Source organism: Notechis scutatus, chromosome 4 (genome assembly GCF_049901735.1).
Source record: "Notechis scutatus isolate UNSWTSFEM ecotype Mainland chromosome 4, rNotScu1.2, whole genome shotgun sequence".
Taxonomy (NCBI): Eukaryota; Metazoa; Chordata; class Lepidosauria; order Squamata; family Elapidae; genus Notechis; species Notechis scutatus.
In genome coordinates this window covers 5,222,734-5,294,822 of record NC_142012.1, presented here as the reverse complement: position 1 = coordinate 5,294,822, position 72,089 = coordinate 5,222,734, and positions in this window count along the sequence as shown.

Below are 72,089 nucleotides of genomic sequence, written 5' to 3'. Positions count from 1 at the left end.
CCGAAACATCATCAGAAATTATCAAGCATCAACCATCTCCGCTGATGAAATACTTGACATTTCCCGCATTGACCGAGAGCTCAAAAATAGAGATGGCTCTGTGGCCCACGCTTGTGCAGGGTCATTTGCAAAAATGAATCAAGCAAACGTAAATTCATTTATACTATAAACTCACTCGCCAAAACCAACACCATCCATAAGAACCTCCGTTGCCGCCCTGACCTAACCATACAGCAACGTGCCCGCTCCCGTGCACTCCGCATTGAACTCAAAAACCGTCTAGACAATGGAGAGAAGGACCTGTACATTGACTACCATGCTGACTGTATCAAAAGTAAGCCACGCAACCCAATACTCAGCTTCTACCCTCAACCACAACCCTACCTCAACCGATCCACCATCACCCAAGACTAGGCACGCACGCCCCAACTACCTCAATTCCAACTACTGCCGGCCTTAAATGCAAACTACTCAATGCAAGAAGCCTCGTGAATAAAATACCTGAATTTCTCATCCTCCTAAATATGGCTAACTTCGACATTATATTTGTCTGGGAAACATGGCTCAATGCATCTCTCCCCTACTCCATTACCACAGTAAGAGACTATCATGTTTACCGATCAGATCATGAAAATCGTCGAGGAGGTGGTGTTGCTATATTCTATAAAAAATCCTTACATCTAAAAAATATCCAAGTTACCCAGGAGCTTGCTCTTCCTGAGACCATCATCTGTGAACTATCCTTAAATATCACAATTCGATTCTTACTATGTTACAGAGCACCTGATTATGACATCGAACATGTAAACAAGCTAAATACATTACTAACATGGGCTGCATCCTGCCCATACCCTTTTATCTTTCTTGGTGATTTCAATCTACCTCATATTGACTGGACCCTAAATGATTGTACAACTGAAATCATACACACAACCTTCTACAATGCTATTACAAATCTGGGACTGGAACAACTAGTAACCAACAACACTAGACTAAACAACTGCCTCGATCTCATCTTCTGCAATAGTTTGAATTTAATTTATGGAATACAAACTAAAGAACCCTTTTCCAGTAGTGACCACAATATGATTGACTTTTGTCTCAACATACGTCCACACAAAAATCACCACAATGATGTAATCCCCAATTGTAACTTCAAAAAGGCAACTATGATCTTATAGACAACGATCTCTCATCCCTGGATTGGCAATCTCTATTCACTGGATGCAATACTGTTGAAGACCATTACAACATATTTTTACTTGAAGTCAAAAGAGTCATCAAACTATATGTACCAACAACAACTACCAAAACAAAACAAAAAGCAGATTACCCATATCAATAAGGAAACTTCAATCCAAAAGAGATCACTCTGGAGGAAAAACAAATCTGGTCACGTTGCCAATTTCAAAAACCGATACAAAAATTATGCCACCAGATAAAGACCGAATGCACCAATTATCACATTAAACAAGAGGAAAACCTTCTAAGCACCAATTCGACCCGTGCTTTTTACAATTTTGTAAACAACAAACTAAAGACTCAAGGTCCATCCCTCCCTTGATAGGACCTGATGGTAAAGACTGCAACGACGACACCATTAAAGCCAACATCTTTAACACATTCTTCGGCTCAGTATTTGTAAACAGCAATGGATCATGCCCAGTATTTCCTAGCCGTACCACAGATAACAATATTGATCTAATACATATCGATTTCACAGAAGACAATGTTGAAAAATCACTATGCAATCTAAAACCATCTTTATCTATTGGACCGGATGGAATATGTGCCTACTTCTTAAGAAAGCTATCCACTGCCATAGCCAAACCTCTAAGCATAATCTTTGAAAAATCTTTCAGGACCAGCTCCTTTCCTAACCTATGGTCACAAGCCACAGTCATCCCCATCTTCAAAAGGGAGACCCAAGCCTAGTTGAAAATTACAGGCCAATCTCCTTATGCTGCGTCACCTGTAAAGTCATGGAATCAATTATTAACCAATCCATCATCCTCCACTTAGAGACAAATAACCTACTGTCCAATAAACAATTTGGTTTCAGAAAAAAACTCGCCTGTAATCTACAACTCTTACACTGCAAAAACATATGGACGACACAACTCGACCAGGGCAAAGCAATAGACGCAATCTACATAGACTTCTGTAAAGCCTTTGATTCAGTGGTACACGACAAACTACTCCTAAAAATAAAATCCTATGGTATCTCTGGACAACTGAATAACTGGATAGAAGCATTCCTGTCAAACAGACAACAAATGGTCAAAATCGGGAGCGTCCTATCAAATCCAGTACCTGTCAATAGTGGTGTCCCCCAAGGCAGTGTTCTAGGACCAACTCTCTTCATACTCTACATAAACGACCTCTGTGATCATATTAAGAGCAATTGCGTTCTCTTCGCTGATGATGTAAAGCTGTTCAATACCACAGACAATACTGCTACCCTACAAAAAGATCTTGACTATGTATCAGAATGGTCAAACAAATGGCAACTTCAAATCTCAACAAATAAATGCTCTGTCTTACATATTGGCAAAAAAAATCAGAAAATAAAATACAAGCTGAATAGTCAAGAACTTGTTGATGACCCAAGCTCTGTAAAGGACCTTGGAATACTCACCTCTAATGATCTAAGTGCTAGAGCCCACTGCAACTACATAGCCAAAAGGCATTAAGAGTTGTTAACCTAATCCTACGTAGCTTTTTCTCTGGTAATATCACACTACTAACCAAAGCATACAAAACATTTGCTAGACCAATACTCGAATACAGTTCATCAATCTGGAACCCACATTACGTATCTGATATTAGCACAATTGAGAAAGTCCAGAAATATTTCACAAGAAGAGTTCTCCACTCCTCTACTCGTTGTAGAATACCTTATGCCACCAGACTTGAAATTCTAGAACTAGAAAACCTTGAATTACGCCGTCTTCGGTCTGACTTAAGCATGGTATATAAAATCATACATTGCAATGTCCTACCTGTCAATGAATACTTCAGCTTCAACCATAACAACACAAGAGCACACAATAGATACAAACTCAAAGTAAACCGCACCAAACTTGATTGCAGGAAATACGACTTCAGCAATAGAGTGGTCAATGTCTGGAATACTCTACCCGACTCTGTAGTTTCTTCCCCAAACCCCAAAAACTTTAACCTTAGACTGTCTACTATTGACCTCACCCCTTTCCTAAGAGGTCTGTAAGGGCGTGCATAAGCGCACCAACGTGCCTACCGTCCCTGTCCTATTGTTTCTCTTATTCTTTTATTTTTCTTATATGTACCCATTTCATGTATTCATAACTATGTATACACTTATACTTATTATCTTGTAAACAATTGGCAAATCAAATAAATAAAATAAATAAATAAATAAATAAACATGATAGTCCCTTACTGTGGTAATGGAGTCAGGGAGAGATGCATTGAGCCATGTTTCACAGACAAATATAATGTCGAATTTAGCCATATTTAGAATGTATTGTGTAATTATTTTTTCTAAAAGCTACTCTTCCTTTGGCTTCCTTTTGCCATTTTTTTCAGGAGCCATTTGCAATCCAGTTTGTAAATAGTGCTGTGGGAGCTGAGCTAGTTGCTGATCTGCTCCTGGGTATAATTCTTGGTGCTGTTTCTGACCTCACAAGGTGATTGCTTTGGCTAGATAGTTTGGACACCTCTTATTCCAAATCAAATCTCTCTGCCCAAGGCAGCCTGCAGAGAATGTTGTGAAAGGCTGCAATAGCGTCTTATTCACTAAATAGCAGATGTCCACCTTACATGCAGGCAGGAGTCAAAAATTAGTAGACCAGCAATTGAAAAGGTTGCATCCATCACTTAGTTGCAATGCATCATCTTGTCCTCAATACAAATAGAGAATGGGAATGGCTGTTTCAATTATCCATACATGCAGAATCTTAGTAACACATTGGAAATGATGGCTTTAGGCCGGATGTAAAAATGCAATTCTGTCATTTTCCAGATTCAAAGAAACACCATGATGAGGAGAAAGGAGAAGGTACGTATGCTTTTATAGCCAAGCATTTAATTTGGCGTGCAATTTAATATTATTCCTTTAACTAATTGGGACCTTATGGTTTAATCTGGTGTGCTGTTCTTGTGCTCTTTTGCTCTTCCAACAGAAATCAGATTTGCATTCTCCTTGCAAAATCTACCCAAATTTGAACCCGATATGTTGGAAATGTAAAAAGACATACATACATATGTACATCAATTACATTTACATTTTGGATTATCTTTTATGCCTGTAATCTAACCAAACACAGCATTTCTCCAAGATCATATAGTAATTCTTTTTGAACCCGATATTTTGGAAATGTAAAAAGACACCAGGCACCTTCTTTCATATGTGGTGGTGGTTGTGCTCTAAAGCAAAGAAATTTTGGAACAAAATAAGGATTTGGCTGCAAGAAAAAACTGGGGGAAAAATAGAACTTAAGCCTGAAATGTTCCTATTAGGGATAATTAGATGTGATTACAAGAAAGAAATTGAATATATAATAATACACATATGGACAGCAGTTAGAATAACCTATGCTCAAAACTGGAAATCAGAGAGTAGTCCCACAGAGAATATGTTAATAAAAAAAATATGGATTGTGCGGAAATGAATAAGCTTACAATGGAATTGCAGGAGAAGGAAGAAAAAGAATTTCTATATGATCTGGGAGAAATGGTATGTTTGGTTAGATTACAGGAATAAAAGATAATCCAAAATGTAAATGTAATTGATGTATGTATGTATGTATGTATGTATGTATGTATGTATGTATGTAAATGAATATGGAAAAGCCGATGCCACAACTTACTGCAAAAATTGTAAATATGATTTGTTTTTAAAATTGTAAAACTTTAATAAACTGTATTTAAAAAGAAAAGAAGAAGAAGAAAAAAGAAATGAAAAGGTTGCATCCATCACTTAGTTGCAATGCATCATCTTGTCCTCAATACAAATTGAGAATGAGAATGGCTGTTTCAATTATCCATACATGCAGAATCTTAGTAACACATTGGAAATGATGGCTTTGGGCCAGATGTAAAAATACAATTCTGTCATTTTCCAGGTTCAAAGAAACACCATGGTGAGGAGAAAGGAGAAGGTACGTATGCTTTTATAGCCAAGCGTTTAATTTGGCATGCAATTTAATATTACTCCTTTAACTAATTGGGACCTTATGGTTTAATCTGGTGTGCTCTTCTTGTGCTCTTTTGCTCTTCCAACAGAAATCAGATTTGCATTCTCCTTGCAAAATCTACCCAAATTTGAACCTGATATTTTGGAAATGTAAAAAGACACCAGGCACCTTCTTTCATATGTGGTGGTGGTTGTGCTCTAAAGCAGTGGCCCCCAACCTTTTTTGTGCCACGGCCCGGTACCAGCATCACAAAATGATCTGCGGCCCGGTACCGGCATCAGCACGCATGACAAGGCAAGGCGAGCTGAGCGACTGGCCAGCCAGCCGTCCCCCGCTTCTCCCCGTCACCTTCAACTCCTCCTTTGTCAATGGGCTTCGCTTCGGGACGGCTTCGGGATGGTCGCTCGGCTCGCCTTGCCTTGGGTGCTGAAAGAATCCTCGCGCCTTAGTTTTGTTCAAAGCCCCCCCCCCTTCAATGACACTAAGGCGCGAGGATTCCTTCAGGACCCAAACGCTGCTTTCCAACCGGAAAAGCTCACCCAGAAGCACTTTCTCGTCAAACAAGATGGCGGCGCCCAGCAAACTGGCGGCCCTTTAGGAAATGTTCCATGGACCGGTACCGGTCCGCAGCCTGGTGGTTGGGGACCCCTGCTCTAAAGTAAAGAAATTTTGGAACAAAATAAGGATTTGGCTGCAAGAAAAACTGGGGGAAAAATAGAACTTAAGCCTGAAATGTTCCTATTAGGGATAATTAGATGTGATTACAAGAAATAAATTGAATATATAATAATACACATGATGCCACAACTTACTGCAAAAATTGTAAATATGATTTGTTTTTAAAATGGTAAAACTTTAATAAAATGTATTTAAAAAGAAAAGAAGAAAAAAGAAATGAAAAGGTTGCATCCATCACTTAGTTGCAATGCATCATCTTGTCCTCAATACAAGTAGAGAGTGAGATGGCTGTTTCAATTATCCATATTGTTAAGTCGCGGGAAAGATCGACTCAAGAATAGTGTGACTTCACCTCTTTATTTAGTTCCTTTCAAGACTGAACATGCCGCAGAGCATGTTCTATTTTATAGCGGCTGCTCGCAGCTCGCGGCCAATGACAGCTCCTTGAATTTGCCGCCATCAGACGGACCAATCACAAGTACATAAAATGGACCAATCACAAACAGTATTGACGGGCCAATCAGAAGGCAGTATTGATGGACCAATCAAAAGGCAGTATTTCGAGTATGCAAATATATAATACCCCTCCCCATTTGGTTTAGTCCAACCTATGTTACATAGTCACGTAAGTAGGCGGGGCTTCTATGGTTCCTACTTGACCTGCGCAATTCAGTTGCGGTGTTGTCTTCGGCTGGTTCGGACGGGATCGCTGTTTCTCCCGTCCTTCTCCATGGAACCTCCTGGAAGGGTGAGTCAGCCATGCTGCTCCCGCCTGATCTACCTGGGCTGGTTGAGTTGGCTGCCATGCTGCTCCCGCCTGGTCTACCCGGGCTGGTTGAGTCAGCTCGGCTGCTCCCTCCAGGAGTGGCTTCGTGTTGGCTTTCCGCTGCCTGCTCCCTTCTTCCGAAGTCATCTTCAGGTAAGTAATTGCGATTTTTTACCGGGGCTACTGGTGGTGTTGGTTGGTGCATTGTTAGGGTTTGTTTCATTGTTTCTCGTGTTTGTGGAGGGTCTCCCTCTCCCCTTTCATTTGTGTTTGAGGGGTCTCCCCACTCTCTGGTTTGGTTGTTATTATTTTTTAATGTTTGATGTGGTTCCTGTGTGTGTGCGTGTTCTTCTCCGTCGCTCCTAGGGTTGTTAGTCTTTCTCACTAGTGTTCTTGATCTCAGTTGGTCTATGTGTCTCCTCCAGTTTCTTCTGTTCTCTGTCTCTACTCTGTATGACCGGGGTCCTGTTATTTGGGTTATTTTCGCTGGTATCCAAAGTGGGTCCCCCATGAGATTTTTTGCATAGACCAGGTCCCCCGTTTCAAATGTGTGGTACTTACTGGAGGAGTCTGTTGGCTTTTCAGGGTTGTATGTTGGGTGTAATCTATCTAGGTGTGATCTTAATTTTCTGCCCATCAATAGTTCTGCTGGGCTTTTATTAGTTGTTGTGTTGGGTGTGATATGCTGTATAGTTAGCAGTTTAAAGATTTTTTCTTGGATGTCACCTGTGTCTAGTTTCTCTATTGTCTCTTTAGTAAACCGAACCATGCGTTCCACCCATCCATTCGCAGCCGGCCGCCCTGGCGCTGTTAGGGCATGCCTTATTCCCTGTTCGGCGAGGAACCTTTCAAAAGTCAACACCGTGAATTGTGGCCCATTGTCTGAGACCAATAGATCCGGTACCGCATGTGTTGCAAACAGCTTCCTTAGCTGTCTGATTACGGCTTCTGTTGTTGTAGAATGCATGACGCTTACCTCCAGCCAATTGGAGTAAGCGTCTACTGTTATCAAAAATGTGTGTCCTTTCGTTGGCCCTGCGAAATCTATGTGTATCCTCGACCATGGTCCCCTCGGTGTTTCCCAGTCGAGTACAGGTGCCACAGGGGGTGTAGGTCTAACTTTTTGGCATTGTGTGCACGTTTCCACCCATCTCCCAATATCCTTATCCATCCCTGGCCACCATATGTAACTCCTGGCCAGGGATTTCATTCTTACAATATCTGGGTGCCCTTCATGCAACATATACAGTGTTTGTTCCTGAAGTATGTCCGGTATGATAACCCGATCCCCCCATAGTATACATCCTTTTAAAATCGAGAGTTCTGTTTGTCTGTTACGGAATGGTTTAAAAGTCTTGTCATGATCGGTTTCCGGCCAGCTTTTACCTACCCAATTTAAAATGCACGCCAGCTTCTTGTCTCTTGCGGTTTCTTTCGCGATGTCTGATGCGGTTATGGGCAGGTTTGGTAATGTCTCTATCTGTAGGGTGGATGTGGTTGGTGCCGGGTCTTCTTCCAATGCAGGTAGAGGGGAACGGCTCAGGGCGTCAGCGTGTGATATGTTCTTCCCTGGCCAGTGGATTAAATTGTAGCTGTATGCAGCAAGGAACTCGGACCATCTTGTCATCCATGGTGACAATATGTTGGGGGTGGCCTTGTTCCCTGCAAGTATTCCTAGAAGCGGCTTGTGGTCTGTGATCAGTGAAAATGTCCTGCCGTAAAGGTATTCATGGAATCTTTTGACTCCAGTTATTGCGGCTAGCACTTCCCTGTCCAATTGGCTGTAATTTCTCTCTGCCTTGGATAGTGTTTTAGAGTAGAACATGATCGGTGCTTCTCTTCCATCGGGCAAGGTGTGGCTGATTATGGCCCCGACGCCGAACGGTGATGCATCGCAGGTTACTGTTAGTGGCAAGGTTTCACTGTATTGTATCAGTACAGAGTCTGATGTGAGTAAGTCTGATTTCCTAGAACGCGGTTTCTTCCCGTCACCCCCAGGTCCAGGTAGCTTTCTTATCCAGCAACCTATGTAGCGGTTCCACCGTTGTTGCCTTCTGCGGCAAAAAGACATTGTAAAAGTTAATAAGTCCAAGAAATGCTTCTAAGTCTGTTTTATTTTTGGGTCTGGGAGCTTCTTTGATTGCTCTGATTTTCTTTTCTGTGTGGTGGATCCCTTCTTGTATCTATAAGGTACCCCAGGAATTCAACTTTATCAGTGGCTAGCTGGCATTTCTCTTTTTTCATTTTGAGTCCCGCCTCTTTAAATCTTTGTAGGACTTTTCTGAGGCGGCTTTCCAGCTGTTTTTTGTCCCTGGCTGATACCAGCACATCATCAAAATATGGTACCACCCCTTTTATTCCCTGTAATAGGCGCTCCATCAAGCTTTGGAACACCCCTGGGGCCACACTGACACCAAATTGCAGTCTTTTGCATCTGAATGCCCCCCTGTGAGTCACAATTGTTTGTGCTTCCGCTGTTTCCGGGTCGACTGGCAACTGCTGGTACGCTTGTGCAAGGTCGAGCTTCGCAAAAACTGTTCCTCCCCCCAACGAATGTAAGAGGTGTTGTACCACCGGAACTGGGTATGCGCTTTGTTGTAGCGCGTGGTTGAGGGTGGCCTTATAGTCTCTGCAGATGCGCACGGACCCATCTGGCTTAATCGGAGTCATGATTGGGGTTTCCCACCTTGCGTGGTCTGTTGGTTCTAAAAACCCCTGTCGATGAGTTTATCCAATTGCTCATCGATTTTTGGCTTTAATGCGAAAGGGACTCGCCTTGCCTTCAACCTGATTGGGGCTATGTTAGGGTTCAAATTGAATGAGATAGGGGACCCTCGGTACTTGCCTAGTTTTCCATCGAACACGTCCTGGAATTCCCTCATCAGGCTCTCCTCCCAGTCCGTCTCGGTGACACTGTTGATTCCGGTCATGCCGATTCCCAGGGGTGCGAACCATTTGAGTCCAAGCAGACTAGGGCAATCCCGGTCTACTATCGTCAATGGGAGGATTTCTGTGTGTCTTTTGAATTTGACTTCGAAATGTCCGAGTCCGACTACAGGGATCCTGTTTCCCTGGTAGTCTTTCAGTGTTAGTTTTTGCTTTTCTAATTCTTTTCTTTGCATATCTGGTATCAGGCTCTTTAGGGTGTTCCACGATACCATGGACAGATATGAGCCGGAATCCACCTCCATGTTGCATGGATGTCCCTCTATGGTGATGTTTATGTGCACCTTTCTTGCATCTGCTGCGCTCGAGTGGCCAATGGTTATTGTCTGATGCGTTTCCTCTTTTCTGTTGGCCTCGTTGAAATGCTTGCTTCTGTTTTCTCGGCTCCAACGGCTCCCTGTCTGTCTGTCGTTCTGGGGGGGGGGTGCTCCCTCTTCGTTTCAGGCTGTAGCTATTTCTGTTGCGGCAGACCCAGGCTATGTGTCCCTGTCTTTCACAGTGCCTGCAAACAGCATCGAGGAAACGGCACTCGGATCGTGGGTGGTCTCCTCTGCACCCGGAACAACGGAATTCTGATTTCCGTTCTCTTCGGTCTCGTCTTTTTTTTTCCGCCTGGAGTTTATTGATCTCTTCTTCCTCCTCGTCGGTTTCAGACATGGACTCGATGTCCTCATGGTGTGTAGAAGCAGTGGTCTTTTGCGTCCCCTCTGGCTTCTTGTCTGGAACGGGCCTCATCCATATTGAGAAAGTTGCACGCTCCACCAATGTTTCTTAGAGCCGCAACGAAATCTCCTATGCTCTCACCTTCTTTTTGGTCTCTTTTATAAAACTCATGCCTCCAGATGAGGCTGGAAACAGCTGGCACATAATGGGCTCACAATATTCTGTCCAAGTCCAGCCACGCCATCTGTTTCACGTCTTGGGGTTTTGCCAATGCTTTGGCCATCCTGAAGACTGTGGGCTCACAGTAGGTCAGGAACACGGCTCTCTTCCTGTTGTTGGATATCCCCTGTAGCTCATTGCTCTCGAGGAACATGAGGAATCGGTTGATGTAAGAGTCCCAGTCCTCCGTCGCTGGGTTGAATGGTGCGGGTGGCGAGTTGCTGCTGGCCATTTCGTCTCTGCTTGGTTCTCATTGCCACGTGCTCAACTGGTCTCCTTCGTCTCAGTATCCCACCTTCATCACCAGTGTTAAGTCGTGGGAAAGATCGACTCGAGACCAGTGTGACTTCAGCTCTTTATTTAGTTCCTTTCAAGACTGAACATGCCACGGAGCCGCGGCAGCTTCTTTTATAGCGGCTGCTCGCGGCTCGCGGCCAATGATGGCTCCTTGAATTTGCTGCCGTCAGACGGACCAATCACAAGTACATAAAATGGACCAATCACAAACAGTATTGACGGGCCAATCAGAAGGCAGTATTGATGGACCAATCAAAAGGCAGTATTTCGAGTATGCAAATATATAACACATACATGCAGAATCTTAGTAACGCATTGGAAATGATGGCTTTAGGCCAGATGTAAAAATGCAATTCTGTCATTTTCCAGGTTCAAAGAAACACCATGGTGAGGAGAAAGGAGAAGGTACGTATGCTTTTATAGCCAAGTGTTTAATTTGGCATGCAATTTAATATTACTCCTTTAACTAATTGGGACCTTATGATTTAATATGGTGTGCCCTTCTTGTGCTCTTTTGCTCTTCCAAGAGAAATCAGATTTGCATTCTCCTTGCAAAATCTACCCAAATTTGAACCTGATATTTTGGAAATGTAAAAAGACACCAGGCACCTTCTTTCATATGTGGTGGTGGTTGTGCTCTAAAGCAAAGAAATTTTGGAACAAAATAAGGATTTGGCTGCAAAAAAAAAAACTGGGGGGAAAATAGAACTTAAGCCTGAAATGTTCCTATTAGGGATAATTAGATGTGATTACAAGAAAGAAACTGAATATATAATAATACACATATGTACAGCAGCTAGAATAACCTATGCTCAAAACTGGAAATCAGAGAATAGTCCCACAGAGAATATATTAATAAAAAAAAATATGGATTGTGCGGAAATGAATAAGCTTACAATGGAACTGCAGGAGAAGGAAGAAAAAGAATTTCTATATGATCTGGGAGAAATGGTATGTTTGGTTAGATTACAGGAATAAAAGATAATCCAAAATGTAAATGTAATTGATGCATGTATGTATGTATGTAAATGAATATGGAAAAGCCGATGCCACAACTTACTGCAAAAATTGTAAATATGATTTGTTTTTAAAATTGTAAAACTTTAATAAAATGTATTTAAAAAGAAAAGAAGAAAAAAAAAGAAATGAAAAGGTTGCATCCATCACTTAGTTGCAATGCATCATCTTGTCCTCAATACAAATTGAGAATGAGAATGGCTGTTTCAATTATCCATACATGCAGAATCTTAGTAACACATTGGAAATGATAGCTTTAGGCCGGATGTAAAAATGCAATTCTGTCATTTTCCAGGTTCAAAGAAACACCATGGTGAGGAGAAAGGAGAAGGTACGTATGCTTTTATAGCCAAGCATTTAATTTGGTGTGCAATTTAATATTACTCCTTTAACTAATTGGGACCTTATGGTTTAATCTGGTTTGCTGTTCTTGTGATCTTTTGCTCTTCCAACAGAAATCAGATTTGCATTCTTGTAATTTAAGAACGCTTTTAAAACACTGCTATTCCAAATAGGATTTCAGGCAGCTGTTAAGTATCTGAGGTCATGGAATACATGAAGAACAGATATTTTTTTCATATTTCTTATTCTTTTAGGTTAGATATGATTTTGTAGCTAAACTTTTTGTATTTTTGTACCATAGCATTGTATTTTTGTGTTTGTAAGTTACAATGATTGATTAGTGTTATAGAGGGTGAGAGGGAGGGAGGGAGAGAGGAGGGAAGGAGGGAGGGAGGAAGAAGGAAGGGAGGGGAGGAAGAAGGAAATGGAGAGTGAGGGAGGGAGGGTGTAGGAAGGGAGGAAATGGCAAGGGAAGGAAGAGAGGGAGGAAGGAGGAAATGTAGAGGAAGGGAGGGAGATCAATTGTTCGAACCTTTTCCTAAGTACATCCACCTGACCCAGTAGAGCAGGCAGGGGTGAGAAAGGCATTTATGGGTGCCCCCTGTTAAGGAGGGCCATAGAGTGAGACGAAGAAGAAAGGCCTTCTCCGTGGTGGCTTCTTCCCTGTGTGGACCATCATTCCTGCAAAAATAAGATTGGCTCCCACCTTGACATACTTTTAATTGCTTGGTTGTTTGCTGATTTTTTTGCTTTGTTTCTTCTTCTTCTTCTTCTTCTTCTTCTTCTTCTTCTTCTTCTTCTTCTTCTTCTTCTTCTTCTTCTTCTTCTTCTTCTTCTTCTTCTTCTTCTTCTTCTTCTTCTTCTTCTTCTTCTTCTTCTTCTTCTTCTTCTTCTTCTTCTTCTTTTTTTGATGTAGTTTTTCTGTCTTTCGTTTTCCTAGTGTTCCCCTCCCTTCAGGTCTATCTCAGGTTGCTGAATTCAGATAATCCAAATACTTACAACAACATAACCATTTTTGTTCTTCTATTTCTTCTTCCTATTCTGCATATATAATAATGTTGGCCACCTTGAAAGGGTTTAGCATGTGAGGTACTCATGTAGGAATATTTTGAATCAAGGCTACAAAGCCCCTTGGAAACTCCAAAAACAGGTCAGAGCCATCATTTACATACTTGTTGTCCCCAATTCGGGTCTGAGCCTGGTTCCAAAGCCAATGATGGATGCCAGACATGAGGTGTAGGTTTTCTGATTGTTTTTTATTGGAGTACTCCAAGGAAAAGGGTTCCTGGTCAAAATGCCAAGAGCCAAGAACAAAGGATTAAGTAAGTTTTATACATTTTTCACTAAAGGAGAAGGCGGGACAAAGCGTGATAATAAGAAATGTCTGTCAGCATTCCAGCAAACCTCTATTCCAACCAATAACTCCAAGACAGACATCTCTCAAAGGTTCCTTTTATTTGGATAGTAACTGGTACATCTGTGGAATCCCAAATCTGAATGTTTCCTTGCAAAAGTAAAAACTACAAATCCATCCCCTATTCCCATCACCACATCACATGGCCCAATCACCATCCGTCCCAAAGTAACACTTCCTTTTCACAATGTGCTATACCCCCTGACCTTGAATCAGCAAAATAAGTTTATCTAACTAGATATATTCAAATAAATTCCCCGCTCCCACTTTCCCAGGCTCAAATGTGGCAGCGTTGGGAGCCTTGGATCTCAATATGGTTTCCAAAGCTGACAATATCATCTAATAAACATTTTAGTAATAATTCTACAATTTGTTCTATTGGTCTCTAACTGTCCCTATTCCTAAGTCTTGGTTAATGAAATCCCTAGGAGTTATCTAATACAATTTTGATTTGCTGCAGGTCATCTCTATTTCTAACTGAGATCTGCAAGTTATCTAACTTGTGTTACTTTTATCAGCTTTCTAATTAGCCAGGATTGTTACAAGATTTACACATGCATATTTCCTGTGGATAAGCATTCTTTGTTCTTGCCAGATAGACTCCACAATTACAGTCTTCCTGATTTACTTTGAAGTGTGTGCCATGACTTGGCTTTATTTTAGCAGATGGCCCATCATACTGTAATACTTAAACTGGATATAAACAAGCATTTTGCCTTCTCATAGGCTCAAAGAAAGATGAAAAGAAACATCATGAACGACACAAAGAAGGTATGTAAGTGTTTGCAACTCACTTTCTATCCTATGCAGAATGCTAAACACCATTTTAGTTGTGATGGGGGCACATTGGCACAGTGGTTAAAGACACTGAGCTTGCCAGTGAAAAGCCGACAGCCTGGGTTCAAGACCCAAGTACTGTGCGATGGGGTGAGTTCTTATTCACACCAGCTCCTGCCTTCCAAGCAGTTTGAAAGCAGGACAGTAGATAAATAGGTACCACTATTGGTGAGAAGGTAAGAGAGTACTGGGCACCTGACATATAGTCATGCTGGCCACATGACCAAAGGACAATTCTAAGAAATGGAGATGAGTATCACCCCAGAGAGGGAAAGTCGGGATAGGGAGAAACCTTGATCTTCAGTTATTTGATTTGATTTATTTGATTTGTCAATCACTTACAAGATAATAGGTATAAGTATAAACATAGTTATGAATACATGAAATGGATACATATAACAAAAATAAAAGACACAATAGGACAGGGACGGTAGGCACGTTGGTGCACTTATGCACGCCCCCTACAGACCTCTTAGGAAAGGGGTGAGGTCAATAGTAGATAGTCTAAGGTTAAAGTTTTTGGGGTTTGGGGAAGAAACCAAAGAGTCAGGTAGAGGATTCCAGACATTGACCACTCTGTTGCTGAAGTCGTATTTCCTGCAATCAAGTTTGGTGCAATTAACTTTGAGTTTGTATCTATTGTGTGCTCTTGTATTGTTATGGTTGAAGCTGAAGTATTCATTGACAGGTAGGACATTGCAATGTATGATTTTATATACAATACTTAGATCGGACTAGAGGCGGCATAGTTCTAGGTTTTCTAGGTCTAGAATTTCAAATCTGGTGGCATAAGGTATTTTGCAACAAGTAGAGGAGTGGAGAACTCTTCTTGTGAAATATTTCTGGACTTTCTCAATTGTGCTAATATCAGATACGTAATGTGGGTTCCAGACTGATGAGCTGTATTTGAGTATTGGTCTAGCAAATGTTTTGTATGCTTTAGTTAGTAGTGTGATATTACCAGAGAAAAAGCTACGTAGGATTAAGTTAATAACTCTTAATGCCTTTTTGGCTATGTATTTACAGTGGGCTCTAGCAGTTAGATCATTTGAGATGAGTACTCTAAGGTCCTTGACAGAGTTTGGATCATCAACAAGGTCTTGACTATTCAGCCTGTATTTTATTTTCTGATTTTTTTTCCAACATGTGGGACAGAGCATTTATTTGTTGAGATTTGAAGTTGCCATTTGTTTGACCATTCTGATACATAGTCAAGGTCTTTTTGAAGGGTAGCCATATTGTCGATGGTGTTGAATAGCTTTACATCATCAGCGAAGAGAACGCAGTTGCTCTTAATATGATCACAGAGGTCATTTATGTAGAGTATGAAGAGAGTTGGTTCTAGAACACTGCCTTGGGGGACACCACTGTTTGAGAGGTACAGAATTTGATAGGACGTTCCCAATTTGACCATTTGTTGTCCATTTGACAGGAATGCTTCTATCCAGTTATGCAGGTGTCCAGAGATACCATAAGATTTTAGTTTTAGGAGTAGTTTGTCATGTACCACTGAATCAAAGGCTTTACAGAAGTCTATTGTAGTCTATTGCTTTGCCCTGATCGAGTTGTGTAGTCCATATGTTTTTGCAGTGTAAGAGTTGCAGATTACAGGATAGTTTTTTTCTGAAACCAAATTGTTTATTAGAAAGTAGGTTGTTTGAATCTAAGTGGAGGATGATGGATTGGTTAATAATAATAATAAATGATGGGCTTTCTTTCAACTGAGAGCCCTCTTTTTATAGAATAGAAGTGAACAATTGATGCTTTGGAATTGTGGTGTTGGAGAACCCCTCAGGCTGCAAGGAGATCCAATTGGTTGATTCTAAAGGAAGTCAACCCTGATTGTCCTTTGGAAGCTGAAGTTCAAATACTTTAGCCACAAAATTAGAAGTGAGGACTCCTTGGAAAGGACCCCATGTAAGGTTTCTGGCAGTTGCCCTAATTAAGTTGGTGGAAAGACCAAAGGAAAAGGGGATGGCAGAGGATGAGATGGTTAGATAGGATAATTTATGCAATAAACACAAATTTGGACAAACTCCAGGAGACAGCGGAGGATGGGGTGATGGTGGCTTGCTGTGGTCCATGGGGTTCTGCAAAGTGTTGGGCACAACTTAGTGGCTGAACAGCAAAGACTGCTTTAGTTTGGCAAAATTCCTGCCTATAGGTGCGTAGCAATAAGCATGCCACTCAGTGTGCATTTCTAGGTCCTTGTGCCTGATCATTCCTACAAATAGATTTGTGCAGGTCCTCAGGTTATGATGGGAGTTGGAATCGATAAGAATGCAGCAGTAAATGGCAATGTCATACAATTGCTGCATCACTTAGCATTGGCAATTCCACGGTCCCAGTTGCTGCTGTAACCTTAAGACCACAAGGGTCATTAAGCAGGAAGAGGAGGTTGTCCATGAGAAGTAGGACAGTAATTGAGAGCTGCGGTTGTACATTTTGGGTATGGCGAGAGTGGTGCCATGGGCAGGCACTCCAGACCATAAGGGGGTGTCCTGGCTGCATGGGGGGAGGGGAGCCAAGTAGGGCACAGGCAGTCATTCCAGAGTGGGGTGTGGGGGAAAAAAATCAGTTTTCAGATGAAAACTGATTAATAAATGAATTAAGACATAAGGAATGTGCCTTCCAGCTCACAATGGCCTGTTGTAAGTTTTATCAGAACATTCTTTTTGAAAATTAAGACTATTGGTCTTTGTAGATAACAGAAGGCCAGGAAGAAACCTGAGATCTCTTACATTACAGGTAATCCTTGTCTTACAACAGTTCATCCAGTGACTGTTACAATGTACTGAAAAAAGTGACTTAGGACCATTTTTCATACTTACGACCCTTGCAGCATTCCTATGGTCACATGATCAAAATTCAGATGCTTGGCAACTGAGTCATATTTATGACCCTTGCAGTGTCCAGCAGTCACATGATCCCCTTTTACGACCTTCTGACAAGTAAAGTCAATGGGGAAAGCTGATTCCCTCATCAATTGGGCTGCTAATTTAACAACTGGGGTGATTCACTTAACAGGTGTGACAAGAAAGATCGCAAAATGGGGCAACATTCATGTAACAACCTTCTCACTTGGCAACAGCAATTCTGGACTGAATAAGTAAAGGACTACCTGTACATTTATATTCTCTGTATTCCTCCTAATATTTCTAACTGCGTTCGGCTTATTTTAACTCCATTTCTGCATTTTTAAAATAATTTTGTTTATTCTGAAAGGGATGAATGGCATGAGGGGTCCCCATGTTGGGTGGAATATCCACTGGAAACCACCTCTAAAATCTCAGCAAGATGAAAATAATCCAAGCCTGGATTGAATCCCTCACTTGGTGGTCACGCATCAGTTTCTATGCTATGCAGTTGGAGGACGGGTTTTTACCAATTACCATTTCTTTGGGACCAATGATTTTTTAAAGATATTAGTAATGGAGGCTTTAAAATTGAATGTAAAACAAAATTCTCTCATTTTTGTAGGCTCAAAGAAAGCTCATGAAGCAAAGAAACATCGACCACCAAGTATGTAAGCTTTAGCAGACCAGCCAAATTATATGCAAACCACAAGATGGGTGACAAATACATTTAATAAGTAATAAATAAAATAGATTTATTGGTGTAGCATACAATGTAAGAGTATCAGGAGGGAACTGCTGGGAAGCAGTTCTTGGTGAACAGGATAAATATTATGGATCTTTTAGAGTAAGATGAGAATTCCTACAGAAAAGCAAGATAAAAAAAATTAACAATCATATCAACATTCAGATCTATATCAAATGGAGTTTGTCCCTCTGTTGAGGTAATTCCCCGTTAGGAGAATGAGCGCATACAGGGAGTCGTATTTGAGAGTAGTGTTTGAATAATACACACACAGCACACAGATACACTGTACAGTAAATGTAGGGTTTTACTTTTGATAAAGGTTTAAGCAAAGTTCAGACATAGTCCAAAGTCATTCACAGGTTAGGCAATCAATGTTCAATTCAGGGTTAATCCAATAACAAAGTCTAGTGTCAAAAACAGTTCAGTAACAGACTTACATCAAATCCAAGAATAACAGTCAATTAGGAGGAACGGCAATACTCTCCAACAGAAGGAAACAGAGACTCACTGAGACACACTCTCTTCTGAGACTAAGACAAAACAACCCAGGTTTCTTGCTCCATCTTATAGCTGTTAGAGAAACCACACCCAATTACAGTTTTGCATTTTCTTAAAGATACAGTATTAAAATGTCTATCCTGGTTTATATATTTCCAACCCAAATAGCTGTTAGGTGACTTACATTCCTAACACCCTCACCCCACAACTCTAGAGAAATTCCATCTTTGGTCTTTAAAGAGTTTGAAAGGCATGAGAAACGTTGGTCCTCCTGGATTTCAAGTTTCTGCTCCTTCCATCCCAGAACAGGTGGAAGCTTTGGCCAGCAGAGTCTTTCCACAGCTGTGCCAGATGCATCTGTCCAGGATCAGAAGGCCACTCAGGTTGTTACTGATGCCTTGTTTGCCTTGCAATTGGACTACTCTAGTGTGATTTACATGAGGCTGCCCTGGAATTTACACAATAACAAAGTTGGAAGGAACCTTTGAGGTCATCTATTCCAAATCCCTGCCCAAGCTATACTATTTATTTATTTTATTTATTTATTTTATTTGGTTTGTCAATTGCTTACAAGATAATAGGTATAAGTAAAAACATAGTTATGAATACATATAAGAAAAATTAAAAAATATATAAAAGAAACAATAGGACAAGGATGGTAGGCACGTTGGTGCACTTATGCACGCCCCCTACAGGCCTCTTAGGAAAGGGGTGAGGTCAATAGTAGACAGTCTAAGGTTAAAGTTTTGGGGGTTTGGGGAAGAAACCAGAGAGTCAGGTAGAGTATTCTAGACATTGACCACTCTGTTGCTGAAGTCGTATTTCCTGCAATCAAGTTTGGTGCGATTAACCTTGAGTTTGTACCTATTGTTTGCTCTTGTGTTGTTATGGTTGAAGCTGAAGTATTCATTGACAGGTAGGACATTGCAATGCATAATTTTATATACTATGCCTAGATCGGACCGAAGGTGGTGTAGTTCTAGGTTTTCTAGGTCTAGAAATTTCATAGAATTTAATATTTCAGACAAATGGCTGTCCAATCTCTTCTAAAAAACTTCAATGTTGGAGCACCCACCACTTCCAGAGACAGGCCATTCCACTGATTAATTGTTCTTGCTGTCGGAAAACTTCTCCTTTGTTCTAGGTTGGTTCTCTCCTTGATTACTTTCCATCCTGCCCTCAAGTGCTTAGGAGAATAGATTGGCCTCCTCTTCTTTGTGACAGCCCCTCAGATATTGGATATTGTTATCATGTCACACCTACTCCTTCTTTTTGTTAAACTAGGCATACTCAATTCCTGCAGCCATTCTTCACATGTTTTACCCTCCAGTCCCCTAATCATCTTTATTGCTCTTTAAAAAAATGTAAAAAACAACAACAACCAAAAAAATCCAGTTGACTTTGGGAAAAGCACCTTCAGGATAACCATGACCTGGATGACTGAGAATCTCCAGAGAGATCCATTTTGGATTGTTCTTCTGGTCAATCATCTCTTCTTTTCTCTGACATACATCACTTCTCAGTGTTATTCCTTGTAAGCCACTGAGAGCTGTTCCAGAGTGAGCAGCTTTGAACCCTCAATTAAACTAAATATATTCTCTCCTGCTTTAGTTCCAGTTCCTGGTGAAGAAGAAGAGAAAGGGAAAGAAGAAAGAAAAGAAAAAGAAAAAACACGAAAAGGTATGTAAGCTTTTGTAGCAGTCAGTCATTTTTACAGAGTGCTATTATTTCAAGTGTTCTGGATCATATGGTTTAAACGAGAATATTTATTTGTTTGTTTGTTTATACCCTGCCTTTATTATGTTTACAAATAACTCAAGGCAGTGAACATACCAGATACTCCTTTCTCTTCCTTGTGTTCCTTGTGTTTTTCTCACAACAGCAACCCTGTAAGGTGAGTTGAGCTGAGAAAAAGTGACTGGCTCAAGGCCACCCAGCTGGCTTTCATGCCTAAGGCAGGTGTCAACCCTGAAGCTGTTTTGAGGCTTCAGGGCTGCCACACTGGAGCTGAGGGATAGGGAGGGAGGAATACAGATAGCTGCCAAAACAAAATACTTTTTCTTGGAACTGCAACTGGACTGCATCTTGATTGGACCATGTGACATTGTTTGGGAAAAGGGACAAATTTTACATTTAATTAGATGAAAACCATGGGAATATACAGAGTCGGTTTTCACCAGCCTGTGCCAATATGATACATCTAAATAAAATGATTATTTGAGGAACCTACTTGCCTCCGAGTTTTGTTTGCACTGGAACTCTGACAGCAGGACTAGAATTCACTGTCACCTGGTGATTAACCCAAAGTCACCCAGCCAGTTTTCATGCCTAAGGCAGGACTAGAACTTACAGTCTCCTAGTTTCTGGTTTGATGTCTTCACCACTAGACCAAACTGGCTCTCTTAATAACCCATATTAAGAGTTTACATCTTGGTAATCATGGTGGCAAAACAGCATTATTTCTCTGCCCTTATCACATCTCCCAGTAGCTACCTCCAGTGGATCATCTGCAGGGCTGCTGTGAGAAATATTCCTGATATTTGGCAAATAAAGTTGCTTGGATCACCTCAGAGTGTCTAGACAGGTCCTGGTGAGGTCCCTATGATACGGCCTTGTATATACCTGGAACACATTTGACTCTGTAACTACTAAGGAGATAGATGGGATCCTCCAGTTTGTCAGCTCAAACACCTGTTGATTAGATCAAAGTCCCTCTCAGATGGTTCCAGCTGCCCAGCAAGTGGCCTGGGTCTGGGTAATGTGGTGTATTCTGCAGAAGGGGATGGTACCTTCAGCCTTGAAGGAGTCTGTGGTGTGCCTTTCCTTAAGGGGCAATTGCTGGACCCCATCATTCTTGACCATTTTCATCCAGTCTCAAACCTTCCCTTCACACAGAAAGCATTTGGGATGACCAGGCTTCCACTCTAGAGGACCTGAAGGAAATAGATGATCTAGACCTGTTCAGTTGGGATTCAGGCCAAGATTCAGAATGGAGGCAGTACAGTCCCATATGTCAAAGTCCTGTGGCAGAGCAAAAATGAGAATGGTGCATCCATCTTAGTATTTCTTGACTCCTCGGTAGCATTCATTACCCTTAAACATTATACCAAATCCCCATCTGAGGGAAGCTTCAGGGACTGGGAGTAATGGTTTACTGGCACTGCTCTCCTCCTTCCTCTGTGGCCTGTGTTAAGTGGTGTTGCTGGGGGCAAGAGGTCAATTTTCTCTCCAGTTCTGCTTAACCTCTAGATCAGGAGTCTCCAAACCTGACAACTTTCAGACTTGTGGACTTTCTGGCTGGAGAATTCTGGGAGTTGAAGTTCACAAGTCTTAAAGTTTGTACGTTTGGAGATCCCTGATCTAGATGAACCATGAGTGTGGTGATCCATGAGTTTGGGCTCTGGGATCATCGTCATGCTGGTCATACCCAGTTCTGCATCTGAACACTGGGACAAGTGACATTCTAAAAGTCTTGATCCACGACAGGAGGCTTTGCAAGCCAGGATGGGGAGAAACAGGCTCAAACCCAGTCCTGACAAAACCAAGTGGCTTTGTTGGTTTGGCTTCCCTGGGTCCAAGGACATCCCTTCTTTGGTTTTTAATGAAGTGACACTTCCCCAGCCAGGACAGGTACATGAAGAGAGGTCCTCCTGAACTTCCAGCTCCTGTTCAAAGAGGAAGTGGAAGCCCTAGCGAGGAGATTTATTCCACAGGTTGATCTGGTATCCCAGTTGCACCTGTTCCCAGCCCAGGAGCTCCTTAGAACAATTATGCCTTCTTCACATTGCAATTGGACTCCTGTGATGTGTTTTACATGGGGCTGCCCTGGAAGACCACTCAGATGCTACAACTATCCAGAATGTAGCAGCATGTGCGATGGTGGCCATGTACATGTCCCCATTGCTTCATGAGCAGCATTGATTGACAGTGGTCTTCTGGATGCAGTTCAGGCTGCTGATTATTACCTATAAAGCTCTTCATGGCCTAGACCCCAGCCACATGTCTTCCTATGTTTTGACCTGCCCAGTGTGGTCAGCTACAGTCAGTTTCCTCTGGGTCCTATCAAGCACTGCCATACAGATCCAGGATGTGTGTCTTCCCAGTGATGGCTCCTGCCCCCCAGAATGAGATCACTGCCCACCCAGAAATCCATACTTCTGACATCTTATTTATGTTTCACAAATTGTTGAAAATCTGGCCTTGGGTTAAGATGGCTGGTTGATCCCCTTTGTTTCTGTTTTTGTTGTTTATTTGTTTGTTTCCATTAGGGCCTAGTCTTCCATCAACTGTCTTTGCTTTGCTTTTTATATGTTACTTTTAAGCTACCCAGAGTTGTTCCAGAGGAGGCAGTCATGAAATGGGAGTATTACATTAAACCAAATATACTCTGTCATTTTCTAGCTCATACCTCTCATGGTGCAGAAAAATCAAAATCAGAAAAACCATCAAAAGGTATGTAAGCTTTTGTAATGAGCCAACTCTTTTAGGAAGAGTGCTACTTGTTATGATATGTACAGAATAACCCTTGAGTAACAAGGATATGCACATGGAAACATTTATGAGAGTAGCTATGAATAATTATTCAGCCACACACAGATACACTAAATTGAGTTAAAGTTTACTTTAAGAAATAGCACAGTCCAATAAATGGTCCAGGTCATAATACGTTTTAACAGTCCAAAGAATATCCAATTACAAAGTCTTCTTACCGGTTGCCTTTGTCATTTACAGTAAACAAAAATATCAATGTATAAGCACAGCATAAATGCAACAGAGAACCTTAGATAGCAACAGAATGTCAGAGAGACAGAATGTCAGAGAGACAGAATGTCAGAGAGAGCAAGCTATGATCTCTAGCTCCCTCTTATGGTAATTTGCAATATAATCACCCAATTGGAAATAGTATAAATCAATACAGTGATTTTGTCTTAAAGCTACAAACATACATTGTTGGTTTATATATTGCCAACCCAAATAATTGGTGGACAGATTCCTAACACTACTAATATTAACTTTTTGGGGGTCTTATGTTTTGAAACGTAATTAGCTGCATGGCCTTCTTGAAGATCTCATGCCGCTTCACCCTCCCCATCAGCCTTTCATCACCTGGTTGACTGTGGGGATGCATGCCAAGCAATGGGAAGGAGGCCCGTGCAAGAGAGGAAGGGACATTCTGGGCCCCTTCTAATCAGGAGGAGGAATGGAGACCCCCTGCTTTCTGACAGGAGCCTGGGATGCTGTCAACTGTCTCTTCAGAGAGATAGCAGAGGTGATCCAAGGGCAGATCTGCAGATAGCAAGCAAATTGCCTTGAAGGATTTAGGCAGGAATTATTTTCTAGCCAAGAGAGGCTGAAACAGTTTTTCAACCAAGAGAGGCTGAAACAGTCCAGAAAAGACCAAACGCTATTGGCCTTTCAATGGTGTTTATTTATTTATTTAGTGTACGTCAGGTGTTAGCCAGGGATCACTGAGGTGGCTTCCTGCCTCTGTGAAAGGAATTTTTTTGGGAAGTGCAGTGTTATCTTTACCTGAATGCTGGTAGGCAATCAGGGGATGCACCTTTCTTGTCCCACTGCATTTATTTGCTCATGGGAATTAAGCTGCCGAGCTGCCAACCTCAGTGGTGTGCAGGCCCAGGGTCTTACTACGTGAGGCACTGCTGCAGCCCCCTATGACTCTCAATGGTGTGTCCGGGGTCCAAAGTGTGGCCTCTTCCTTGGTGAAACCTTGGATGAGTCTTCTGCCAGCATCATAGATCCATCAAAGAGTAGAGGGAGTTTAATCTACTCCTAAGACGAACATTTCACGCACTACAAAGATGATTTGAAGGTGGTAGAAACTTCTAATATAATTTACTGGATTGCCTGCATGGATTGCCTCTGTGACTATTTAAGACAGTCACAGATGGGGAGGAACCAGACTCTGAGAACACCAGTGAGTGATTAGACAGGGAGACCCGAACTCATTGGTACCTCACATTGCAATGAACAAGAACATGCATTCAGTTTAGCAGCTACTACGATTGTGGGCTAGCCTGCCCAAGGCCCCTAGAAGGGTTAGGGTTAGAGTGGGCAGTGGTGGAATTCAATTTTTTTTACTACCAGTTCTGTGGGCGTGGCTTGGTGGGCATGGTAGGGGAAGGATACTGTAATATCTCCAGTCAGAGGTGGTATTTGCCGGTTCTCTGAACTACTCAAAATTTCCGCTACTGGTTCTCCAGAACTGGTCAGAACCTGCTGAATACCACCTTTGGGTTAGGGTTAGGGTTGTTGAATACCTTTCCACCAAGAGTAAGATTTGTGTCCTCGGCCCTATCTTAGAGGTTAAGTTAGTGACACGATTGTTAAATGAATCTGGCTTCCCCAGTTTTTGCTTGTTAGAAGGTCACAAAAGGGGATCACATGACCCTGAGACACAGCAATGGTCACAAATATGAGCATCTGAATTTTGATCATGTCACCATTTGGATGCTGCAGTGGTCATAAGTGTGAAAAATGGTCATAACTCACATTTTTCAATGTGTTGTAATTTCAAATGGTCACTAATGCAGCTACTATAAGTCGTGGACTTCTGTGTTTAATTAGGAACAAATGCCTCATATATTTTGATGGTACATTAACAACTATAGCTACTTAAGTTGGATGTAAAAACACACTGTATTATTTTCTAGGTCACAAATCAAAACATCCACCACCACCCCCGCCTCGACCCAGTAAGTGAGTTTTGGAACCAACCCTTTCGTATATGAAATGCTACTAATATTGCTTTAACTGTTAAAAAGCTTGTAACTAGACATACTTGCAATTACTACCAACCTGCCTTCAATCAAGGACCTGTATACTGCACGAGCCAAAAAGAGGGCTCTGAAAATATTTACAGACCCCTCACATCTCGGACATAAACTGTTTCAACTCCTTCCCTCAAAACGACGCTATAGAGCACTGCACATCAGAACAACTAGACACAAGGACAGTTTTTCCCCGAACGCGATCACTCTGCTAAACAAATGATTCTCTCAACACTGTCCAACTATTTACAAAGTCTGCATTACTATTACTATTAATCTTCTCATCCCTCCTTATCACCCATCCCCTCCCACTTGTGACTGTATGACTGTAATTTTGTCGCTTGTATTCTTACAATTCATATTGAGTGTTTCCTCGTATGATTTGATTGCTTATTGTACCCTATGACTAAGTGTTGTACCTTATGATTCTTGACTCTTGATGAATGTATCTTTTCTTTTATGTACACTGAGAGCATTTGCATCAAGACAAATTTCTTGTGTGTCCAATCACGCTTGGCCAATAAAGAATTCTATTCTATTCTATTCTTGCACCTCTGAGCATCTTTCTAGCCCTGGTGCAGATTTACCCTCCACACACCCTTCCATCACTGAGATGGTTTTGGGGATGCGTGCCAAGCACTGGGAAGGAAGCCCCACCGAGAGGAGATGTTTGAGGGAAGGGAGGATCTGGACCCTCTCCAAGCAGAGGAGGAATGGAGACCCCTTGCGAAGCCTGGGATGCTGTCAGAGGAAGCACACAGGGATGCATCATAAACATTGAAGTCCTTGGTGGTAATACTAAATATAAGTTTTTCCTGTGTTTGTTTTCCCCAAAACCAGGTACTAAAACCCTGATAATACGATTCCTCATAGGACATGACTGTGCCCTAATATGTTTTATACTTCTCTTGTTCCTCATTTCCTTCACTGTGTGGATGATCATTCTGGGTAAGTTTTTAATTATAGTCTTATACGTCTCTTCTTCCTCATTGCCTTCACTTTGTGGATGGCCATTCTGGGTAAGTTTCTAATTATTCATTTTCTACTCAGAACAAAAACATTCATTCTTTAGAAAGAATGGCTGCGGTGTCATTGGCATGCAGCTATTTGTGCCTTGAGTGCAACATAAAATACCAGCAAAAGAAAATCTCAGCCAAAATCGGTACCGGTGATGTTCCCACCATCTCTCTGGAATTCCCCAGGTACAAAGAGCTGAAGATGTAGCACAGGTACCTCTGCCCCCTTCTTTAATCACAGGGATTGGGGGCTAGATCTGGCAAGGGCAAAAGCAGACAGGCTGAAACTTGTTTGGTCCGTTAAATGGGTGTCAGCCACTTCTCATGCGCCAAAGGGTGAGGCTCTGAGCCCATTTCCCCACCCAAGTGGGTTTGGGTTGCCGGTGGAAGGATGGCGACCGAGACACATCTCCATTGCGAGCACAGAGAATGATGACAGCAAAGACCGAAGAACCGGAAAGTAGAGTAGGAGAGGATAGATTACTCTTATGGGGGGGGAAACCATTGTTCCCAAGTCCTCCAAGAGCTGATTCAAAATATTAGCTGAAATGGAAAAAAATGTATCCCCTGCTTCATTTTTCCTGGATGGACATGAAGATGGATGGAACCAAGGAGAAATTTCCCAACAGTGAGAAAAATTAACCAGTGGAATGGTTGAGATTTTAATTTTAATTAATTTTAATTAATGATCTGTTCAATTTTAGTGTGAATAGCCTCTTTGGAAGAGGTGTCAAAGATAATAATGTCACAGCAAGGCAAGAGATAAAAAGGGGTCAAAGAGGCCATCTATCTTAAAATTGAACAGCCCTCTCTCAACAGAGGGACACAACAGCACCCATCTCCAGTTCACAACACAGCCCTTTCCGCAGTTCCAAGAAGGTTCCACATATATTTGACTATTCTGATGACCCCGAGGACACAGATAAACCTCCAAGAGGCCTCAATGACTCTCAGAGAGAGTGCAAACAGCCAGATGAGTGCAGGGCCTTCCATTTTCCACCATTCAGTCAGAACTGAAGAAGCTTTCTGGATGAGAAGCAAAACATCTTCAAGGAAAAACAAAGTCCACTTTCCTCTTGAAAAAGCCCCTTTGGAACAACGATGATGGTGACTATACATTGAAAAAAACCTAATGCAACTTTGGTGTAAAACAGTACTTTAACAACAACAGTGTTCAGCATTAAAAGTGTTTCCTTCCTTCAACAATCATTTTCAGGGTAACTGGAAGGAGATTGAAAAACCAAAAGCAATTTATTTGTTCCCAGTTCAAAGATACCCAAATGAATCACTCAGACCAATAGATTACAATTTAAGACGAACTGGTATTTAACTTATTTTTATTATTTGTTTGTTTGTTTGTTTATTTATTTAGTCAAGTGATTATAAGATAACAGGTATAAGTATAAACATAGTTATGAATCCATGAAATGGTTACATATAAGAAACAATAGGACAGGGGTGGTAGGCACGTTGGTGCGCTTATGCACGCCCCCTACAGACCTCTTTGGAAAGGGGTGAGGTAATTGTAGACAGTCTAAGGTTAAAGTTTTTGTGGTTTGGGGAAGAAACCACAGAAACATCTTGGGTGTGCATGTGTCACAGTATTATCTCACAGCTAAAGTCCCTTCTCTTTCAGTGTGGCAAGAAAAGGAGAAACATGAGCCTCTTCGTAAGGCAATGAAGAAGATTAGGAAGTTCATGATTTCACAGAATCCTGACTTTAAGGTACTTAACGGTAAGTAATGTTACAGTCTAAATGCACAAACCTGTCCCTGAGGCCACCTGGCATCTTTCCCTCTCTCTGTCTCCCTCCCACCCTCCCTCTTTTGTCTGCTTAATTTATAGAATAGAATTGAATAGGATTCTTTATTGGTCAAGTGTGATTAGACACAAAAGGAATTTGTCTTATTTGCATAACCCCTCAGTGCACATCAAGAAAAAATAAAATACTGTACATTCATCAGGAATCATAAGATACAACACTGAGTGATAGTCATAAGTTACTATTAAGCAATCAAATCAAATAAAACAATATAAATTGTAAAGATACAAGCAACACGGTTATAGTTATAAGTTGGAAGAGATAGGTAATAGGAAGGATGAGAAGAAGAATAGTAATACAGCCTTGCTAAATAGTTTGACAGTATTATGGGAATTAGTTGTTTAGCAGAGTGATCGCATTTGGGGAAAAACTCTCCTTGCATCTAGTTGCTCTGGTGTGCAGTGCCCTATAGTGTCATTTTGAGGGTGGGAGTTGAAACAGTTCATGTCCAGGATGTGAGGGGTCTGTAGATATTTTCACAGCCCTCTTTTTGACTCGTGCAGTATACAGGTCCTCAATGGAAGGCAGGTTTGTAGCAATTGTTTTCTTCTGCAGTTCTAATTATCTGTTGAAGTCTGTGTCTGTCTTGCTTGATTACAGAGCCAAACCAGACCGTTTTAGAGGTGCAGATGACAATAATTCCTCTTTATCAGAATCTTTCTTTCTTTCTTTCTTTCTTTCTTTCTTTCTTTCTTTCTTTCTTTCTTTCTTTCTTTCTTTCTTTCTTTCTTTCTTTCTTTCTTTCTTTCTTTCTTTCTCATCCTGTGAGAATGGGGGTAATGCAACCATTGTTGCTCTCCTTGACCTTTCAGTGGCCTTCGATACCCTTGACCAGGGTATCCATTTGTGTCAGCTACAGGGGTTGGGCTACCCCAGACAGAGCCAGTCTACAGCTTGGGGATTCTCCTGCACTCACGACTCCTGCTCAAAGAACAGGGGGGGAGTCAGGGCTAGGAGAGCCTTTACACAACTCCCTCTTGTGCACCAGTTGCAGCTTTTCCTGGATTGGGAGTCCCAGTTCTCAGTCACTCAACATCTCAGAAACAACCAACAGGCTACAACAATCACACAACATCACCTAGCACAGAAACCAACTAAAGTCCTCCAAAACCTCCTAAGGAAACCAAAAGACCCAGCAAGCACCAGAAGAAAAAACAGGAGTCATCTACAACACCCAGTGTGTAAAGACTGCAACAGCCAGTATGTAGGACAAACAGGCAGAAGGCTAGCACAACGTGTCCATGAACCCCAACCAGCAGTCAGAAGACCTGATGAAAACATTCACAACACATAGACAGACTTTTATTCTGGTTTCAACTGGGATTCATTCTTCCCATCATCCTTCAATCACCCAGATTGCTGTGCTTTTACCATTGCCCTCTTTCCAGCGTGATCCCTTAACCCCTTCATCAAACTGGCTCTCTTGCCTTGCTATGATATTGACTCCTGCAGATGTTGACATTCTCATAGTGGAAAGAGGAAGTTGACACACTGCTTTCCAGAGTGAGCTTCACAAAGACACCTACCCAGGTCTCCCTTGCCCAGAAAGAAACCACACAGCATTGGTGGCAAAGACTGGGCTTTAGCTTCGTCAGAGAAAGTAAAGAAAACATATTTTGCCTTGGGATCTCTTTGGGAACAGAGAAAAGGGACTTTTGATGGGTCCTTGGTGCTCTCGAGCTTGGTGGGTTTTTTGGAGACGTTTCATGACCCAAACTAAGTAACATAACAGATAATCAGAGTTGGAAGGGACCTTGTAGGTCATCTAGTTCAACCCCCTGCCAAAGCAGGAGAACCTACACCATTTCTGACAAATGGCAGTCCAATCTCTTCTTGAAAATCACAACTAATGGCTCTCCCACAACTTCCGAGGGCAAACTGTTCCATTGGTTTATTGTTCTCACTGTCAGAAAGTTTCTCCTTATTTCCAGGTTGAATCTCTCCCTGTTCAGTTTCCATCTGTTATTCCTTGTCTGGCCTACAGGAGCTTTAGAAAAAAGCTTGACCCCTTCCTCCCTGTGGCAGCCCCTCAAATATTGGAAGACTGCTATCATGTCTCCCCTGGTCCTTCTCTTCACTAGACAAGCCAAGCTCAGTTCCTATAGCCATTCTTCATGTTTTAGTCTCCAGTCCCCTAATCATCCTGGTTGTTCTTCTCTGCACTTTTTCTCGTGTCTCAGCATCTTTTTTGTAATGTGGTGAACAAAACTGGATGCAATACTCTAGGTGTGATCTTACTAAGGCTTTATAGAGTGGTATTAGTACCTCCCTTGATCTCGATTGTATCCCTCTGTTAATACAACTTAGGATTGCATTAGCTTTTTTGGCTGCTGCTGCACACTTCTGGCTCATATTTAGCTGGTTTTCCACTAAGACTCCAAGATCCCTCTCACAGTTCCTGCTATTGAGCCTGGTTTCACCAGTCTATATGTGTCCTTGGGTTTTTCTTGCCTATGTGTAGGACTTTACTTTTCTCTACATTGAATTTCATTTTGTTAGATACGGCCCAGTGTTCTAGTCTGTCAAGATCCATCTGGATCTTGAGCCTGTCTTCTTGGGTGTTAGCTATTCCTGCCAGCTTAGAATCATCTGCAAATTTGGTAAGTTCCCCTTCTATTCCCTCATCTATGTCGTTAATGAAGATATTGAAGAGTACTGGGCCTAAGATGAAACCTTGTGGCACCCCACTGCTTACTTCCCTCCACGTAAACTTAGTAGACCCATTAAGGACTACTCATTGAGTATGGTTTGTCAGCCAATTGTCAGTCCATCTGGTGGTGGTGCTATCTATTCCACTTTTTTCTAGCTTACTAGAAAAGAAGTAGGTTGTGGTCTACTTTATCAAATGCCTTGATGAATTCTAAATATATTATGTCCACAGTATTTTGCTGGTCTACTAATTTAGTCACTATGTGGAAGAAGGAAATAAGATTGGTTTGACATGATCTGTTCTTAACAAACCCGTACTGACTGCTAGTTATTACTTTACTTGTTTCTAGATGTTGGCAGATCTGTTTTTTATTATCTTTTCCAGTATCTTCCCGGGTATTGATGTTAGGCTGATTGGTCTATAGCTTTCTGGGTCTCTTGTTTTTTCCTTTTTTGAAGATGAGAACCAAATCAGCTCTTTTCCAGTCCTCTGGTAGTTCTCCAGTGCTTTACAGAAGTCTATGTAGATTGCATCTATTGCTTTGCCTTGATTGAGTTGTGTAGTCCATATGTTTTTTCAGTGTAAGAGTTGCAGATTACAGGATAGTTTTTTCCTGAAACCAAATTGTTTATTGGAGAGTAGGTTGTTTGTCTCTAAGTGGAGGATAATGGATTGGTTAATAATTGATTCCATGACTTTACAGGTGACACAGCATAAAGAGATTGGTCTGTAATTTTCAACTAGGCTGGGGTCTCCCTTTTTGAAGATGCAGATGACCGTGGCTTGTGATCATAGGTTTGGCAAGGAGCTGGTCCTGAAAGATTTTTCAAAGATTATGCTTAGAGGTTCGGTTATGGCAGTGGATAGTTTTTTTTTAAGAAGTAGGCACATATTCCGTCCAGTCCAATAGATAGAGATGGTTTTAGATGGCATAGTGCTTTTTCAACATTGTCTTCTGTAAAATCGATATGTATTAGATCATTGTAGATGTCTGTGGTTCGACTAGGAAATACTGGGCATGATCCATTGCTGTTTACAAATACTGAACCGAAGAATGTGTTAAAGAGGTTGGCTTTAATGGTGTCATCGTTGCAGTCTTTTCCATTAGGTCCTTTCAGGGATGGGATGGACCTTGAGTCTTTTAGTTTGTTGTTTACAAAATTGTAGAAAGCGCAGGTGGAATTGGTGTGTAGAAGGTTTTCCCCTAGTTTAATGTGATAATTGGTGCATTCAGTATTTATCTGGGGGTAAAAAAATTTGTATCGGCTTTTGAAATTGGCAACGTGACCAGATTTGTTTTTCTGCCAAAGTGATTTCTTTTTGGATTGAAGCTTCCTTATTGTTATGGGTAATTTGTTTTTGTTTTTTCTGGTTTTGGGAGTTGTTATTGGTACATATTATAACATACATATTATTTGATGACTCTTTTGACTTCAAGTAAAAATATGTTGTAATGGTCTTCAACAGTATTGCATCCAGTGAATAGAAGTTGCCAATCAAGAGATGAGAGATCGTTGTCTATAAGATCATAGTTGCCTTTTTTGAAGTTATAATTGGGGATCCTGTCATTATGATGATTTTTATGTGGATGTAGGTTGAGACAAAAGTCAATCATGTAGTGATCACTGTTGGAAAAGGGTTCTTTAATTTGTATTCCGTAAATTGAATAGTTCGAGTTTACCCTGCTTGTTTCCCAGACTTTGTGCATTTGTATATAGGCACTTGAGATCTTTATGTCTGACACTATGTTTACTATCTACATAACCTGTATTGTGCTTGCCTGCTCCTACTTTCTTGCCATCTGTTTCATTAATGCACATGGTATGGCACTCACTATTAAATGCTTGGTTTTGCTTGACAGCAAGGTTGATTATCTTACCTGCACAAACATCTATGTTACATGCACTGGTATCCTTATTAATTTTAGGTTGCTGGGGACAGAAGTGTTCTGTATCCATTAATTCTCTGTTCCCGTTGTTCAGTTTAAATGTTTATCCAGAAAATCTGTGAATTTAATGCGAACTAACTCAATCTCTTTCTTTGATGGATGCAAGCCATCTCTTTTGCACAGTTTTTCATTGGACCAGCTGCAGACATCATGACTAATAAAACTAAAGCCTTCCCTTTTACACCACTCCTTTAGACACACATTAAACTCCGCCACACACTGGCCTTTCCCTTTTTGTTCCTTGTATACTGGTATAACCTCTGAAAAAATAAGCCTACAGTCCATACTACTAAGTTCATACCCCAAGCTCTGGAAGTCTTTCTGCACAGAAAGTACATCCTTCTGGGACAGATCGTTTGTACCAAGATGTATATTAGCATCAACATCACAGTCCTTACTGGAATTCTTGACTATCTTAAGACTACACCTCTTGTCTCTGCTGGCAGTAGCACCTGTCAGACACCTGACCTCTTTCAAAACCTCTGTATCCTTTCCTAAATTTACATTCCTTACAATTGAGTCCCCAACCAGAAGGTGGCTTCTCTTTTTGGATGCCTTGCTCCTCTTGTGTGACTGGTGCGTAATACCTGATTCATACTTTCTCCTTTCCAAAGTAAGTTCTTCTTCTAGGGCCATGATCTAGGGCTTACTTAAGGGCTTACTAGGTTATTCTAGGGCTTACTTAAGTTATCATTATCACAACTACCTTGACCTGTCACTTTAGTGTCCCTATTAAGGTCAGCAAGGGAACTGTATCTGTTATGCTGGGACACAGCAAAAGCTTTGTGTTTAAGGTCCACAACTCTCACCCTGCCAGATCCCATACTGCCCTTTTCCTGTAGGATCTTTGTGGTAGTGTCGGCTGATAGCACGGCAGCTCAATAGACTGGTATGGCTGGATTGGGCACCTAATTTCTGCTTGGAGAGCACAGATTAGAGATTCTAGGTAGGTAATCTGTCCATGTAGACTAGTAATTTGTTTACAAAAAGGAGAGTATCCAAATTTGAAAAGAGTACTACGAAAGACAGCAGCAAAGCAAGTATTACACCGAACTAAGCTGGTCATTTTGAAATAAAATAAAATCACAATCTCAAGTGCACTAACCCTGATTGTATTATTGCTATTTTTTGTTTATAGTTATATGATTCATGCACCTAATGGCGTGTGGGCCGCTACCTTTCTCCTTTGTACTCACTCTCTGCCTCCCTCACAAAGAGCCAGCAGCTCCTCTCAACCACATCATCAGTGGCAGCATGTGCATGCTGAGGAAGTTAAGAGGTTTGGATAATGAAAGATCTGCAAGAAAACCATTAAACTCAGAGAGCACCAAGGACTCCTCACTTCAAACCTGAGCTACAAATATTCTCCTTTAATTGAAGTTTTTTTCCTAGCTGTGTGATCCTACACATGTCGTCCGTTGCTTGTTTTGTGGTGGTGTGGTGCTGCAAGATGGCTTCTTTGGACAGAGGAGAGAAAGTATTACTCAAATCTAAGTACGTTTTCTTTCTGCATTCATTTCAGATATTGATATAATCCTGGAAGCTGACAAGTTTGCGGCACAACTGTTGCCATGGGCTACAAAGCTCGATGAAATTGAAGCTGAGATTAGTACGTTTCTCACAGGTTTTACAGATAAGTATAGTATGTGACGGGAAGAGAGGCCACTCTGAAACTGGGGTGGTGGTGGTGGGGTGGTCTCTGGAGGGCAACATGGTGTGGTGTCTATGAGAGGGTTTCCTGCTTGGGCAGGGTGTTGGTCTACAAGACCTCCAGGGTCCCTTCCAACTCTCTCATTCTGTATATATATATGAGGTGGGGAGCTTTCCAGTTGTGGCAATATGATCAAAATCCTGCCTCTTTGTGGAGACTTCAACACCACCTGCATGTGAAAAGGGGGAGGAGCTTTGAATAGACCTTGCTTAGCAACCCCAACTGGGACCACCAAGCAGAGCGGTCACTCAGCAGAAGAATCACATGACCAGGATGGGCTTACCCCCTCCCTTCCACCGAAGGGAGATTGATGAAGTGGTGCTGTGGTCATTCAGGAAACATCTCCTGACCACAACCTGGGGTCTTACTTCTTGTGGCAAGCCCATTGCAGCTCATGCGACGGAGGGATGCCGAGATGATTATAAGGACAAGGGTTGGTTACAAAGCCAGTTTTTATGCTGTTGTGGCTTCAAAAGTTGCCAAAATGAGACCATCAGTAAGCAAGGACAACTTGCACGTTGATCAGCTCAAAGAAGGTAGTGTGGCTCACGTCTCTGGGATTTCCATGATGGAAAAAAACTCCAAAGTTCATGGTTTAGACAGAGGATGTCTCTGAGGATGTGACTCTAGATCTTCTCTGTCTAACTTTAATGGTCAAACAAACTTTTCCTTCGGAAAATGTATTATGATGCACACTGTGAAGTATATTTAAAAATAAGAGGTAAGGAAGAAAAAATAAGGATGCCCTGAACACATCTTCCATTAAATGTCTATTGATTGATGAACAGGCACAGGAAGAAGGCAACAGAGTAACTTCTCCAAGTCCAACTGATGAGTAGATATCCTCGTAAATAGACATTGCCTTTATTTATTTATTCTGAAATTTATTTGCCACCCATCTTGCATCCAAGGATTCTATATCGAGATTGCCTTCATACTGTTCCTCTTCAGGAAAAGGAACGGTATGCAAAGCAGCAATAAAAATAAATAAATCAAGGAAATTAACTACATAATTTTTAAACAGAAAAAAAAAACACTATATAGCTCAATCTAGACTGTATCCTGATTTTAACCACAGATTAATCTAACTGTGCTTTTTTCCTTTCTCTTTCCATGTCATAATCCTGGTTGGCTCAAAGTTGAAATTGAATACAGATTGAATCATAACTGGGTGGCATATAAAGGACACCTTTATTCACTAAATGACATGATACTTACCCAGAATCAATTCTTAAGCTATTGTGAGGATAAAAAAGCTGAATTTATTTCAGATCTAAGTGAGGAAGAGGAGGTAAGTAAAATATAGTTCCCAGGTTTGATAGTTGCTAAATGAAAATTACATGATTGTAACTGTCCTTACAATCTTACTCCAGCCTTCCTTTACTTCATAGTGTCAAAAGGATACAGGTTACCAGATTTGAAATAATATTTTATCAAAGACTTGTTAAGACATAAAGATCATCGATCAAATATAACCCAAGGGCAATACTTACATTGACATTTGCTAACAGCATTGTTTGAACCAGCAGCATTTTCAGCTTTGAGACACCAGAAATACAAGAACAATTTGTTGTTCTTTTTTGAACCTTTATTGAAAATTTAAAACATTAAAATACAAAATACAATACAAATATTTAAAATGAAAGTATTGTGTATATTACAATTCATTTTGACAGTGCTTACATTTCAATTGTTATTCCACTGCGTATTTATACTCCTATTTGTTCTTATGTATATGTCTCTATCTTTCTAAATTATACATTCCTTATTTATTTAATTGCTTATTTCTATCATTTATCCAATGGTACCAATTTTCCCATACTGTATGATAAACTGAGTCATCCTTCTCTTTTAATTCTAATAAAAATTTGTCCATTTCCATGCAATCAAAAATCTTCTGGATAATTAAACTGTCGGCATAGAATCTTCTTTCCAATATTGTGTAAGTGCTGATCTCGCTGCTGTTATTATATGCAGGATTAAATATTTTATCTCTTTTGTATAATTCCCTTTAATGATTCCCAGAAGAAATATTTCTGCTTTAAATTCTATTTGGACTTTCGTAATTTCTTTTAACCATTTTCGTATTTTGGTCCAATATTTCTTAACTTTTGGACAGAGGCACCATACATGAAAGAAGGTACCCTATAATTGCTTACATTTCCAACAGTTTGGTTTTAAATTAGGATACATTTTAGCCAATCTTGAAGGGGCTAGATACCACTGATAGCACATTTCATATTGATTTTCTTTATATGATGCTGATTTTGTTATTGTATAGGTTTTTCTTCCCCAGATCTTTTCCCAATCCTCCAGTTTTATATTATGTCCCAAATTCCCGGCCCACACTATCATCGGTCCTTTCACTATTTCTTCTGCTAAGTCATATTCTAAGAAATAGTTATATATCTTTAATATCAATTTTTCCTCTGTACCTGTCATTAGCTTATCTAATTGATTTGGTTCTATCTCAATTATGAATTCCTCTTGGTCTTTTTAATATTTTGATTTTAATTGAAGGTACAGCATCCAGTCTATATTTATTCCCTGATCTTTTAGTTCCTGGTTGGTCTTTAATGTTTCTTGGGGGGTCCAAAATTTCATAATATCTGGCCATTCTTCCTAGATCTAATGTATTGGGGTGGATCATTGCCTCCATAGTGGATATGTTGCAGCAGATCCTGCTTCCAATTAAGGACACAAGACCACGAAGGGTTGGAGAACACAGGTTTATCTGCACAAAAGGTTCAGAGCATTAACATGACAGATTCTGAACCCCAGACTATTCCAGAGGTGTTACTTTTATGGAGCTCACAGCCCCAACTTCGCCCAGGGCATTTCTCTTATCAAGCTATACCATAACATATGTACTACAGAAAGGAGAAGTAGTCCTAATTAGTCATTTTTGCACAATTCAGCCTATATGTGTCTATCTTATACCATCTGTTATTTTCCATACCCACCCTTACCATATAGCTTGTTACAGAAAATATCTAGTTCATAGGTCATTATACTTATACATAGATTCAGCAAGTTTTCTGGTTTTCACAACATAAAATTAAGCAACTTCTATAATATCTGCAATATAAGCCAGAGAACTTCTGCTAATTATAAAAATACTTTTCTGGTAATTTTCCATCCTGCTTCAGATACCCATCCTGGGATTTTTATATAATGTTTAATATGAATATGGAATACTTTCCATATTCGCATTAGAGAGTCCCATTGTCATGCCCCTGGTGGAGTCTGACTCTGAGGAAGAGGAGGAACAGCCAACAGGGAGTGGGAGTATGGCTCCAGAGGTGGTGGAGGAGGCTGGGGAAGGGCAGAGGCCGGCTGATCAGTCAGAGGAGGATCCAGGCCCATCCCCTCTCCATTCCTAGGTCACGCAGGGAGGAGAGGATCAGGGAAAAGCAAAGTCTACTCAAGAGGAGATTACCATGATCCTCCTCGTGGCTTGCAGCTGGGAGCTATGTATATAAGTTTGTAACTGTGCAGTCAGAATTGCTGGAGTCAAAGTTTAGTGTTTACTTTGAAAGAGGTTTATCTTTGCTGACATTCTTCCCATGGACTCTCCTCGGTAATTTTCCTGGGGTTTATGATTAGTTATCTCGGCTTGCTTCAGTGTTGTAATGACGAGGCAGTCGAGTTGTTTGATCATGAACAACTGAATCATGATGATCTTTATTGGAGTCTAGTCTTGCATTTATACACATTTTTAGTTATCCTCCATCACTGGTTAACTTTGGTTACTGCTTAACTTTCGTTACTGTTCAGCACAGTAATCCATACAATTAATTATCTCTAGTTAAAGTCTAACATATGTTTACTTCCTCTCTCTAATCCTTCTTTAGATTAGTGACTTTGTTTACCTGAGTTGTATTTGCTTGGAAACATTATTTATCTGAGGTTTGCCATCCGAGATTGGAACATTCCTGCAATTACAACTCTACACTTCAGAACTCTCATCAATTTTGGTTTTCTGTTTGTTTCATTATTTACTTTTGTGACTTTAAACTGTGCCTAATAAAACAGTGAAGTTAAGTTGAAGGCTTTACTGGACTTTAATATATGTTTTGGGTTTGGAGTTATTTTGAGAGACTATGGGTCATCACACCCATGTCTAAAGAAATATGTATGGGCCTTACCCCTGGGACTCCACATAAAGGCATGCCACCCTGCCTGTAGATCATGTCCTTCTAGAAACAGAATTCTTTTATTTCTTAAGTTTACCCATTCTTTAATTCATGTTAGGCCTTCTGCTTTATAGTAGGTGTCAGCCTTCAAGATCTTCCTCCTTTCCTTTGCTTCTTTCTGGCTGCCATGAGTAACGAGGGGTGGAAGGGGGAAATGTATGGGATGTAAGCTGCAAATGTTGCTAACTAATATTGTATAAACTGGGAGGGTTTCTCATTCCTGCTTAGCTTTCTCTTCTCTGCGCAACTGCAACCCTTTATCTGAGTAAGCCAAGGTCAACTAATCATCACCACCTGGAGATGTCCGCATGATGTAGTTCACAACTTTTAATTGGAAGAACCGTTTGAACTGTTGGGGGTGGGAACATTTCACTCCCTTGTTATATGTGATGTGCATGCCTATTTACCCAGATTCAAAATTTTCTTGTTGCTACCACTGACTTCCAGTAAAAGACATCTTTTCTCTAATTACAAGAGTCTAAGTATTTCTTTCCTGGATTTTGAACAGAGCACCAGCTGACAGTAGGTTTCCCAAGCTGGGAGTCCAAAGCTACCTCTGCTTCTATTATCCTGCAGTGCACTTAGTTTTATTCTTGCTCTTTTGTCTGCCCATACAAATTGTAATGACCTGGGGCATGGCACAAAGGCAACACAGTCACATAAGTACAAAAAGTCCCTTTAATATTTCCAACTTTGTCCCCAATGTCCAGGTACCTTCGGCTGAAGAAAAAACTCTCCCAAGAACAATCTTTAAGTAGAAGAAATTCAGTCCAAAATAAAGTACATATAAACTGTAAATAAAAATCCACACAAACCATGCTGCAGCAATCAACTGGACAGGGCAGGATAAGGAATTACAGTCTTCAAAGGCCAACAACACACACACAGCTGGGAAGAGGCCAGGAACCCAGATAAATCAACAATAAAAGATAACTCACGATTTGATTCCCACAAGTTGCTGTGTGCAAACTCCCTTTTTAAACACTGTGTTCCCAGCTGCAGCTAATGAAGGGAATCAGGGTCCTTTCCTCCCCCGTAAGCCATGCAACTCACATTGCTCCCTTCTCCATTCTTCCCTGCATACCCTAGGATGAAGGGGGTGGGCCTGGATCTTCTTCTGAATTCCCTCTGCCTTGCTCTACCTCTCCCCTGCTCTACCCAGCTGGACTTTGCCCTTCCCCAGTTTCTTCCACAGCCAATGGGGCCCCACTCCCACTCTCTATCAGCTGCTCGGCCTCCCCCTCAGAATCAGATTCCGACAGGGGCATGACACAAATTTTGTGGTTATTTTGTTTAGCTCTGAAAAAAAATTCTTGTCTAATTTCACAGGGATCGTTTGAAACAAATATAGTAGTTTGGGTAGAATATTCATCTTAATGGCCATGATTCTTCCTAACAAGGATAACTGTATTTTCGCCCACCCCTCTAAATCTTTTTTTATTTGTTGTACTAAACTCATGTAATTATCATTTTTTATTGATGAGCATCTCGCTGTTAACCAGATACCCAAATATTTAACTTTCTTTGCAGTCTGCAATCCTATTCCTTTCTCTAAATCCTTCTTCTGTTTTATCTGTTAGATTTTTAATTATCATTTTAGTTTTTCCTTGTTAATTGTAAGGCCGGCTACTTCCCCAAATTTTTCTATCTCCTATATTAATTTTGGTCCTGTCTCCAATGGTTCTTCTATGAAGGTATATTAGGTTGTCGGCAAATGCTTGCCTTATGCTCTTCTTGTTTTATTTTAAGCCCTCTTATCTCTCAATTTGATCTTATTCTTATTAGCAGAATCTCCAATGTCAGGATAAAGAACAGAGGTGACAATGGACAACCCTGCCGTACTCCTTTCATTATTTGAAATGGATTTATACATTCCCTGTTTATTATTATACTTGATTTCTGGGAGTAGTAAATTGACTCCATCATATTTTCAAATTTGTCTCCAAATTTCATTCCTTTTATCTGTTGAATTATAAACTTCCAGTTGACCTTGTTGAAGGCCTTTTGAGCATCCAGAAAAACTAGGGCTACCTGTTTTTCTGGATGGGCCTCATAATATTCTAATATATTAATTACTGCCCTAGTATTGTTCTTTATCTGTCTCATCGGTAAAAATCTGTTTTGGTCTGGAAGTATTTTCTTATTTAATATTTTTTTTCATTCTTTCTGCCATAATATTCATAAAAATTTTGTAATCAGTGTTTAATAAGGAAATTGGCCTATAGTTTTTTATCTGCATGGTATCCGTACCTTCTTTCAGTATTAGGGAGATATATGCTTCTCTCCACAAATTTGGTAATCAGAGTTGGAAGGGACCTTGTAGGTCATCTAGTTCAATCCCCTGCCCAAGCGGGAGACCCTACACCATTTCTGACAAATGGCAGTCCAATCTCTTCTTGAAAGTCTCAAGTGATGGCACTCCCACAACTTCTGAGGGCAAGGTGTTCCATTGATTGATTGTTCTCAGACACACTCTCTTCTGAGACTAAGACTAAACAAACCAGGTTTCTGGCTCCATCTTATGGCCGTTTGAAAAACCACACCTAATTACAGTTTTGCATTTTCTTAAAGTTACAGTTTTAAAATGTTTATCCTGGTTTATATATTTCTAACCCAAATAGCTGTTAGGTGACTCATATTCCTAACATTCTCCCCTTTTGGGTAAGATAATATATACAACCTTACATTCTAAGTCCATAATCTTCACAGCTGGCCTTATGCTTTATAGAGCCTTGGGCCTTTGTAAAATGATCTGCTATATTGTTTTCTGACATACAGTATTCTAGCTTAATCATCTTACTTTGCACACATTGTCTCACATTTAAATATCTTAAATCTGTGTGTTTTGTTCTTGTTTTAACAGCAATATTTGAAGCCATCTGTATTGCTGATTGGTTATCTTCGTAAATAACAATAGGATCTGTTACATCAATTCCCATATCAATCAATAATTGCTTATACAAAACTAAATCTGTACATAATAAAGACAAACATGAGAATTCAGCCTCCATTGTTGACAAACTTAGATGTTTCTGTCTAATAGACCTCCATCCAATCAATGCTTTTCCCAATAATACAGCAGTACCCGATGTAGATTTTCGTGTATTTATGTCTGTAGCAAAACTTGCATCAGCATATGCAGTCAAATACAGTTCATCTTTTGGCTCCAAATACAATGCATAGTGCATTGTTTGTTTTAGATATCTTAACAAACGTTTAGCAGCTTGCCAGTGCCTTTCAGTGAGCTCAGCGTTAAATCTCGCTAATTGATTAACATTGTATGCAATATCTGGCCTTGACCAATTACTGAGATAAGATAAACTACCAATCAAGGACTGATAAGCATTACAGTGTAAATACTTGCTACAGGGTTTCAATTTTACTCCCTCTGCCAATTCAACAGTTTGTTTGAGCATTTTGAAATTAATGTGCCGTAGACGTCTATGTAGTAAATGTATACATTCATCATGTGGCTTAACATTGTTATAAACTGAGTTAGCCATCTTCAACTGGTCATCATGTATCACATATAAATCATTTTCTAATGTAGCAGTAACACTTTTACCCTCTTTCTCTATTATACAGTTATCTCCCCTAAAGGTTACTACATAACCAAGATTAACTAAAGCCCTTACGGATGGCAAATTAAATTAAATTAAATTTGATTTTAGGTACATATAACATAGTTAAATGTTCGTTTATACAAGAACAATATGCAGTACCTTCACCTGATGCTTTAATCTTCCATCCATTTGCCAATGATACATGTTGTTTACTTGTGGACATCTTTACAAACCTTTTTCTATCTTTAGTAATGCATTGCGATGCTCCACTATCAACAACCCACAAACCATGGTTTACAGTTGAATTGCTAGACATAGCTACACTATAATTCTTCTTAGCCTTCTGGTGTTTGCCAGTATTCTGATTGTTAGGGATATACACCCTAGCAGAATGTGCACGGCAGGCAGGCAGGCAGGCAAATATGTGAGATAAACATTTTTGTAGCTTACACTCAGTAAAACAGATACAATGTGCTAGTTAAATAGTTTATTCCAGTAATAGATTTTAGCATAGTCAAACAGTCCATATATCATAGTCTAGTTCAGTCCGTCCGGGGATTATTCAGTTGCAAAGTCCAGTGTCGAAAAAGAGGTCAGTAAACTTACAAATATCAGTCCAGTAATATATCTCTTCGCAGTAGAGATATAAAGAAGTCAAACCTCTTTTCTTCCTTCAGCAACAGCAGGGAAAAACGCAGTTATCAAACCATCAATCCATCATCGTCTGCAAGCAATCCAGTAAGCTAGCAATCAATCAGGTTCTCTTGCTCCCTCTTATGGCGATTTTACAACCGCACCCAAAATTACATGCTTTGCAGTTAAAGTGACACACACTTAAAATCACTATCATAGTTTATATATATTATTTTACCCAAACTACGTTAGGTAACCATGTTATTCCTAACACTGATGTTTTCCCTTCTTACAGAATCTAGCTATATGTCCCCTAGCCCCACAATAAAAACATTTCCTAACAGTATAGGCAGCTGAAGACAAATCCTCTTCTTGTGGTTGTTCCTTCCTCAGTTGGTCCCTATCCAGCCATCTTCTTGCTTCTTCGAACAACATTCCAGTTATGTCAGTCAATGTCAGTTTATCTTTGGTCAGGACTTCCAGTGAAGATACATAATCATCATAACTTTCATCCAATGAGGAAAGAATGATGGAAATTTGATGCAGCTCTGAAAATATCAGTTCCTTTTCATGTAGCTCTTGAAAAGTTCTTTTCATGAAGCTTAAGTGAGCTAACATATCTCCACCTTTCAGAAGACGTGCTCTAAACAGTTTATGTGTAAGATGTATGTGTGCACCTACACTGTCACGAACATAAATCCTCTTCAAATTCTCTCAACACTTACCAGCAGACTCTTGAATATGGACTAGCTGCTGGTCACTCAGTGTTAGTCCAATTATACAAAGAGCTCATTCGTTGTTCTGTTTAAAGTCAGCAAGCTTCTTGGCATCATCCTCATTTTCTGGATCCCAAACATTTACATCTGGTGGGTCTTGAACTACATTCCATAAACCTTCTCTACGCAGAAGTAGACTGCATTTCATAGACCAGGAAACATAGTTTGTTCCATCCAACCGGGTTATCAGTTATAGACTTGTTGAAGTGTCTTGTGCCATCTTTATCAGGATAGTAAACCACAATTAAACAGTAAACAGCTGTCTGCATACAGTACTGTGCATTCACACTAACTCTCAGTTATCTAAGCCTGGTAGGGGCTGGGCCCATAACCTGTGTTGAGGTAATTCCCCGTTAGAAGAATGAGTGCATACAGGGAGACGTATTTGAGAGTAGTGTTTGAATAATACACATACAGCACACAGATACACTGTACAGTAAATGTAGGTTTTTACTTCCAGAAACGTTAAGCAAAGTCCAAACAAGCAATCCAAAACCATTCGCAGGTAAATCAATCAGTTTTTCAAGCCAGGGATAATCCAATAACAAATTCCAGCGTCAAAAACAGTTCAGTAACAAACTTACATCAAATCCAGAAATATCAGTCAATTAGGAAAAATGGAGCAACGGCAATACTTTCCAACAGAAGGAAACAGAGAGACTTACTCACACTCTCTTCTGAGACTCAGACTAAACAACCCAGGTTTCTGGCTCCATCTTATGGCCATTTGAGAAACCAGACCCAATTGCAGTTTTTGCAATCTCTTAAAGACATAGTCCTAAAATGTTTATCCTGGCTTATATATTTCTAACCCAAATACCTGTTAGGTGACTTATATTCCTAACAATCACAGAAAAAGAAGTGCAAGATCTATTACACATACAGAAGCCAGGAAAAGCACCAGGGCCAGACAAGATAACTCCTTCTTGCTTAAAAGTCTGTGCTGACCAATTGCCCCTCATCTGCACCCAAATCTTCAATAGATCACTAGAGATGTGCTATGTTCCTTCCTGCTTCAAATGTTCTACCATCATCCCAGTGCCAAAGAAGCCCTCCATCAAGGAACTGAATGACTACAGACCAGTTGCTCTAACATCTGTAGTTATGAAAATCTTTGAAAGGCTTGTGCTGTCCCACCTGAAAACCATCATGGATCCGCTGTTAGATCCCATGCACTTTGCATACTGAGCAAATAGATCGACAGATGATGCTGTTCACATGGCTCTGCATTACATCCTACAAGATCTTGAATCTCCAAATACCTACGCAAGGGTCCTCTTTGTAGACTTCAGTTCAGCATTCAATCCCATCATTCCAGACACTCTTCTAAGTAAATTAAACCAACTAGCGGTACCTGAACACACTTGTAAGTGGATCATAAGCTTCCTAACAGACAGGAAGCAGCAGGTGAAGCTAGGCGGAACCACATCCAATACCTGTATAATCAGTACAGGGCCCCCCCAAGGCTGTGTGCTATCTCCACTTCTCTTCTCCCTATATACCAATGACTGCATCTCAAATGATCCATCTGTTAAAATACTGAAGTTTGCTGATGACACAGCAGTGATTGGTCTCATTCGAGACAACAATGAATCTGCATACAGACAGGAGGTTATACAACTTGCCTCATGGTGTAACCAGAACAATCTGGAACTAAACACACTCAAAACTGTAGAAATGATGGTAGACTTTGGAAGAAATCCTCCCATACTACCACCTCTTACAATACTAGACAACACCGTATCAACAGTAGAGACCTTCAAATTTCTAGGTTCTACTATATCACATGACCTAAAATGGATACCTAACATCAAAAACATCATCAAAAAAGCACAACAAAGAATGTTCTTCCTGTGCCAACTCAGAAAGCTCAAACTGCCCAAGGAGCTGCTGATACAGTTCTACAGAGGAATTATTGAGTCTATCATCTGCACCTCTATAACTGTCTGGTTTGGTTCTGCAACCCAACAGGACAGACACAGACTTCAGAGGATAATTGGGACTGCAGAAAAAAACAATTATTACCCACCTGTCTTCAATTGAGGACCTGTATACTGCATGAGTCAAAAAGACGACTGTGAAAATATTTACAGACCCCTCACATCCCGGACATAAACTGTTTCAACTCCTACCCTCAAAACGACGCTATAGAGCACTGCACACCAGAACAACTAGACACAAGAATAGTTTTTCCCCAAAAGCCATCACTCTGCTAAACAAATAATTCCCTCAACACTGTTCAACTATTACAAAGTGTACACTACTATTACTGTTAATCTTCTCATCACTCCTTATCACCCATCCCCTCCCACTTGTGATTGCAGGACTGTAACTTTGTTGCTTGTATCCTTACGATTTATATAACTGTTTCCTAGTATGATTTGATTGTTGAATGTACCCTATGACTATCATTAAGTGTTGTACATTATGATTCTTGATTCTTAACAAATGTACCTTTTCTTTATGTATACTGAGAGTATTTACACCAAGACAAATTTCTTGTGCATCCAATCACACTTGGCCAGTAAAGTATTCTATTCTACTCTACTCTACTCTACTCTACTCTACTCTACTCTACTCTACTCTACTCTACTCTGTTCTATTCTACATTCAATTTAAGGCATATATTCACATATTTATTTACATAATTATTTACATAGTTATACACAGTATTATTTCATCTTACCATAACTCCTACCTTTCTTTTATCTATCTACTTTATGTCTACCTTCTAACCAGCTATTCCAAATCTCATGATATTCTGTTCCTCTCTCTCTTTCAATTCCATCAATAACCTATCCATCTCTGCGCATTCTAAAACCTTTTTTATTATCATGGTGTCGGAAGGATTATTATCACATTTCCAATTCTGGGCATAGGCAATTCTTGCTGCAGTTATTATATGAAGTATGATATATTGAAATATTTTGCCAAATTTATCTCGTAATATATCCAATAAAAATATATCTGGTTTCAGTTCAATTTTTTGTTATGTAATTTCTTCTAGCCAATTCTTAATTTTGAGCCAATATTTCTTAGCTTTAGGGCAAGTCCACCACATATGGATAAAAGTTCCCTGTTCATGAACACACTTACAACAATTAGCCGATCTGTTAGGGAACATTTTAGCCAACCTTGCCAGAGGTAAGTACCAGTGATAGAAAATTTTATTTTTATTTTTTATTTATTTATTTATTTGATTTGCCAATTGTATACAAGATAATAAGTATAAGTGTATACATAGTTGTGAATACATGAAATGGGTACATATAAGAAAAATAAAAGAATAAGAGAAACAATAGGACATGGACGGTAGGCACGTTGGTGCGCTTATGCACGCCCCTACAGACCTCTTAGGAAAGGGGTGAGGTCAATAGTAGACAGTCTAAGGTTAAAGTTTTTGGGGTTTGGGGAAGAAACTACAGAGTCGGTAGAGTATTCCAGACATTGACCACTCTATTGCTGAAGTCGTATTTCCTGCAATCAAGTTTGGTGCGGTTAACTTTGAGTTTGTATCTATTGTGTGCTCTTGTGTTGTTATGGTTGAAGCTGAAGTATTCATTGACAGGTAGGACATTGCAATGTATGATTTTATATACTATGCTTAAGTCAGACCGACGGCAGCGTAATTCAAGGTTTTCTAGTTCTAGAATTTCAAGTCTGGTGGCATAAGGTATTCTACAACGAGTAGAGGAGTGGAGAACTCTTCTTGTGAAATATTTCTGGACTTTCTCAATTGTGCTAATATCAGATACGTAATGTGGGTTCCAGACTGATGAACTCTATTCGAGTATTGGTCTAGCAAATGTTTTGTATGCTCTGGTTAGTAGTGTGATATTACCAGAGAAAAAGCTACGTAGGGTTAGGTTAACAACTCTTAATGCCTTTTTGGCTATGTAGTTGCAGTGGGCTCTAGCACTTAGATCATTAGAGGTGATTATTCCAAGGTCCTTTACAGAGCTTGGGTCATCAACAAGATCTTGACTATTCAGCTTGTATTTTATTTTATACAAGCTTTCTTTATAGGCTGCTGATAAGGTTAATTTATAATTTATTTCCCATAATTTTTCACCCAAATTATCATGGTCTCCTTTACTATTTCTTCTTCCATTCAAAATCTTAAGAGATAATTATACATTTTAGTAATCATTTTTTCCTCTGTCCCCTGTAATATTTTATCTAATTCCTGTTAATCTTTGTATATCCCATATTGCTCTATATCTTTCTTATACCTTGTTTGGATTTGTAGATATGGCCACCAATCTATCTTTATTCCTTGTACCTTCAATTCTTCATTTGATTTTAATTCTCCTTGCTCATCTAATCATTCTTTATATCTAACTATTTTGTTTAAGTTTTAGGTTATACACATTAGGTTATACCATTGCCTCCATAATTGATAACCACATTGGAATTTTCATATAATGATTTATTTTGATTTTTTCCCAAACAACTAACAAGGCATCCCTAATGTGGTGTCTCTGAAAGTATGAATGCAATTTGTTTTCCCCCCTCCCAAATAAATATGTGCCATTTTAACTATTTTAATTCCTCAAGATGCTCTGGCACCCTGCCTGATTTGTAACTCCAGGCTGCAGGAATTGCTGATGAAAAGGAAGGTATTCTGACAGAATGGTTTAGGTTTCCATGATGGCTGTGGCTATCATTGATCTTCAGTGTGTATTCCCCCATTTTTAACCTAATGATTGGTATTTCGGGAAGCTTTTTGCAAACAAAGAAGCTTTTTGTATTTTTGTACAGGTAATCCTTTACTTACAACAGTTCATTTAGTAACTATTCAAAGTTAGAATGGCACTGAAAAAAGGGACATGACCATTTTTCACACTTACGACTGTTGCAGCATCCCCATGGTCATGTGATAAAAATTCAAATAGTTGACAACTGTCACATTTATGACAGTGGTAGTCTTTTGCAACCTTCTGACAAGCAAAGTCAACTGTTAAAATTCACTTAACAGCTGTGTTACTAACTTAACAACTGCAGTGATTCACTTAACAAATGTGGCAAGAAAAATAGTGAAATGGGGCAAAATTCACTTAATAAATTTCTCACATAGCAACATAAATTTTGATCTCAATTTTGGTCGTAAGTCGAGGAGAGGTGAGGCCAGACTTCACAAGGAGTGGCTGGGAGGGGAGGGGAAGTGAGGGGTTAGGCAAGGCTAGGCGAGGTGAGGTGAGGCACCCCGCAATATGAGTGACATTGAGTTGGCCATGCCCACCCAGTCACATGACCACCCTGCCAGGCCCACCCAGCCAGTCATTAGGACAGAGAACCGGTTGTTAAATTATTTGAATCCCACCACTGACATAAACCAAATGTTGAAAAGCAAGTATATCATTCTGGCAATCAAATGTAGATTAGTGTCAGCATGCCAGGGAACATCCATTCTGGTCAGTAACTCCAAGACAAGCATAATCTCAAAAGTACTTTTATTAGAAATAGCACCTGGCACATCTGTGAAATTCTGAAACTAAAAGTTTCCCGGACTTCCCACAATGTCCCAACCTACAAACCATCCCCTTTTTACTCATCATCACATCACATGAACCAATCCTAAAGTAAGTTCCAATTCTTTCTGCACCACACTGTTTGACCTTGAACTATCCAAAGAATTCTATTCTGTCTACTAAGAGCTACTCAATTAATATCACCCCCCCTCCCACTTTCTCAAGCTATGTGGCAGCGATGAATTAGGATTCCATAGCTGACAGTTAGTCTGCTGTATTATGTTCCCTGTAGCTACCTACCATTGACCTTAAATAAGCAAGACAGGACGAAACCAACTCATTTGAGCTGGAGAAGGCTTGGACAGCAAAGGTGACTAGCAAGCAAGTACTGGAACAAATAGCACCAGACATGTCACTAAAAGCAAAATCACAAAACTGCCTTCATGTCATGCATGGGAATTCACTGAAGAATGCAATTCAGTGGTGGAAGAGTTAGCCCGAAAAGGAACCCAGGCTGCCAAAGACCTCTATGGCTGGACACTGTTGAGGTAATTCCCCGTTAGGAGAATGAGCGCATACAGGGAGACGTATATGAGAGAAGTGTTTGAATAATACAGACACAGCACACAGATACACTGTACAGTAAATGTAGTTTTTTTACTTCCAGAAAGGTTTAAGCAAAGTTCAAAATAGGCAGTCCAAGGTCATTCATAGATTAAATCAGTCAGTTTTCAGTCCAGTGTCAAAAACAGTTCAGTATCAGACTTACATTAAATCCAGGAATAGCAGTCAATTAGGAGAAACGGCAATACAACGGAAGGAAACAGAGACTCACTCACTTCTGAGACTAAGACTAAAACAACCCAGGTTTCTGGCTCCATCTTATGGCCGTTTGAGAAACCACACTCAATTACACTTTTAGGATTCTCTTAAAGATACAGTATTAAAATGTCTATCCTGGTTTATATATTTCCAACCCAAATCTCTGTTAGGTGACTTACATTCCTAACAGACACCATCAATGCTGGCAGTCAGAGCATAGAACAAACTAGGAGGTCAAGATTGAAAGATATGGAGAGACCTGGCCCACAAAATCACCAAGAGTTGGACACAACTGAATGGATAACTTTATCATCACATCACTAGGATCACTAGGAGGCATTGCTGAAGAATTGGGTCAATCTCTATCCTAACTTTTATGGTGGTGAAACCATTGTGGAACTTCAACCAGACCCTCAAAGAGATTCTATTTGACCAAAGCCTGCACTTTCAGCTTCATGCAGTCCACCAATCTGTCTCATGCTACCCAGGTCTACAGCTTCCAAAATGGCCGGGCTTAAAGAGGCTGGTCCAAAAATTTCTTCTCACCTCTTCTCATGCTCTCCTTGACTCTCCTTCATCAGCAATCTATATCAACAGTCAACTAGAAGACATGCAAGCAAGAATTCTGGTCAGAGGGAAATGGTCAGAGGGAAATACCTTGAGTTTGCTGGTGAATCCCAAGTGTTGCATGGCTTTTAATTGTCCTGCCTTTAATCAAGGTGTGCAAAATATAATAAGGCCGCTTAGAACTTCAGTGAGCAGCTGCTCAGAAGGAGGAAAGAAGGTGAGCAGATATATCCTCACAACCAACCTGAGGTGCCAAGAGACTGTTTCTACTCCACTGTGGGAGTGACCTGCGTTTGCATCAGATTGTATTCTTCATGGAAGCACTGAAGATGGTTGCTGATTTTATGGGAACAAACTAAGGCCAGAGCTGAATACAGATTATAAAATATTCACATCAATAATAGCGGAACAACTGAAGAGGTTCTTGAAAGAGTTCATATAGGTTGATCAAAATGGTTTTCTGCCCAAAAGACAGATAAGAAACAATATGAGAACAATATTAGACATATTGGAATATTATGAAACACACAGTGAGAAGCAAGTAGCATTGTTGTTCTTAGATGCCCAAAAGGCATTTGACAATGTGAAATGGAAATTTATGCTTCAACAGTTAAGGTACGTGGAGTTTGGTGATAAATTTATAAATATGTTTACTGCAATATACTCAAAACAGGAGGCTAAAGTAAAGTGAATGGAGAGGCGAGTCAAAATTTTGCAATCCAGAAAGGTACAAGGCAAGGCTGTCCATTATCTCTGTTATTCTTTATTCTAAAATTGAAAGTATTAACTAGGATTATTCGGAAAGATGTGCAAATGAAAGGACTGGAAATTAAAAGAGAAAAGTACAAATTACAAGCTTTCGCAGATGACTTAGTTTTCATCTTAGAGGAACCATTACAATCAGGCTTGAGACATGGAAAAATTGGAGGAATATGTAGAAGTTGCTGGGCTAAAAATAAACAAGGAAAAAACCAAAATGATAGTCAAAAATATGACAAATAAACAGAAGGATGAATTAACAAAGGGAATAAACATTCAAAAAGTGAAAAAAGTGAAGTATCTAGGAATCTATTTAACAGCAGGGTGTATAATAATTAAAGAGGACAATTATACCAAACTAACAAACAAAATTGGACTTGGAGAGATGGAAGAATTTGCAACTTTCCTTAATGGGCAGAATAGCTGCAATAAAAATAAATATTCTGTCGAGGATACTTTTTTATTTCAAAACATACCCATAAAACTAGAGAAAAAAATATTTTGAGAATATGAACAAAATAATGTTGAAGTTTATATTGCAGGGAAAAAGACAGAGAATTAAATTGAAACTATTGCAAGAATCAAAAGAGAAAGGAGGGTTTGGCCTGCCTGATTGGGAACTGTACTATCAAGTTGCGGTACTCATATGTGTAAAAGAGTGGATAATCTTAAGGAATAGGAGATTATTAGTACTAGAGGCTGTGATATCCAACTAGGGTGGCATGTATTTGTTTGATATGGGAGAAGCACGATATATCAATACTTTCAAAGGCACTACATAAGAAATGCTCTATTGGACTTCCCGTTTGAGCTTCTTCGGTGATGGACTGAAATCCACATTCGTGCGCGGTTTCGATCTGTGCTCGCCGCTGGAGTGCCCCGAGCCAGCTGGTTTCAGGGCTAAGCCACCCTGTAGAGGTGGTGAAGAGGGGGGAGACTGCCAGCAGGGTTGAGGAGAGCCACATCTCTCCTCCCCAGCTGGCCATTACTCCCTTTCCCAAAGGCAGTTGCAGCAGTGGTCAGAAATGGCCACCTCAAAGAAGAACTTGACTGGAAAAGAATGTGCAGGAGGAAGATAAGAAGAGAAAGTTTTGGATGACCGGGTTGAATTGAAAAAGCAACAACATAAGGTACTCTGGAATTTGAACTATAAAGAATAACATTGCTCCCAAAGAAGATTTTGAAGCGGCGAATGAGAGAGGGAAAGGAAAGGATTTGGTTTTTTTTTTCTTTCCTTCCCCATATTGACAACTAAGAGATTTAAGTAAGAAACTGACAAAAATCCACTTTGACATTAATAGGCATTTAAACTGAAAATAAAATGTCAAAGGGATAATAAATATTTCTGGATTTTCAAAAAAATTTAAAAGAAGGAAAGGAGAGAAAAGATAAAAAAACAAAAGGGTGGGATCTGGAAAAATGGAGAAGACCACCTGGAAGTGAAAGGAATTAACAGTGAAACTTTAACAAGATTCCTAAAAGATACATTCTAACTGAAACTTTGTAACAAGATTATAGAACCCCAGGAAGAGAAAGTGGAAAAAGGAAGCAAGAAGAAACAGCTTTGGATTATTTGGATTACTTGGTGATTTTTGGATTTTTGGTTATTGGATCTAAAGGACTAAAATCAATTGGTGGTTGTTTAAAAGTTTTTAAAATGGTATCACTCTTGGAAGAACTGAAAATGGAACTTAAAAAACAGAAAGAAGATGCACAAGAAGGAAGAGGGTTTTTTTCTGGCTTTGTATTTCAATTTTTAGAAATGGAGATCCTGAACTATGAGAAACAATAAGAAATTCCTGTAGAACAAGAAGGGTGGGACAAAGAAGAAGCCATCTTCAATGACCAAGTAATTCTATGTGGGGAAAAGAAAGGAAAGGGGGAAAGAGAGTGAAAAATTTAAGATCTGAAAAAACAACAACAAAAAAAGAATAGTTTGAAAAGTAATTACAACATTAGGAAGAAAGAGAAGAGAGGATTACAGAAGACAGAATCAGAATTAGAGAGACAAGGGGTCAAAAAGGGGAGGGAGAAGAGGTGGAGGAAGAGGGAAAGGAAAAGAAATTATAAAGGACAGAAACAGGATATAGAGAAACAGGGAAAATGTACAAGGGTTAAAGGTATAAGCCTATTTAGAAGACACAGAGATAAATGGGTGAAAACAGGGATTCTGCAAGGGTACATAAGATAGTATTGTTATATTAGTAATAGGAATGAACTTCCAAAATATGAAACAAGTGTGATTAAAATGATAGATAAAATACTCATTGTAATGTAATGGAATGTTTGTTAGTAAATAAATGAAATAAAGAGAATGAGAGAATGAAATTAGGAAAGGAGGGGAACATTTTAATTAGTATTAATGAGTTATAAAAATTTAAGTGAAGAGGAATATGAAAGAAATACGAAAAAATTATGGAAATATTATAAGTGTTCCTAAGGAAGTATGATATCCCATTGAAAAGAAATGTTAAAGATGTTAAAGATTATAACTAACATTTATGATAGAGCAGAATTGGAATAGAATAAGTATTTTATTATATATATATATATATATATATATATATATATATATATATATATATATATATATATATATGGATCTTTGGTTATTCGGTTTTCTCCCGCGTAAGATTCAAAGTATCTAGAGCAACGTTTGGCGAGGTCCCACTGCCATCTTCAGGCTGGTGCTTTCGGCTTAGTGCCAGTGCAAGCAGTGTGTGACCGGAGCTGCCATCTCTCTATATACAAGTGGTGGAGGATGGTGTGCTGGGCTGGTTGGCTGTGCTGCAGCCTCTTGATTGGTTGATGGAGTTGATGTTGGTATAATGGGCTGTGTAATGGCCTTTTGTTGTAGAGATATCCTGGATCTTGTGCTGTCATCTCCTGGGTCGTTAGCCTCTTGTGTTTTAACGGCTTGGGTAATGGGTTGTGTGATGGGCTTGTGAGTTCTTTTGTTGTAGTATCCTGGGTCTTGCGTTGTAATCTCCTGGGTCGTTTGTGTTTTGATCTCTTTTCGATTAGCCTCCTGTGTAGTAACAGCTTGGGTAATGGGTTGTGTGATGACCTTGTGAGATTTATTGCTGTGGTATACTACACAGGAGGCTAATCGAAAAGAGATCAAAACACAAACGACCCAGGAGATTACAACGCAAGACCCAGGATACTACAACAAAAGAACTCACAAGCCCATCACACAACCCATTACCCAAGCCGTTAAAACACAAGAGGCTAACGACCCAGGAGATGACAGCACAAGATCCAGGATATCTCTACAACAAAAGGCCATTACACAGCCCATTATACCAACATCAACTCCATCAACCAATCAAGAGGCTGCAGCACAGCCAACCAGCCCAGCACACCATCCTCCACCACTTGTATATATAGAGAGATGGCAGCTCCGGTCACACACTGCTTGCACTGGCACTAAGCCGAAAGCACCAGCCTGAAGATGGCGAGTGGGACCTCGCCAAACGTTGCCTAGATACTTTGAATCTTACGCGGAGAAACCCGAATAACCAAAGATCCACATACAAATACCATGAGAACCTCAGAAAACATATATATATATATATATATATATATATATATATATATATATATATATATATATATATATATATATATATATATATATATATATATATATATATATATATATATATATATATATATATATATATATATATATATATATATATATATATATATATATATGGATCTTTAGTTATTCGGGTTTTCTCCCGCGTTTCTCTCTGCGGGAAAACCCGAATAACCAAAGATCCACATACAAATACCCATGAGAACCTCAGAATATATATATATATATATATATATATATATATATATATATATATATATATATATATATATATATATATATATATATTCTCTTTAAGAACTTAGTGTGCATTTTAAGAATGTAGCAAGCAGAATTTGACTGGAAGTTATGTGTTATATTGAATGTTATAATTGTAAAGGCATAAATTGAAGTTTAAATAAGAGTTGAATGGACAAAAATTAAAAGATACAAAGGTGTCAGACACCAATCAGTAACTACAGGGGAAAATTTTGTTTACTGAGAAAAGAAAATATAAAATTGAAACAGGACAGACAAAAGTAAAAAATATAATGATTAGAAAGATATTGAAACTTAGAAAAAGATATATATATATAACTGAATTTAGAAAGGAATGAGATAATTAAAAGCAAGGTTGAGAAAACTAAGGGAAGGGAAAAATATTGAGAAAATGTTAAAATAGTAATAAGATATGGAATAGAACACAAAGACGAATATGAAATTGAGTTTGTGTCTTTATGGAGAAGTGATAACCCTGGACCATGCTATTCTCAAAAAAAGATATTTTATTTGTATTATGTATTGTGAAAACCCCCCCAAAAAAATTACAAAAAAAAAGAAGAAGAAATGCTCTATTGGTGGTGTGGAATAAAATCAAACAACAACATTATATGAAAATACCAGTCTGGCTCTCCACATTAGAAGCGCTGGTACACCCAAACCTTATAAACATGGAAAAAAATGTCTCATATAAGGATATATTAAATGAAAAAGGTGAACTGAAAACTAGACTAGAATTAAAAGAACAAAGGGTAGAATTGGAGTGGTGGTCATACCTTCAAATACAATCATGCTACATGAAGGATATAAAAGAATGGCGTATCAATAGAGAATTAACAGTATTAAATAAATTATTAGTGGGAACTGACCAGTGGTGGTATTCAATTTTTTTTTACTACCGGTTCTGTGGGTATGGTTTGGTGGACATGGTGTGGCTTGGTGGGTGTGGCTTAGCTTGGTGGGCATGGCTAGGTGGGCGTGGCAGGAGAAGGATACTGTAAAACCCCCATTTCCACCCCACTCCAGGGGAAGGATACTGTAAAATCCTCATTCCCTTCCTACCCCATTAACCTGCTTTCCAGCTCCGTTCTCTTGTGCAGGGCAATAAAAGAAGACCCAGCCAATCAGCTGGGACTCCGATCATCTGGCACTTGAGAGGCAGTGAATAGATGGGGGCAGGGCCAACCAGATGTGGTATTTACTGGTTCTCCGAACTACTCAAAATTTCTGCTACCGGTTCTCCAGAATCTGTCAGAACTGGCTGAATACCACCTCTGGGACTGACAACAAACTGATAAAGATAATATATAAATATTTTCTAGACTATAAAATGGAGGAAGAACAAATTAAGGAGACAATGGTGGTATGGGCTAAAAACTTTGGATACAACATTGAATTGGATAGGTGGCATAAACCTTGGGAAACAAATAGGAAATTGATATTGGCCAAAGCATACAAAGAGAATCTTTATAAAATGTTTTAAAGGTGGCATCTTCCTCTGGCAAGATTGGTCAAAATGTTTAGTAACACATACCTGAAGTATTGGAAATGTAAAAAATCATCAGGTACATACTACCACCTGTGGTGGATGTGTAAATAAGCAAGGAAATTTTGGTGACAAATCCAGATGTAGTTAGAAAAAATGGTTGGACAACATCTAGAATTTAAACCAGAATTATGTTTATTAGGAATTATAACAGATGGTTATAGTAAATGGTCAATATACCTAATATTACACATCCTGATGGCAGCAAGCAATGATATATGCCAGCAATGGAAAAGTGAAAATTCCCTTTCAGAAAATATCCAAATATTCAAGAAAATATTAGTCTGCGCAGAACTGGACAGGCTAACGTTAGAATTAAAAAACAAAGGGGAGACAGAATATCATGACACATGGGATACATATTATCAATGTTTGGAACTAACAGGTGGGAGTTGGAACTTGAAATAACTAGGCTAAATAGACCCAGAATTAGACATTATATATGTATTACAATGAGTATGTTGGTCAAAAATAATTGTACAAGACTATCAATGTATAAATAGTATATATGTTATTTGTCTTTCACTTTGGTATGTATGGCAGAATAAATGCCAGGATGGCCACACTGTGTAAGGCCAGAGCAAGGGATGAGGGAAGACTTACGGGCTTAAGAGGAGATGAGACCAGGATTCAATGAACGGTGGAACAAAGCAGCTCCCTGTTCATCTCTCACCATTTATAGGTGCAAATGTGGAATGGCCCATAAACTAGGTTTGATTGTGGCTTTCATGGCCCTGCTAGTCCACCCAAATGCCTCCTTGGTTCCTTCTGGATGTTCTATTGTTTCAGGAACCTGTTCTGCCACACTGTTTGTGATTGTACCATATGAATTGCATTGAAGCTGTTTCTACAGATTCCTCCACTGATCCTTCTGGGGAGGTTCGCATTCTGAATGTCCTTCAGGTGAGAATCTCTCTGTCATTCACTGTAGATGATGTCTGGATTTTTTCTTTCAGTTGTTCTTAGAAGAAGCACTTCAAAAAAAGAAAAGTCCTTACTACATTGGATTGTACCGTGACACCACAACACATAGATGGATGTGGTATAAAAGTATCACTGAAGCTAAAGCAGAGTAAGTGTCTAATTCACATTTGTCTTTTACAGCCTGAAATGTCTTTGGATCTGAAAGAGGTGGCAGAAAATGCAATATGTATGATCATAACTCAGTATTCTGTATGTAATTTGAGGACACATGCATATAATAATGTTATTTGGATGATGTTGTCATCAGACCTGTGTCATTATTTGGGAGTCAATACAGATGGCTGTAGATGGATAGGGATATCAAATCTCTCTTTCTCTCTCTGCATATGTATGTATATGTATATTTTGTGTGTGTCTATATATTATCTATCTATCTATTTGTCTGTCTGTCTGTCTGTCTGTCTATCTATCTATCTATCTATCTATCTATCTATCTATCTATCTATCTATCTATCATCTATCTATCTATCATCTGTGTTCTGTCTTCACTACATGTTAGTCTGTGTGCTGCTCAACATGCAGCTAAACTCATCTATTCTCCAATAAAACAGACCATGTGTGAAAATCTGAATGGTTTATTGAAAGAACAGGATATGGTGAAACTGGGGAAAATACAGATATATAAAATGAGAATCAAATACAAGATAGACAGTATTAAGTTACTGGTGAACATAACAATCACTAAATACAAGCAATTTAGATCTCACCAGTGATGCTCTGTGTGTGGGATGTGAGTTTGTCCTTGGATGATCATGTGCCACAGATTAAGATGGAGGTTTCCTTGTGTTTCTCCAAATGCTAAAGGAAATAGACTCTGGCTTCTCAATGTGCACTTGGTTTGAGAGTGCGGGCTGATGGGTAAATTTATTGATTGATTGATTGATTGATTGATTGATTGATTTGATTTGTCAATCACTTACAAGATAGTAGGTATAAGTATATACATAGTTATGAATACATGAAATGGGTACATATAAGAAAAATAAAAGAAATAGGACAGGGACAGTAGGCATGTTGGTGCGCTTATGCATGCCCCCTACAAACCTCTTAGGAAAGGGGTGAGGTCAATAGTAGACAGTCTAAGGTTAAAGTTTTGGGGGTTTGGGGAAGAAACCACAGAGTCAGGTAGAGTATTCCAGACATTGACCACTCTGTTGCTGAAGTCGTATTTCCTGCAATCAAGTTTGGTGCGGTTAACCTTGAGTTTGTATCTATTGTGTGCTCTTGTATTGTGGTTGAAGCTGAAGTATTCATTGACAGGTAGGACATTGCAATGTATGATTTTATATACCATACTTAGATCGGACCAAAGGCAGCGTAGTTCTAGGTTGTCTAGGTCTAGAATTTCAAGTCTGATGGCATAAGATATTCCGCAATGAGTAGAGGAGTAGAGAACTCTTCTTGTGAAATATTTCTGGACTTTCTCAACTGTATTAATATCAGGTACGTAATGTGGGTTCCAGACTGATGAGCTGTATTCAAGTATTGGTCTAGCAAATGTTTTCAATGCTCTAGTTAGTAGTGTGATATTACCAGAGAAAAAGCTACGCAGGATTAGGTTAACAACTCTTAATGCCTTTTTGGCTATGTAATTACAGTGGGCTCTAGCACTTGGATCATTAGAGCTGAGTACTCCAAGGTCCTTGACAGAGCTTGGATCATCAACAAGGTCTTGACTATTCAGCTTGTATTTTATTTTCTGAATGAGATATGGAGGGAGGGAGGGAGGGAGGGAGGGAGGGAGGGAGAGGAAAAGGACCACAAACCCTGGCACTAGACACAGCTTCAGAGGACACGTTGAAACAGCACAGCAATCAAGGGCTGGAAGGGACCTCAAAGGTAATCTAGTCCAACTCCCAGTTCCAGCAGGAGACCTTATGTCATCTGGGTTATTTTGGTGCCCCTAACAGAGATGAACACTCCCAGAAAAGGGAGGGAGTTTACTAGGATAAGGATAAAGCCATGCAGAGGAAGGCAGAGATAGTCCTAGACTTACAACAACAATTGAGCCCAAAATTTTGGTTGCTAAGCAAGAATGTTGTTAAAGTGAGTTTTGACACATTTTAACTCAATCCATCCTCCAACAGTGGACATAAATCACTGTGGACCAGATTGAGAATTTGAGAGCAAAGATGATTGACACACTCATAAGGGAAGTGTTAGGGTATCCCTCGACTTACTGTATGTCCATCATTGACCCTCAAATCTCCATTCCTTTTTTTAAAAAAAAATTATTTGTTTTTAAGACAAACATAGAAGAACAAAACATAAAAACATCAAGCCATCTTCCATATATATACATACAGTGTGTCGGTTGGTTTACAAATTGTTTTGTGCTTCCATTTCATAGTCTTCAATTACAATACATTGTATATATTCTCATATTTTCAATCAAATATTAAATACATTAATATCATTGTTAATCAATCATTTGACTATACTTTTATACTTTCATGTTTTATGAAATAATCCATATTTTACTTAATTTGTTTTATGACAGTTCATATTATCATCTCAAATCTATCCTACAATCATTTTGTAGATATAATAAGAAAAGAATACATTGTTATATATTTATTATTTTCTAAGAATCTACAGATTTCATTACCATGTTTTATTGTCTAACCATTGATAGAATAGATCCCAAATTTTATAAAATTGTTTATCATCTTGTTCTCTGATTTCAAATGTCAATCTACTCATTTCAGCACATTCCAATATTTTCTTAATGATTTCCTCCTGTAATGGTATTTGCTCATTTTTCCAGTTTTTGGCAAATACAATCCTAGCCGCTGTTAATACATTTACAATCAGGTATTTCAATTCTTCACTATATATTTCAGGTAAAATTCCCAATAAAAATATCTCTGGTTTCAAGTCTATATGCTTTTTTGTCATTTTTTCCAACCACGTGTGGATTTTAGTCCAGTATTTTTTAGCATCCGCACAAGTCCACCACATATGGTAATATGAGCCAGGTGTCTAATGACATTTCCAACATTTTTCAGATTTGTTCTTGAACATTCTTGCTATTCTTGTCAGGGGAAAATGCTACCTGTAAAACATCTTATACAAATTTTCTTTATATGCTGTTGACATTGTCATTTTATAATTTTGAGACCACAATTTTTGCCATTTCTCTAAATCAATCCCATATCCAAAATTCTTCCCCCAAGCAATCATTGTTTCTTTAACTTGTTCTTCTTCTAGTTTAATTTCTAATAAATATCCATATAATTTTTTAATCACCTTTTCATCAGTACCTGTCAAAATCTTATCTAAATCAGTCAGTTTATCATAGAAACCTTCTGTTTTAGAATCTTTATCATACCTTGAATGTATTTGCGCATATGAAAACCAATTCATCTTTATACCTTGTTCCTCTAGTTTTTGCATAGATTTAAGTTCACCCTTTTCATTCAGTATTTCACCATATCTAACTGTTTGTTCCTTTTTATATATTATAGGATACGAAAATGCTTCAATAGTCGATAGCCAGACTGGAATTTTCAAATAACATTGTCTTTTAGTCTTCTCCCAGTTTAACCACAGAGACTCCCATATATAATGTCTTCTAAAATACCCCTGTGTTTTAGTTCCTTTATACCACAGAAAAGCATGCCACCCCAACAACAGATCATGTCCTTCTAATGTCAACAATCTAGTATTTCTTAATGTTATCCATTCCTTAACCCACATCAAATTTGTAGCTTGGTAATACAACTCTCAATTAGGCAAACCAAATCCTCCTCTTATTCTGGCATCTTGAAAAAGTTTTAACTTTATTCTCGCTTTCTTACCTTGCTGTATATATTTCAACATGATTTTATTTAAATCTTCAAAATAATCTTTTCCAAGCCTAACTGGAATTGTTTGAAACAAATATAAAATTCTGGGTAATATATTCATCTTGATTGTTGATATTCTCCCTATTAATGACAGTTGTAAATTTTCCCATTTCGCCAAATCTAGCGCTATCTGCTGCTTAAGTTTGATATAATTATTCTCTTTTAGTGTACTACATCTTGCTGTCAAATGTATCCCCAAGTACTTGATCTTATTCGTGACCTGAAATTTCAATAGATCCGCCAGTTCTTCCTTTTGTCTTGATAGCATATTCTTTGTCAAGATTTTTGTCTTATCTTTATTTATTTTCAAACCAGCCACCTTTCCATATGCCTCTATCTTTTCTATCAATTTTGATGCTGTTTCTAGTGGGTCTTCTAAAATGAAAACCAGATCATCTGCAAATGCTTGCAACTTAATTCCTTTTTAATTTTCATCCCTTTTATATCCCTTTCTTCTCTAATATTTCTGTTTAGCACTTCCAAAGTTAACACAAACAACAGAGGTGATAGTGGGCACCCTTGTCTTGTTCCTTTTCTTATATCAATAGAGTCTGTCAGTTCTCCCTCTATCATTACATTTGCCGTTTGCTTATGATATATAGCTTCTATTGCAGGGGTGGGCAAACACGCCCGAGGGCCACATCCGGCCCGCTGGTCTGTCCAATCCGGCCCGCCCCTGAAAAAAAATCACTAGGCATGGCGTATTGCCCTGTGCCGCGTGGCCCCCAAAGCTGCAAAACAGTGCGGAGCGCTCTCGGGTAGGAAAGAAAAGAACTTTGCAAAGGCCTCGGCTGGGAGTTCAAATCACCTTCGAGTGCGACCTCTCCAAAGGTGAGTCCCGCCGATCCCCTTTTTTTCCGGGGCTTCCAGGTTTAAACTTTGCAAAGGCAAAGTTTGCAGGCTGGAGCGTCTTCCCGCCGAGGAGCGGAAGGTTCGCCCAGCGGGCGGGCGGGCTGCTTAAACTTTGCTCGGGCGGCACTTTAAAAGCCTGCTCCCAGCACCAGAGCAACTTCCCAGCAACTTTCGACTTCCTTTTAACTCGCGGGTGCTCGCGCCTGGCCCCGAGCCACGCAGCAGAGGGAAGCCCGGCGGGCGGGCGGGCTGCTTGGAGGAGGCGACCCGGCGGTGCTCCGGCAGCAGCAACAGGCAGTTCTGCCCGGGCTCCGCTCAGGTGTCCGGCTGGGGCTGTCAGGAGTTGCTACCGCCGGCGCAGCCCGTGCGGCTCCAGTCCCGCGTTGCCTTGGGAAGGAAAAGGCAAAACCAGGAGCCGCTGAGCCTGAGCCTCCGGTCTCGCTGCTCCCGTTGCAAAGCACCACCGCGGCTCTTCCTTTTGCCTTTCCTTTCCCGAGGCAACGGGACTGGAGCCGCGCGGAGCCGCACCGGCGGTAGCAACTCCTGACTCAGGGGCCTCCGAGGGAGGGGAAGGAGGAGAAGAGGGGGAAGGGTGGGGGGCGATTCCCAAAAAATCTTGTGCTGACCCGGCCCGTCTGTCAAATTTTAAAAGTCAATGCGGCCCCTGAGCCAAAAAGTTTGCCCACCCCTGTTCTATTGCTTGAATAAGTTTTTTAGGAAAGCCCATCTGTTCCAGCTGTAATAACATGAATCGCCAATTCACATTATCAAATGCCTTCTGTGCATCTAGAAATATCAAAGCCATTTGTTTTTCAGGGTGTGCCTCATAGTATTCCAAAGTGTCCAAGATTACTCTCATATTGTCTTTAATTTGTCTCTTTAGCAGAAATCCATTTTGATCAGGATGGATAAAATTGTTTAAGTATTTTTTAAGTCTTTCTGCCAATATTGAAGCAAAAATTTTATAATCTGCATTTAGTAAGGAAATAGGTCTATAGTTCTTGATTTGTAATGGATCGGCCTCCTCTTTTGGGACAAGTGTAATATAAGCTTCTGACCATGATTTGGGTATCTTCTTCTTTAACATAACTTCATTCATAACTTCTAGCAGTGAAAGGTTCAACGATTCTTGTAGTGTTTTATAAAATTCTGCCAGAAGTCCATCTGGTCCTGGTACCTTTCCATTGTTTTGCTTCTTGAGTGCTTCAGTTAACTCCATCATCGTTATATTGCTTTCTAACATTGTTTCAATCTCTTTAGGTATCTGGGATAGATTAGCATTCTGTAAGTATTGTTTAACTCTTTCCTCGTCAATATTCTCTTGTGTATATAGTTTCCCATAATAGTCTCCTATGATTTCCTTCTTCTCTTTACTACCATAGCAAACTTGGCCTTGGTCATCTATTAATTGCAATATTTTCCTTGATTCTTTCTTCTTTCTCAATTTATATGCTAACCATCTACCTGGTTTATTTGCATTTTCAAAATAGTTCTGTTTTGCACCTCTGATTTTCTGTGCTAATTCTTCTTTTTCTATTAGACCCATTTTATGTTTAATTATATCCATTTTTAACTTAATGTCCTTTTTCTGTGGCATTTTCTGTAGCTCCTTTTCAAGTCCTTTATACTCATCCTCTAATGCCTTAGAGGCTAGTCTTTTCATGGTATTTCTTTTCCTTGTATAGTCTATTATCAAGCCTCTGGCAAATGCCTTCATTGGCATATGTTCTGCATTGATGTACGTTCTGCATTGATGTATCTTCTTTTTTTTTCTCTAAAGAAAAAAGCCAGTTCTTTCTCCATCCTCTGTATGAAGTCTTTTTCTTTTAGTATAGTATTATTTAACGTCCATCTAGATCTTCTTCTTTGTCCTTTCCATTTAATTGTCATTGGATTGTGATCTGCCCAAGTACTTGTTTCAATATTTATTTCAATATTTATTTCTTGAATATTAGCTAACAATTCTGTTGACATCCATATCATATCTATTCTGGACCATGATAAATGTCTATTTGAATAGAAGGTGTATTGTTTAGTCTTAGCATTTCTTTCTCTCCATGTATCTTTTTAATTTATTTCATCTATCATTTAAAAAAAAATTAGGGAGAGTCTTTCTGTTTTGCTTTGTTGTTTTCTGTGCTGTGTAGTCCAGTTTATTATCTACAATTCCATTAAAATCTCCCATCATAACTATATTAGCATAGTCCAGTTCAATTATTTTCATATGTAATTTTTTATAAAATTCTTCTTGATTGTCATTCGGGGCATAGATTGCAATCAGGCGTGTTTTCATATTATTGTCCATTATATCCACCATTAGTATTCTTCCATCGTCATTGGTATAGATCAATTTAGCTGGGATAATATCTTTAATGTAAAAAACCACTCCTCTTTTCCTGTATTGTGTCAAAGAAGTAAATATTTTCCCTAGTTTTGGCTGTATCAGCAATTGTTCATGTTGCTTTTTGATATGTACTTCTTGTAGGCAGATTATATCAAATTTTAATTTCTCTAATTTATGGAAAGTTTTCCTTCTTTTAACAGCTGAGTTAAGTCCATTTATGTTAATTGTAATCAGTTTTTTCTCTTCCATGGTTATATTTTGTAGTTAGGTTTAGCAGCTCTCGTAGATCTTGGTTCACTTTGTTCTTTGACTTCCACCTTTCCACCTACTGCACCTTCTTCTTTTTCAGTCGCCATTTGGCAGTCCTCTTGGAATTCAATTAGTGACATTTCTTTTTCTGTCTCCTCCTCTCTTCCTCCAAATTATTCAGTATAAAATGATTCAGCTTTCTCAATTGAGTCAATTCTGTGTCTCTGTTCTTGCCATGTGAACATTAAACCTTCTGGAATCAGCCATCTATAATTCACCTCTTTTTTAAGTAGCATTTTGGTCAAAAATCGGTATTCTCTTCTCTTCTCATCTCTCTCACTCTTCTGGGTACTTGTTTCAGGATCACAATCTCCTTGTCTTTATATTTCAATGTTTTCTCTCTTGCCACTTGCAATATTTGCGTTTTAATGGCTTCCTTTGTAAATCTGATGTGAACTTCTCTTGGTAAGCTATTTCTCATTGCATATCTTGTGAAGACTCGATAAACCTCGTCTATTCCATCCATCATCTTCTCTTCAGTTATTTCCAAAGCTTCAGCCAAAATTTCTATCATTGTCTCAGCTAGGTTTTGTCTCTTTTCTTCCTCTATGTTTTGGAATCTGAGATAAAATTCTGATCTGTCCATAGCCCATCTCAACATCCCACTTTTGTCTTGTTCAACCACAGTTAATCTGCTATCAATATCTCCAATCTTCTTATCTCTTTGTTTATCTTCTTCTTCAATTTTTTGGAATCTCTCATCATGCTTCATCATCATTTGTTGAATGTTCTCCACCTTTTCATCAGTTTTTCCTGTTCTTTGCTCAATGTTCTCTGTTCTCTTTTCAATATTCTCTGTTCTTATTTGAATATTTTGAATTCCTTGCAAAATCATCTGCAGGGTCACTTTTTCCTGTTCTTTTTCTTGCTGTAACATCATCTGTTTTGAACGTTGTCCTCCAGATGGTGAAGAGGAAGAAGTAGAAGTTGAGGAACCAGGGGCTGTGAGTTTCCTACTCATTTCAGACAATTCAAAATCTTCAGGTTCTTCTAGACCTTAATCCACTTGTGAAATAACCAATTTTAATTCCAAGTAAAAATAGTGGGGAAAAAGAAACCAAATAGTAATAATAATAATAATAATAATAATAATAATAATAATAATAATAATAATAATAATAATAATAATAAAAATTTCTTCAGGTTCTTGTATACCTTAATCCAATCAATTGGTTAGATAGCAGTAAAAACTCAAAAATGGAAGAAAAGACCATAAACACACACACAAAAAGAAAAAATTGTTAAATCCTGAAAAAGGGGGAAAAATAAAAAATAAAAAACTAAAGAAGAGGGAAAAAATGTTCTTCGGGTTCTTCAACACCTTAATCCAATTAAAAGGTCTCAGGTATAAAAGGATGCATAAGAAAAAAAAGAAAGCCACCAAAAAAAAACAAAAAACCAATATGGAAGGTAAATAGAAAAAAAAATACAAGGGAGGGAGAGAGAAAAAAGAAAAGAGACTACTCCCTTAAAAAAAAGGAAGGAAATCATTAATACTAAAGCTTTTGCTTTAAAATAAAATGCAAATGTAAAAATTAGACTTCAAAAAACAAAAAGAAAGACAAATAGCTATTGCAAAAAGTAAGCTAGTAAGGAGGGGGTTTGTTAAAGTAAGAAATAGCCCAGCTTAAAAAAAATAAAAAGAGCACACTGCACCTTGTTTGGTTATCCAAGGCTTTTGTTAAAATTTGTAACTCTCTTCTCCAGAGTCTTATCATCTTTTTTTCCCTATAAACTTCAACACCAGACTCCAGCTATTGATAGAAACCCAGAAGAGCACCTGCAATAATACTCTCCCATGCTCTTCCTTCTATCTTATCAAACAGCAATGTCCTTGAAAGGAAGTCTCAGTTCTTTCTCAGCTTTGTCTGGTCAGGAAAAAGAGAATATTTGCAAGCCTCTAGTTGGCAGTGTTACAAAGTTTCTTCTGCTTTCATTTTCCCCCTCCTTTTCCAAACGAAATATAATAAAAATTAATTAAAAAGGGAAAAAGATATTTAAAAAATGACTAAAAGGAAGTCTCTAGCCTAGAATATTATAAAGTCAAAAAGGAGAGAAAGAATAGGTGGAAGAAGAAAAAAAAACCAGTCCAGTTTCAAAATATAAAATCATGTGTAGAAAATCCAGCAATGAGAAAGAAAAAAAAATATTACTTTGACTTCCTGTTTAAAATCGCTGCTTAATCACTTCTGTCAAAACTTTTACAGATTGTTTCTTTTCCTTAGGGTGTCCTTTCAAATCTTAAAGTAAAGAAAAAGTTCTCACCAAACCGGCACACTTTCTCTTTCCGTTCTCTTTCGTTTCGGAGCTGTCCCAACTTCAGCAGCTTTAAAGGCTGCCTCTTTGCCGCTGGCAAAAAAAGCTTCTCCTGGATCTACCAGGGACTTTGCGGTATCCCTGGGTTCGACAGGGTGCACTCTTTACATTCACCATCTCTTCAGGATGGTTTAGATCCGATTGGACCATCCAGGAGCAAAGATATCGGCAGCGATCTCAGACCTCCAAGATTGCATGCCGTATCGTCGTGACGCCAGCTCCGCCCTCCCAAATCTCCATTCCTAAGCAAGACAGCTATTCAGTGAGCTTTCACCCACTTTACGACCTTTCTTGCCACCATTGTTAAGCAATTAGTTGCAGCTCTTAAGTAAGTCACATGGTCATTAAGTGAATCCGGCTTTCCCATGGACTTAGTTGATCAGGTTGCAAAAGGGGATCACATGATTCTGGGATACTGAGACCATCATAAGTAAGACTCAGTTGCCAAGCATCTAAATTTGGATCACCTGACCATGGGGATGCTGAAACAGTCATTAAGTGTGAAAAGCAGTCCTGTCCCTTTTTCCAGTGATGATATAACTTGAATGGTCACTAAGTCAGTCACACAGTTTCCGTTTTATAAAAAAAAAAGAAGCACCCCTTATCCCCTCTTTTACCCCCCCCCACCCACAACACAAGTCGCTAAAAAAATTTGGCTTCTTTAACTTTTTGTGGTAAAAAAAAAGCTTTTTTGCGGGGTTGGCCCCTTTTTCCCCTTTTTCTTCCCCCCCCTGTTGTGGTGGGTTTTTTTTTTTAGTTCGGGGGGGGTGGTAAAGGTGGGCTTCCCCCCCCCCCTCGCTTTCGTTGTTGTGGCGGTGGGGCCCCCCCACCCCCCCCCCCCCCCCCGCCCCCCCCACCACCAACCCCACCCCCAACCCCCCCCCCCACAAGCATTTTTCCTTCTTTAAATTTCTACATTTTTAAAAAAATAAAAAAAAAATAATAATTTTATTTTTTAAAAAAAAAACGGTCACTATATGAACTATCATAAGTTGAGGACTACCTGTACTATTTTCCAATTTGACAGCAATCCTTGACTTATGACCATCACCGCCAGCCTTGACTGATGTTGTATTTCCTTACCTAAAATCATGCTGTGGGGGGTGAGAGGAGCAGCAGCCCAAATGCAGGATCAGGTGTGGTATGGGGTGGGGAGCAGAATATTAGTTTATTTTATAATTTTCTTCAACTGAAAAGAGGGAAAGTTTTATCTCCCCACCCTCAAAATTCCCATTTCCTCTGTATATCTTAATATCAAGATATGCAAATTGAGGTTCCTACAGAAGACTTTGAGTTACATGGATTGATGGAGGCTCTTTGAAGACCAAAAGGAAAATCCTTTGTAGCACCTTTTGTTTTTGAATGGGGCGTTTACATTGCTCTGGCTTTGATTTGCCTCCCCTTTATGTTTAACAACCTGTTTCCTGGATAAACAAATGCTGCATCTAAACAGTTAGAATAGCACTTCAGGAGAATTAAAGATGCCAGATCCCCTCCTAATTTCCTAAGGAAAAAGTTTGTTTCGGATGGGTACCACTGTGTATTTGATAAACTGAGTGTAGTTGAGTCTTGCCTTGCTCCTAGTCCTTGAGAAAGGAGGGAGGGATAGCTGAGGGCCTGCTGTGGTGTCTGGTAGCAGGAATCGCTGGGTGCTGGGTAGGACCTTGGCAGTAGCTTGATCTTCACCACAGGGGTGCTTGCAAGGGCTTTATTTCTCTTTTCTTTCTTTCTCTCTCTCTTTATTTCGCTATCCCTTTCTTTCTTTTCTTGTCTCCCTCTCTCCCCCCTGTACCCCCTCCTTCCTTCCTCCTTCTCTCTCTCCTTCTAAGGCTACGATATCCACCTGAAACAAAAATTCCTTTGGATGGTCTTCCCCACCCCTGGGTACAATTTATTGCCACCCCCACCCCTGCTCTTCCCTTCCCATTCATTCTCAAGGAGGCGTGATCAGGTACAGGGGAACTTCCATCCCCTCCCCTTCCTTTTCCTAAGAAGTGTTTGACCATTTGGCTGCAGCACCTCCCCCAAACCCCCTACCCCTGCGATCGATCATCCTGTGGCTTCTGGCTGCCAGCATTGGCAGCTAGCTGATTGGCTGGTGGCTAACTGTCCCAGGTGGCCAAAAGCCCAGGACGAACAGTGTTTCATCAAATTGGCCATGCCAAAGGGCCTGGGATGGAGGGGCCATGGCCCATTGGCCAGGGTGAACAGGGGTGAGGTAGCCAAGGAGAAAAGCTAGAGGTGAATGTGTGGAGACAGAACCCTGGTGGAGAAGGAAGCGCGGCCAAGGGTAGGAGCCAAAAAGTCCCATTCCGCACTCTTTCTTCTTGCTCTAAGTTTTTTTCTCCTTCTTACACTTCTTCTTGACTTTTACTTTCTATCTCCTCTCTGCTTTCCTGTTCTTCGTTTGCAGTGAAATGATGTTCAAAAAATCCATGTGCTTTGGTATCCACTCTGAGTCATATTATATTTGATCAATTGTGCAATCAAGAATTGATAGTATCTCTTCTGCTCTCTGATTCTCCTGGGTATCCTGGGTGAGGATTTCTCTCCCTTTATACTTCATTTCTTGTTCTTTTGTATACTTCATCTCTCATTGTCTTGGTAAACCTCACATGCATCTCTTTTGGTAATTTATGCCTTCTTGCATAATTCTTATGAATTCTAAAAATTTCATCAATATCTCTGTACATCATGTTTATTTTTATGTAGTATTCCTGCCAGTAGCTCTGTCATCACCTCAACCAGGTCTTCCTCTTTCTCTTCCATGATGCTCTGAATTCTCAGATTAAAAAGCTGCCTTTCCCATCTCAAGGAATATTATTGTCTTTTCTAGTTCTCCATTAATCTGGGATAGTTTGTGGTTCATTTCTTCTTTTTTTCCTATTTGTTCAGTCCTTGTTTCTATTTTCTGTATCCTCTGCTCATTTTTTGCTATCGTTTGTTGGGTGCTCCCTATCTTTTCATCCATCTTACATATATCCCCCTTCATCTCCCCAATTTTATTTTTGATCTCCTCATGGTTTTTAGACATAACTTCCCGGCTTTTGGTCATAGCTTCTTGAATTAATAATAGAATCGCTTGCATGTTCTGCATCAGCTTTGACTTCTCCAGGCCTAACATGCTTTCTATCGATCATTGATTAGATGGTGATGATGTTGCAATGAGGGTGTAGATGAAGCTTTCTTTCCTATCTTTGATATATTCAGTATACTTGTCATCTCTGATAACCTAGAGGTACTTCTCCAAACTAGCAAAAACAGTAATTGTTTTTACACTGTGAAAAATTGTTTCCCACACCCCTTGGTGCATCACCTTCTACTCTCTAATATTATATTAATAAGGCTATCAATACAGATAAACCCATAATCTTAAGATGATGGGCATTATTAAATGCTTACTCCGTTTCTTCTTCCTTTAACAATCAAATTTGTAATCCACGTTAAATTAACCCACACTGTTCTTATTGTAGCGCTTTGTGAATCTTTTTGCAAATTAAAATTTGTTATCCACCAAGGCCCCAAAACCCATCAAGTCACTGACCTTTTTCCAAAACAATATATAGATAGATGCACAGTTCCCAAGTTCACAAAATGTATTTCTCTTCTTCTCCCCCACCCCTCTTCCAGGTACAAATTGGTTAATGTCCTCTCTGAATATCACAGGAATCTTTATGAAAGCTTTATAGATATTGCATCAGTCACTTCCCTTTTGTATGTACTTTTCTGGTCAGTAGATGGTACACATACTCTTTTCTTTAAATACTGAAAATGCTTCTTCTTAAATATTCTAAATCGAACATCAGTTGAAAAGTCCAAAAAGCATAAAGATAAGCATAAGTATATTCCTATTTTTAAGAATCTTTCAAAATAGTTCGTCTAGGCTTTCCTCTAGCTCAATCTCTGTTTCTTTATAGTCATTCTGTTATTCTGTTCTGGATATGCCAGTAGCTCTAAGAACTTGGTTGCTGCTACTCTTGTCAAGCAGAATTCCTGCTCCACCTTTTTTTTTTTTTTTTTTTGAGTCCCACTTTCACACTTTTCTATTACTATCTCAGGGTGAATTCATTTGCAGAAGATTAGAATATTCTCACCCAGTAAAGCCACATTGTTCTTTAATCTTTGTCTTTCTGTCTCTCACCAAGCTGTTGCAGCTTCTGGATGGTCATGCTGGCCGTCTTCTCTCCTGTCGGCTCCAGGGGGTTTCCCCTCATTCTGGTAGGAGATTACCTTTCTCAATGCAGTGTTCAGGGCTTCTTCTCTACCTTGCTAACCTCTCTGGGGTCAGCAATGCCCACTGGGGTCCACCAGACAGATGAAATCAGCAGGGAAAACTAGAGTCCTGTTTCCCTGCTCCGCTTTGCTGTGATGTCACTCCCAGAAGTCTCGTTCTCACTTCGGTTTTTGTCAGACTGGGGTTGGGTAGGTTCTCCTCCATCCTGCCATGTTATGGATGGAGCTCACTTGTCCAACCATGCCAACCCAGGATGACCGCCTCTCTCATCTTTGGCACCACGATGAAACAGAATCTCTCTTTGTGTCGGCCCATCTCCAGTCTAACTGACTCTGTAAGGAGTGCAGCCGGAGCCCCACCAATTAGTGATCCATCGACCTGTCAAAGGGTATGGGTTGGGTCATTTTCTTCATTCTGATCCCCAGTTTTAGGACTGATGGCAAGTTGATCAGGCAGCATGTATAGCCCATGTCAATGATTGGCTTTACTTTCACTCACCATTGAGTCTTCTTCACCCTCGTCATTGCTGTTGTAGATCACAGGTGTCCCTCACCCTCAGCTGGGACTCCACTGACTTCTGCAGCTTGGTAGGCAAATCCAGCTGTCTCGTTTCTC